Source organism: Lactuca saligna, chromosome 8 (assembly GCF_052625555.1).
Source record: "Lactuca saligna cultivar CGN05327 chromosome 8, ASM5262555v1, whole genome shotgun sequence".
In the NCBI taxonomy this organism is placed as follows: Eukaryota; Viridiplantae; Streptophyta; class Magnoliopsida; order Asterales; family Asteraceae; genus Lactuca; species Lactuca saligna.
Genome location: NC_136424.1, coordinates 147,765,298 through 147,837,207, shown reverse-complemented (window position 1 = coordinate 147,837,207; position 71,910 = coordinate 147,765,298). Strand labels below are relative to the sequence as shown.

At 40.1% G+C, this 71,910-nt stretch overlaps 4 protein-coding genes across 6 annotated transcripts; 2 read left to right on the top strand and 2 right to left on the bottom strand.

The window, feature by feature from the left end:
* Nucleotides 1-47,924: 47,924 nt before the first annotated feature.
* Nucleotides 47,925-49,683, top strand: LOC145012857 (uncharacterized). The gene is made up of 4 exons (XM_078971657.1): nt 47,925-48,239; nt 48,470-48,688; nt 48,992-49,156; nt 49,273-49,683. The coding sequence occupies exons 1-4, from the start codon at nt 48,045-48,047 to the stop codon at nt 49,561-49,563; spliced, it is 870 nt and encodes a 289-aa protein (XP_078827783.1). The 5' UTR covers nt 47,925-48,044; the 3' UTR covers nt 49,564-49,683.
* A 298-nt stretch (nt 49,684-49,981) lies between these two features.
* LOC145011719 (uncharacterized) lies at nt 49,982-52,801 on the bottom strand. Of its 2 annotated transcripts, none has more exons than XM_078970447.1 (9): nt 52,480-52,801; nt 51,636-52,285; nt 51,451-51,536; nt 51,178-51,346; nt 51,010-51,098; nt 50,738-50,902; nt 50,543-50,620; nt 50,366-50,469; nt 49,982-50,213 (listed from the first exon to the last, which is right to left on the bottom strand). In XM_078970447.1, exons 2-9 carry the CDS (start codon nt 52,246-52,248, stop codon nt 50,108-50,110), a joined length of 1,410 nt encoding a protein of 469 aa, XP_078826573.1. In that variant the 5' UTR covers nt 52,249-52,285; nt 52,480-52,801; the 3' UTR covers nt 49,982-50,107. The 2 variants fall into 2 exon arrangements, with proteins under 2 accessions (XP_078826573.1, XP_078826574.1); XM_078970448.1 differs by having other exon boundaries at nt 51,451-51,527; nt 52,480-52,800.
* A 2,544-nt stretch (nt 52,802-55,345) lies between these two features.
* LOC145011334 (uncharacterized) lies at nt 55,346-58,850 on the top strand. 2 transcript variants are annotated; one of them, XM_078970035.1, is made up of 8 exons: nt 55,346-55,791; nt 56,896-57,043; nt 57,149-57,299; nt 57,405-57,530; nt 57,624-57,704; nt 57,825-57,990; nt 58,074-58,344; nt 58,445-58,850. In XM_078970035.1, the coding sequence occupies exons 1-8, from the start codon at nt 55,531-55,533 to the stop codon at nt 58,681-58,683; spliced, it is 1,443 nt and encodes a 480-aa protein (XP_078826161.1). In that variant the 5' UTR covers nt 55,346-55,530; the 3' UTR covers nt 58,684-58,850. The 2 variants fall into 2 exon arrangements, with proteins under 2 accessions (XP_078826161.1, XP_078826160.1); XM_078970034.1 differs by having other exon boundaries at nt 55,347-55,791; nt 57,798-57,990.
* A 1,720-nt stretch (nt 58,851-60,570) lies between these two features.
* On the bottom strand, nt 60,571-63,882 carry LOC145011744 (2,3-bisphosphoglycerate-independent phosphoglycerate mutase-like). The gene is made up of 9 exons (XM_078970476.1): nt 63,655-63,882; nt 63,064-63,191; nt 62,817-62,967; nt 62,506-62,709; nt 61,968-62,392; nt 61,687-61,879; nt 61,472-61,567; nt 61,209-61,364; nt 60,571-61,054 (listed from the first exon to the last, which is right to left on the bottom strand). Exons 1-9 carry the CDS (start codon nt 63,814-63,816, stop codon nt 60,896-60,898), a joined length of 1,674 nt encoding a protein of 557 aa, XP_078826602.1. The 5' UTR covers nt 63,817-63,882; the 3' UTR covers nt 60,571-60,895.
* Between the last annotated feature and the right edge of the window lie 8,028 nt (nt 63,883-71,910).

The following is a 71,910-nucleotide window of genomic DNA, read 5'->3' as shown; positions in this document are numbered from 1 at the left end:
AGTTGAACAAGTTGATGGTGAAGAACCGTTATCCACTCCTGAAGATAGATAATTTTTCAATTAGTTGCAGGGGGATTCTTGGTTCTCCAAGATAGACCTAAGGTTTGGGTACCATCAGGTCAGGGTTAGGGAGAAAGATGTGGAGAAGACCACGTTTCGGACTCGTTATGGACATTATGAGTTCGTGGTGATGCCGTTTGGGCTCGCCAACGCATCGGCGATATTCATGGACCTTATGAATCGGGTTTATAGATTGATGCTCGACCGCTCGGTCATTATGTTCATAGATGATATCTTGTTGTACTCCAAGACCCGAGAGCATCATGAGGAGCATCTTCGAAAGCTATTGGGAGTTCTGAGGCGTGAGCGGCTTTATGCCAAGTTCTCAAAGTGCGAGTTCTGGTTATGAGAGCTTCAGTTCCTTGGACACCTCGTTAACCAGGAGGGGATTTTGGTCAATCCGGCCAAAACCGAGGCAGTTATGGAGTAAGAGATTCTGAAATCTCCCTCGGATATCAGAAGCTTCTTAGGATTGACAGGGTACTATTGGAGATTCATACATGATTACTTCAAGATTGCAGTACCCCTCATGTGACATCCCCAAAATCACGGCCAGAAAAGATCAGTTTGTTTATGCTTTGTTTAAAAATCAGAGTAACATTTTAAATAAAAGTGTTGCGGAATTTTTCCCAAAACAAAATATGATAAAGATTTATCAAAAGCATTTCCATAGAAATGTATTTCATTAAAAGACCCGGGATGTCATGTTCGTACAGATCAAAAACATAAACAGTACAATATAAGCCTTACTACATTATTTCATATCTACACGCCTATATCTGTAATCCCTCGTCCAAACATCATATCTATGCTCAAGCTTCACTACCTGTAATACATAAAACTGAGTGGGTCAAGCTTGGGAGCCTGGTGAGCACATAGGGTTTTCAAACCACAATAAATAAGTTTATTAACTTCATTAAATTAAACAAACCCGATTACCCGTTCCCGTTATCCTCACATTACGTCCCTAAGCATCTATCATAAGGGACCTATCCTAAGGATTATCATCGGGATGGACACTACTGCTAAGGGGATTCCTCAGCAACAAATGTCCTTAAGGCAACCATGTGGGGGATGGACTACATATGGTGAGCGCAAAGTTCAAATAAACACACAGTTCGAATAAACACCTACAGGTTGCGAGCCTGCTAGTGTTCCACTGGACTGTCTAGAATAGTATGTGGTCGTCATCTATATACTCCGCTAGATGACTGGATCATCAATAACATCTATAACGAGGTCTCTCATTATTTTATTTTGTCACACAGCAACTATTACATCTACCCATGTTTTACCCAGCACATTTCGTAGATATAAAATACATATACAGTTTAAATCATTGAAAACATGTATAAAACGTTCATCTAGGATAGATAGCAAGTATTCAGATAATATGCACACATAGCAGGTAATTTATATAAAATACTTCATATCTTGTGTAAGTTGAAAGTACTATGCACTCACTTGAAAGGTGGTGACTCAGCACTCGGACAGCGCTTCGATACTCTCACAACGATTTTCCTTTGATAAAACCTAGTATCGATACCACTAGGGTTTAGTCTAATGATAACCGCGACAAATTAATTGTCTGACTATTATTATTATTATATAATCGTTAATAACACTCAATATAACTCATAATAATAGCCCAAATAATTATTTTAAGGACCTAATAACATTCCTATAATTATTTGAAAGCTATATTAAAAATTGCGTAAGCGTAGCACACTTACAGCGAATTTTATCGAAAACCGGAACTTAATTGGAGCAGCGTTTCGAAACCGAAAAACTCCTTTTTCTCGGGACTCCGAGAGCCTCGAGGCTTCCCTAGGGTGCTAGGGGATCACCTAGGCTTAGGGGAGGGTTAAAACCCTTAGAGAGAGAAAGTAGTGAAAGAAAGAGTTGATTTTTGGTGTGAAAAACCGGATGCCCTCGCACCCCTATTTATAGGTGCGAGACTTCGCGCTTCGCTGGGCGTAGGTTCGCTCTACGCGGGGCGTTCATCGGATAAGGCTTGCAGGTCGGATACAACTGGCTTTGTACATCGGACGGATAAGGCAAGGGTACGCGGGGCGTACCGACTTCGGACGCGGGGCGTACAGTGAGGGTAGGTGTCAAGATCCGAAGCGAGGGCCGTGTTCAGCAAGCAACGGACCTGATCGAGGCACGTCATCATTTCGCAACAGATTTTGCAAATTCCTACTCCGACTTCTGAAAATCATAACTTTCGCATACGAGCTCCGTTTTCGACGTTCTTTATATCCACGCGAAGGTGGGAACGTACTTTACAACTTTCGTTTAGACTTCGTCGACTAATTTTGATTCGATTTTAAATTTTATATTATTAACAGACCGGGACAGGATTGGTCCGTTAAATCCTCATAACTTCTTCATCTGACATACGTTTTCGCCCATCTTTTTCTTGTTACGCTACTTTTAACGAGATCTTCGATTCTCATTTAGGTCGTGTTGGCTAAAAATCATAACTTCTTCATACAAAGTCAGATTTAGGCGTTCTTTTTATCGATATTCTTAGTTTAACATATTCTACGACTTTTGTTTAGATCGCTAAGGCTAAATCTTGCTCTATCGTAAATTCACTATTTACGCTTCCCAGTATCGTGTTGTTTCTATCGCGAAACTTCAACGGGTCATAACTTCTTCGTTATAACTCGGATTTCGGCGTTCGTTATATCCTCAGAATCCTTTTTTCGACCACTACAACATTAAGTAATGATATCGGGCTTATCTCACACTTTAATTTTTGACGCTTATTTTTATTTTTTGTTAATTATACATTTATAATTAAGTAATAAGCACATAAATACACATAATTCACATAATACTCAAATATTTCATCTTTATTACTTCAAAAAGAGTTACAAGAGTTGACCTGGACTATTACATTGACAAAAATGCTTAGCCCTGAAACCCGGGCGTTACACCTCACTCATCTGACGAGGAAGTGGGTGGATTTTTGGTGGGACCCTAAGCATCAGAGCGCATTTGAGACCCTCAGACAACAACTTTGCGAAGCTCCAGTCTTGACTCTCCCAGAGGGAGTTGAGGATTTTGTAGTGTTCTGTGATGCATCCATCACAGGACTGGGATCGGTCCTCATGTAGAGAGGACAGGTAATAGCCTACACATCGTGGCAGCTGAAGCCACACGAGACAAGATACCTTACCCATGATCTAGAGTTAGGAGTGGTGGTATTCTCTATCAGTATTTTGAGACATTATCTCTACGGGGTCTGATGTACTATATACACGAATCACAAGAGCCTGAGACACATCGTGGATCAGCCAAACCTGAACATGAGACAGCACAGGTGGCTGGATGTAGTTAAGGACTATGACTGTGAGATCCTTTACCACCCAGGTAAATCGGACGGATGCTTTGAGCCGCAAGTCAGTTGGATCTTTCTACTTCGGAAATATGTATGAGGATATCAATGTATTCTCCACTTGTGGGGTTGATTAGAGAGGCTCATGTTGAGGGTATACGACCAGAGAACTGGAAATTGGAGAGGATCAGGGGTGAGAACACCCGATTTGTGCAGGATAGCCGAGGATTATTGACCAAATGCAGTCGGGTATGGGTTTTGATGTCTAGTGGGGTCAGACAGGTGGTTTTGGAGGAGGCTCATAAGTCTCACTTCTCTATTCCCCTGGGAGCCATTAAGATGTACCAGGATTTGAGTTTGAGCTATTGGTGGCCGTGCATTAAGTGAGAAATCGTTTGGTATCTCGAGAGGTGCTTGACCTACAGAATGGTCAAGGCCGACCATCAGAGGCCGCATGGAAAGCTGCAGCCTCTAGATATTCCCGTGTGGAAATGGGAACAAATCACGGTGGACTTCATTACCAAGTTGCCAAGGACGGAGAAGGGATTTGATGTTATATGGGTCATCGTGGATCGATTTGACCAAGAGTTCCTATTCCCTGACCATATAGGAGAGCTCATCGGCTGAGAAGCTAGCCGACGTGTATGTCCGCGAGATCGTTGCTCGCCACGGAGTTCCGGTATCTATTGTTTCCGACCGTGATGTTAGGTTCACCTACCGCTTCTAGAAGAAGTTCCACGAGGAGTTGGGCATGGAGCTCCATTTTAGTATGCCTTATCATCTGCAAACTGACGATCAGAGTAAGCAGACCATGAAGACCCTTGAGGACATGTTGAGGGCTTGTGTCATCGATTTCGGTGGGGATTGGGATTCCTACCTACCCCTGACAGAGTTCGCCTACAAAAACAGTGTAACAGCCCGGATCCCCAGGTATCTTCATTTCTTATATTTTGACATTTTGTGAGGGGACTCGGCGAGTTGGTGGTCGAACTCACCGAGTCAGGTCGCGGTTTTTAGCGCGGGTTCGCGTCCGGACTCGGCGAGTCCAAGGGATGGACTCGGCGAGTCCGTGCTGTTTAATGAAACCCTAATTTCCTGGTCCTAAGCCCTATTTAAAGGACCTTATGGCCCTCATTTGCGGCCACCTTGAACCCTAAGAGCCTCCATACGTCTGTAAGCCCTTGTGAGTGTGTTTGAAGGCCATTTGTTCATCATTTTGTGGGATTTTGCAAGGAAAGGAGGGAGAGGAGCAAGCTTGAAGTGTTGGGGAGCTTAGATCTGTTGCTATTTCATCAAGGGAGTCTTCTTGAGTTAATTTTCAGAGCCAAACTTCATGTTTTGTGTTGATGTGCCAAATCTAGGGTTTCTTCTTGCATTTCTTGGCTTGAATAAGAAGTATGAGAGGCCCCATGGGGATATGGGACCTAGATCTGGACTTTAGCAGGTCCAGGAGACCCCTTATGACAAGCTTTATGTCCATCCTTTTGAGTTAGAAGTTAAACTTGCCATATTAAAGGTTGTTTCTTCAAAATAAGCCTTGTATGTATTGCATGGCAACCAAGACTGAGACTTTACGTGACAAATAAGCTTGGGAAGCCCAGATCTATGTATTTATGGAACGGATCTGACCGCAAAAGCCAGTTTTAGCCGGTGCATGGCATGGACTCGCCGAGTCTGAAGAACAGACTCGACGAGTCGCTTGAAGATTGTCCTTGAGACCATCCTGTGTGTAGACCAGACCGAGTTGTGGGCGACTCAGTGAGTCGCAGAGAGTTGGAAAGGTTTTGACAGGTGGACCGAGTCAGGTTGGGACTCGCCGAGTTGAGTCGCGGTGGCCCTGTGATTCAGGCCCAGGTGGAACTCGTCGAGTCGGGGGAGTACTCGACGAGTCAAAGGGAAAATTCTTGAGAATTGGTAAAAACGCGTAGACTCGCTGAGTCACTATTGTGCACTCGCCGAGTCTGGTCCAAATTGACTAAAGACTGTTGACCAGGTCAACCTGTGTTGACTTGATTTGGATGGTCCACCTTAGTGGTACAAGTAATAATTATAGATTTATAATATCATAGGAGGATTGCAGCTCGAGGGTTCGAGCCCGAGTGATTCCAGGATTCACGATTAGCGACTTAGCGAGGCATACGAGGTGAGTCTTCTCACTATACTGTGCCCGGAAGGGTTTTGACTGTGTGACCGGAAGGTCGAATATGATATGAAATATATGCCTTATGCGTGTTAAGTTATTTGCTATATGTGTCATGTATGATATGTTTGATATGGGCCGGAAGGCGTGGTCATATGGATTGTAAGGGTTGACGTGGGTAGGACCGGAAGGTTTACCCAGTCGGGACGGAAGTCCCCTGAGACACATGGACCGGAAGGTCAAGGCCTGGAAAGGCGTATGTGCGTATGTTGTATTTTGGGAACTCACTAAGCTTTATGCTTACAATTGTTGCTTTATGTGTTTCAGGTACGAGTGAGGACCGTGGGAAGGCACCGGCGTGACCGTACACACACTCGGGAAACTATTTTGTTATCTTTTGTTATGTAATCGGTTGTGACTACATTGTTACTATGGAAATCTAAACTTATTACTCATGTTTTGATGGTTGTAAAAATGAAAATTTTTGGTTGGAAATTTTATGACGTTACAAGTTGGTATCAGAGCCTTGGTTTGAGGGATTCGGGTACACCTTCGGGCGTAACTGGACTCAAACCGGGGATTTGAGAAAATTTAAAAAAAAATTAATTTAATTAAAACTAAAAATTTTGATAAGTGAGACGACCAAAGAAGAAAAAGTGTGTACGGTCAGCCAGCGCCCGAACGGTAAAAATCCCCAAAATACTCTTATTATATGTGTTACGATATATGATATGATATGATACGCATGCTAGTAGACTAGGTATACATATTAGGGCTAGAGTGGCCTGATTTTGTGATGCCTTAGTCTAGGGAACCTGCTTCTATGAGGTGCTCGAGAGCGAGTGGGTAACTAGAGTATGATAAGAATAGAGTACTCAGGATTCGGGGTTTAGGGAGGAGGACTTGGGGTGAATACCGATGCGGTGTAATTGGTAGTATTGGGCCCGTACTACCAAGGACACCGGGTCAGTAGGCAGCCCAAGTAAGAACCCCTGAGTAACGGAGATTGAGTAGGACTGCGTATCGAGTGCGATTTTGCCCGATAGAGTCTTTGATATTTTTATGTTGTATTTCAGAGACATCATGGTTGGACCACGACACAGACCTGGCACGAGTGGAGTGACTGACGAGGAGCTTCGTCAGATGATTCATGAGGAGGTAGCTGCAGCGATCCGGGACGAGATTCCGGAGATGTTTGGGTCTATTAAGACCACGCTGATGGAGACGTTTGATGAGCGGTACGCCGCGTTGTCCGAGGCTGCCGCCGCTGCAGCTACCGCAGTTGTGGCCGCTGCTAGACCACAGGGGGGTGATTCGCTGCTGTTCCGGGAGTTCAGCAACACGAAACCACCAGAGTTTGACGGGACGCAGGATCCGATTGCTGCGATGAGGTGGATTGCTGATATCGAGGGATGCTTCTATACTTGTTCATGTCCAGAGCATCTGAGGGTGCGGTTCGCCTTGAACCAGCTCCGCCTGGGAGCAAAGGATTGGTGGAAGTTCGTGACGGCGAACTTCACTCTTGCGGAGGTTTCAGCCATGACTTGGGAGAGATTTACTGCTATGTTCAGAGACGAGTATGTTCCCCCGGTGGAGAGGGAACGGTTGGTTCAGGAGTTCTTGACCCTCAAGCAGGGTAACGATTTGGTTATAGTGATCACGCGGAAGTTTCATGAGAGGGCGATGTTCTGCCCCGAGCAGGTGTCCACGGAGCAGGCTCGGATGAGCCGGTATTTGGGAGTGCTGAGGAGAGACATCCGGGAGTTCGTATCGAACTCGTCATATCAAACTTTTGCTGAGCTTCAGGCGAATGCCAGGAAGCGGGAGATCGAGTTGGAGACCCAGGCCAGGGAGGAGGTCGAGTCTCAACGGGGGGATCGACGGTCGGCTCAGTCGCAGCCGGCAGCCAAGCGGACCAAGTCCGCTGATTTGAGATCTGGAGGACAGAAGAGCCACACTTGTGGGAAGTGCGGCAAGGGTCACGAGGGGGAATGTCGATCAGGTGCTTGCTACAAGTGTGGCAAGGAGGGGCACATTGCGAGGGATTGCCCCAAGGGATTTATGGTTTGCTTCCATTGCAACTAGACTGGCCATCGAAAGGCCGAGTGCCCCCAGCTTCGCCAGGGATCTTCGCCTGCTGCCAGGGTTCCTGAGGTTCGGCCAGTGAAGACCGAGGCCCCGAAGGCTCGTGGGAGAGCTTTCCAGTTGACTGCGGAGGAGGTCCGCGCGGCGCCTGATGTAGTGGCCGGTATGTATTCTTTCATGTATTTACATTTATGCTGAGATATTATGCTTATATTACTATCTGCGTAGGTACTTTTCTTGTGAATCATGTGCCTGCCTTGGTATTATTCGACTCGGGTGCGAGTCGGTCCTTTGTTTCGTTGGCTTTTAGCCAGCACATCGATATCGATCGGGAGACGATGAGTCGTCCCCTGCGAGTTGCTATAGCAGACGAGAGAGCGGTATACGCCACCGAGGTAATTCGAGGATGCGTGCTCGAGATTTTTGGGGTCGAGTTTCCTATAGACTTGGTCCCTATAGTATGGGGGATGTTTGCATTATCGTGGGCATGGATTGGTTGAGTAAGTTTGGAGCAGTCATTGACTGCGAGAGACAGTTGGTGATGATTCGAGACCCTAGTGGGGGAGTGCTCACGGTTTATGGCGAAGGGACCCGGTGTGGGTTGGCGTTTTGTTCAGCGGCCAAGGCAAGGCAGAGTTTGCAGCAGGGCTGTGATGGATTCATAGCCTATGTGATGGATACTCGTGTGACCACGGAGAGGCCCAATTCGATTGATGACGTTCCGGTTGTATGTGAGTTTGCGGATGTGTTCCCCGAGGAGTTACCAGGTGTGCCTCCGGAGAGGCAAGTGGAGTTTCGTATCGATTTGGTTCCGGGAGCGATGCCCATCGCCAAGGCACCTTACCGTCTCGCTCCACCGGAAATGCAGGAATTATCCTCGCAGCTTCAGGAGCTGTTGGGGAAGGGATTCATTCGACCGAGTAGTTCGCCTTGGGGAGCGCCGATTCTGTTCGTCAAGAAGAAGGATGGTTCACATCAGATGTGTATCGATTATCGGGAATTGAACAAGTTGACGGTTAAGAACCAACACCCGTTACCTAGGATCGACGACCTGTTCGATCAGTTGCAGGGGGCATCTTGGTTTTCCAAGATTGACTTGAGGTCGGGATATCATCAGATGAGGGTTCGCGAGGAGGATATCCAAAAGACTGCCTTCAGGACTCGTTATGGACATTATGAGTTTGTGGTGATGCCTTTTGGGCTCACCAATGCCCCGGCCGCATTCATGGATCTCATGAATTGGGTGTGTCGACCGATGCTGGATCAGTCAGTGATCGTATTCATCGATGATATTTTGGTGTATTCGAGGACTAGGGACCAGCATGAGGAACATTTGCGGGAGATTCTTCGGGTTTTGAGATCGGAAAGACTGTATGCCAAGTTCTCCAAGTGTTATTTCTGGTTACGAGAGGTCCAGTTCCTCGAACATCTTGTGAACCAGAAGGGGATATTGGTCGACCCGACCAAGATTGAGGCGGTGTTGAGGTGGGAGGTGTCGAGATCGCCCACCGAGATCAGGAGTTTTCTAGGTTTGGCTGGATATTACCGCAGATTTATCAAGGATTTCTCCAAGATCGCTGTGCCACTTACTAGGATGACCCGGAAGGGTGTTACGTTTTCGTGGGGACCGGAGCAGCAGTCTTCATTTGAAACGCTTCGTCAGAAATTGTGCGAGGCCCCAGTGCTTGCACTCCCGTAAGGGATGGAGGATTTTGTGGTATACTGCGATGCCTCTATATTGGGTTTGGGGGCGGTACTTATGCAGAGGGGTCATGTGATAGCGTACGCTTCAAGGCAGTTGAAGCCTCATGAGTCGAGATATCCCACGCACGACCTGGAATTGGGGGCGGTGGTGTTTGCCCTCAAGATCTGGCGACACTATTTGTACGGGGTTCGGTGTACGATTTACACGGACCATAAGAGCTTTAAATACTTGATGGATCAGCCAAATCTGAATATGCGACAGAGGAGGTGGTTGGATGTGGTGAAGGATTACGATTGTGAGATCCTGTACCATCCGGGCAAGGCTAATGTGGTAGCCGACACATTGAGCCGTAGGGCGGATAGCGCCCCGATCCGAGATATTTGTATGAGGTTGATGGTTTTGACCCCGATTCTGGATATTATTCGAGGGGCTCAGGTGGAGGCTGCGAAGTCGGAGCATCAGAAGAAGGAACGGGTTGTAGGTCAGGTATCAGGATTTGTTACGGATGGTCGAGGGCTTATGACTTTTCAGGGGCGGATTTGGGTGCCGTTTGTGGGCGGTGCGCGCACTATTTTGATGGAGGAAGCACATCGATCGAAATTCTCGATTCATCCTGGTGCTACGAAAATGTATTTGGATCTCAAGAAGGAGTACTGGTGGCCATGTATGAAAAGGGATGTCGCTTGGTACGTCGAGAGATGCTTGACTTGTCGGCAGGTCAAGGCCGAACACCAGCGACCGCACGGCAAGCTGCAACCGCTAGAGATTCCCGAATGGAAGTGGGAACAAATCTCTATGGATTTCATCACCAAGTTACCGCGAACTGCGAGAGGAGTCGATGTGATTTGGGTGATCGTGGATCGGCTGACAAAGAGCGCTCATTTTCTAGCCATTAGCGAGAGCTCTTCTGCAGAGAAGTTGGCTGAGTTATATGTGAGGGAAGTAGTATCTCGGCACGGGGTGCCGATCTCGATTATTTCGGACCGCGACGTGCGTTTCACTTCCAGGTTCTGGAAGAAATTCCATGAAGAGTTGGGTACTAGGTTACATTTCAGTACGGCATATCATCCTCAGACAGACGGTCAGAGTGAGCGGACGATTTAGACACTCGAGGACATGCTTCGGGCATGTGTGTTGGACTTCGGAGGGGGCTGGGACACCTATCTACCTGTAGCAGAGTTCTCGTATAACAACAGCCATCATTCGAGCATTGGTATGCCGCCCTTTGAGTTGTTGTATGGGCGGAGGTGTCGCACACCCATCTGTTGGGGTGAGGTGGGATAGTAGGTTATGGGTAGCACGGAGATCGTGCTTCAGACGACCGAGCAAATTCAGATGGTCAGGCAAAGGTTGTTGACCGCTCAGAGCCGGCAGAAGAGTTATGCAGACAGGCGACGGTCCAAGCTTGAGTTCCAAGAGGGTGATCTCGTGCTCCTAAAGGTCTCTCCTTGGAAAGGAGTGATTCGGTTCAGGAAGAGGGGCAAGTTGGGGCCCCGATATATTGGTCCTTTCCGTGTGATCGCAAGGGTGGGTCGGGTAGCCTACCGTTTAGACTTGCCAGCAGAGTTGGGACAGATTCACGATACTTTCCATGTGTCGCAACTGCGGAAATGTATAGCCGACGAATCAGCGGTGGTTCCGTTAGGGGATATTCAGGTGGATGCAAGTCTGAATTATGCTGAAAGACCTGTAGCCATCAAAGATCGGAAGATCAAGGTTTTGAGAAACAAGGAGGTACCCCTGGTATTGGTTCAGTAGCAGCATCAGAAGGGATCAGAGATGACCTGGGAGCCGGAACGAGAGATGTGGGAGCAGCATCCGGAGCTTCTTGCCTAAGCGGGACTTCGAGGGCGAAGTCTTATTCTAGTGGGGGAGATTTGTAACAGCCCGGATCCCCAGGTATCTTCATTTCTTATATTTTGACATTCTGTGAGGGGACTCGGCAAGTTGGTGGTCGAACTCGCCGAGTCGGGTCGCGGTTTTTATCGGAGGTTCGTGTCCGGACTCGGCGAGTCCAAGGGATGGACTCGGCGAGTCCGCACTGTTTAATGAAACCCTAATTTCCCGGTCCTAAGCCCTATTTAAAGGACCTTATGGCCCTCATTTGCGGCCACCTTGAACCCTAAGAGCCTCCATACGTCTGTAAGACCTTGTGAGTGTGTTTGAAGGCCATTTGTTCATCATTTTGTGGGATTTTGCAAGGAAAGGAGGGAGAGGAGCAAGCTTGAAGTGTTGGGGAGCTTAGATCTGTTGCTATTTCATCAAGGGAGTCTTCTTGAGGTAATTTTCAGAGCCAAACTTCGTGTTTTGTGTTGATGTGCCAAATCTAGGGTTTCTTCTTGCATTTCTTGGCTTGAATAAGAAGTATGAGAGGCCCCATGGGGATATGGGACCTAGATCTGGACTTTAGCAGGTCCAGGAGACCCCTTATGACAAGCTTTATGTCCATCCTTTTGAGTTAGAAGTTAAACTTGCCATATTAAAGGTTGTTTCTTCAAAATAAGCCTTGTATGCATTGCATGGCAACCAAGACTGAGACTTTACGTGACAAATAAGCTTGGGAAGGCCAGATCTATGTATTTATGGAACGGATCTGACCGCAAAAGCCAGTTTTAGCCGGTGCATGGCATGGACTCGCCGAGTCTGAAGAACAGACTCGACGAGTCGCTTGAAGATTGTCCTTGAGACCATCCTGTGTGTAGACCGGACCGAGTTGTGGGCGACTCAGTGAGTCGCAGAGAGTTGGAAAGGTTTTGACAGGTGGACCGAGTCAGGTTGGGACTCGCCGAGTTGAGTCGCGGTGGCCCTGTGATTCAGGCCCAGGTGGAACTCGTCGAGTCGGGGGAGTACTCGACGAGTCAAAGGGAAAATTCTTGAGAATTGGTAAAAACGCGTAGACTCACCGAGTCACTATTGTGCACTCGCCGAGTCTGGTCCAAATTGACTAAAGACTGTTGACCAGGTCAACCTGTGTTGACTTGATTTGGATGGTCCACCTTAGTGGTACAAGTAATAATTATAGATTTATAATATCATAGGAGGATTACAGCTCGAGGGTTCGAGCCCGAGTGATTCCAGGATTCACGATTAGCGACTTAGCGAGGCATACGAGGTGAGTCTTCTCACTATACTATGCCCGGAAGGGTTTTGACTGTGTGACCGGAAGGTCGAATATGATATGAAATATATGCCTTATGCGTGTTAAGTTATTTGCTATATGTGTCATGTATGATATGTTTGATATGGGCCGGAAGGCGTGGTCATATGGATTGTAAGGGTTGACGTGGGTAGGACCGGAAGGTTTACCCAGTCGGGACGGAAGTCCCCTGAGACACATGGACCGGAAGGTCAAGGCCTGGAAAGGCGTATGTGCGTATGTTGTATTTTGGGAACTCACTAAGCTTTATGCTTACAATTGTTGCTTTATGTGTTTCAGGTACGAGTGAGGACCGTGGGAAGGCGCCGGCGTGACCGTACACACACTCGGGAAACTATTTTGTTATCTTTTGTTATGTAATCGGTTGTGACTACATTGTTACTATGGAAATCTAAACTTATTACTCATGTTTTGATGGTTGTAAAAATGAAAATTTTTGGTTGGAAATTTTATGACGTTACAAACAGCTATCATTCCAACATTGGCGCCCCACCTTTTAAGTTGTTGTACAGGCGGAGATGTCATACCCCGATCTGTAATGAAACTACACTGCTCACTACAAGGTTCGAGCTTGTCGTAAGTCTCTCGTCTTACGAAAGCCTCGCAACCCCAAACCTTGATATGTGTCAATGAAGGAGCTTTCCCTTTCCACATCTCGTGAGGTGTTTTGACATCCTTCTTCGTAGGGACCGGGTTAAGGATATGGGCAGCAGTTCTAAGGCATACCCCTAGAATGAGATAAGAAACGAAGCATGACTTATCATGGAACGAACCATGTCCAACAAGGTTCGATTACACCTCTCAGCCATACCATTCAACTTCGGTGTCCTAGGTGGCGTCAATTGCGAAACTATTCCGCATTCCTGGAGGTATTCATGGAATTCAAGACTAGGGTACTCACCACCTTGATCGGATCAGAGCATCTTAATTTTCCTACCCAACTAGTTCTCCACTTCCTACTTAAACTCTTTGAACTTTTCAAAGGTTTCTGACTTGTGCTTGATTAAGTAGATATACCCATATCTGCTATAATCATCAGTGAAAGTCACATAGAAGCAGATTTCATCCCTTGTGGTGGATCTAAAAGGCCCACGGACATCAATGTGTATGAGATCCAATAAACCCTCACTCCTTTCACAAGTACCAGTGAAGGGTTACTTGGTTTCTTTTGGAGTTGGGCTATGCATTTCTTGTTGACATGTCTAAGACAATAATGCCACATGCATTCTTTATCCAAATCATTGGAAGAATCGACATACAACACATCATTTCCTAAGTTGTCTACAACCATCACAGTTTCATATATTCCATTACAAGGCAATGCTTTAAAATAGAAAACACCATTAAAGAAAGCATTAATAGAACCCTTTACATTATCAAACGAAAATCTAAAACCTTTTTTATATAAACCATGAAAAGAAATGATGTTTCTTGCCATTTCTGGAGAATAGCAACAATTATTCAAATCTAGTCCTAAACCACTACTAACCACTAAATAGTAAACTCCAATCTTAGTGACAAACGACGCTCTTCTGTTCCCCATGATCAAGTTTATCTTCCCATGCTCCACATCTCTACTTCTTCTTAGGCCCTGCAAATCAGAACAAATGTGAAAACCACATCCTGTATCGAGAACCCAACAAATAGCATGTGATGAGTCATTAGATTGAATAGTATAAGTATCTACGAAGGATGGTTTTATATTTCCATCCTTGATGTCCTGCAGATACTTTGGGCAGCTTCATTTTCAATTCCCTTTCTCATGGTAGTAGTCGTACTCTGCATCCTTCGGGTTAGAGGAGGGTGCAACGGGACCAGCCTTGGTTCTACTTGAAGAGGTACCATCATGGGACTTTCCCTTATGGTGGATATTAGAAGGAGCCTTCCTCTTCTTACCCTTCCCCTGCCCAATAGCCAAGATAGGGGCAGAAATAGTAGGAGTTAATGTAATATATTTGTCCCTCGGGTTGCTCTCAGCAGTTCTCAACAGGCCTTGAAGATTTCTCAAAGTGACCTCCTCCTTGTTCATGTGGTAGATCATGCGGAACTGGTTGTAATAATGAGGTAAGGAACGAAGAATGATATCAATCGCCAACTCCTCATCGAAGTTAACATTTAACTTCAACAATCGGTCGACATATCTCTGCATTTTCTGCAGGTGGGCCATGACGGACTCTCCGTCCCTCATCTTGGTAGTAACCATCGAAGTGATAATCTCGTACCTCTCCTGTCTGGCACTTTGGTGGTACCTATCCAATAAATCCTGATGCATCTCATAGGGATAGAAGTCCTCATAGGACTTTTGGAGTTTGGCAGAAATAGTCACGAGTATGGTGCAATGGACTTTCGTAGCATCGCGCTCATGAGCCTCAAAGGTAGCGATCTCCTTGGGAGTAGCAGTGTTGACATTCATTTCTTTCAGCTCCTTGTCTAGGATATACTCCTTGTCCTTGTAGCGGGTAACCATTCGAATGTTGCAGATCCAATCATTGAAATTGGTGCCATTAAAAATCACCCTCCCACACAAATTCATGAGTGAGAATGAGTCGGAAGCAAGGTTCTAAAAAGCTTGCCATGGCGCGCCACGACTCCAAGGCTTGCACCTGCCGGCAAGTTTTGCCAAAACACCACCTTAACTCATATATGTGTATAAAAATGAATAATAGTTGAAAATACATATAAAAATATTAATTATACAAAAAAATGTCGCCTTAAGTCACGCCTTACAAACGTCATGACTCACCAAGGCTTGGAAAAGCTTGAGGCTTGACATTGCCACCAAGTCACGCCTTACATTATTTAGAACCTTGACCGGAAGAGTTCGAGCCAAAAGTATTGTTGTTGTTTAAGGTAGAAATTTGAAAGAGACAAAGTTTGATTACATCCGAATCCCCAATTAAACAACCAAATGGGAAATTAGGGCTAGGATCCAACAACATTATTCACAATTTAGAAGAGGGATGTCGTAATCTAAATCACAAATAACTTGAAGGTAAGTGGATGACGATTCACTAATTTCCACCATGAAAAACAAAAAAGATTAAGTTTTAAATGTATTGAAACCCCTAGATCTTTTGAGATTCATTGAACTTTTCAATGGCATCTTTAAATCTCGATATGCCCTTCAAGTTTGTGGATGAGATACCGAGGATCACAAACAAGGTGTGAATACCCATGCAAATCTACTTGGTGCCCTCAATGTTATAGTCACCTAATCAATGTGTCGGTTAGTCACACACGCTCCATTGATCTATGACAAACATCGAGTCACCCTATGCCATCTTTGCTATACCCAAATTAGTGTGTCGGTTAACCATACACGCTCTACTAACGTCTTGGCAATGGTACAAAGTGTAATTTCATGGAATAGCATCATTTTCACATTTTTTCTAAAGCAACTAAGATTAGGATTTTTATAAAAACATTTACTTACTTTATTAACCATTATAATTTTAATGAGGAATTAGTTGCCATATCCTACCCGTTCAGCTAACGACCCTCCACCAATCAAGGAAGAGGTGGGTGAGAGTGGAAACCCATTAAACTGTCATTTTATAGGTAACAACCTTATACCCCCTTATAGATCGGTTTCGTGAATGAGGCATACTAACGACAAGACTGACATTAATCTTTTATATATATATATATATAATCATTATTCTTATAATATTATAATAGTATAATGGTTGAATTTAAACTTGTCAAATTCTAGGGTTTGGAATTTGAATATTTCAAATTAATTAAACATTTTAATCAAAATTTAGATTCCAAAACTTGAGGGCAAGTTTTTGAAACTTTTCAAAACTTTCTAGATCAAAATTCAAATAATTTAATTTAAACAATTAATTGGTGACTATCTAATTTTGACCTAATCCAATTTCATGGCAAGATAATTCTTTCAAATAATTCAAATAATTAAAGTTTATCATATAAGACAATAATTATCTAGTTAATTGACAATTATCTTCTATTTTGATAAGGATAATCACATCATATTTATAAAATTTGGATTATATCAATCAAATATGTTTTTGGTAATTATCCCAAGTCAAAATAGACCAAAATCCCGAAATCTCCTCTGTCTGACTCTCCGACTCGCCGAGTCACCATCTGGACTCGTTGAGTTCATCAGGTGACTCGACAAGTTTGCCAGGCAGAAAGCAAAAATTTGGATTTTAAGTAATGAATAATCATATAATGCATCAAATACAACAGAAACAAATCAAGGATCTGATATCACTCATGGGTTTTGAACAATACATCCATCCTATGGTGCACATGCAAACCCTCAAGCTTTAGATCTAGGTTTCTCTATGTACATGAAAATCATCCAAAGCTTAAAAACCCTAATCTAGCATACAACAAAACTTGAAAACAACAGAAATAACCAATAAGAATGTTACCTTGATTATTGCTTGAAGATCTTTAGCTTATGAGAACCTAGCACCTCAAATGTGATGCTTGTAATGGATCACAAACACCAAAGCAAATTGGATGATCTTGGAGAGAGAGGATGAGAGGCTCAAAATTGGCTCTAAGACTTCTTAGGGTTTCTGGGTGCTGATTTTTGAAGCCCTAGGGGTTCTTATATAGTGGAGCTGCTAGGGTATCAGTCAAAACCCTAATTGGATTGTTTAGGCCTTAAGCAGTCCAATGGAACCTTTTGAAATAAGGCCTTAAACGATTTCAGGGTGGGCTTCCACCCTAACTTCATCCATCCCTTTATCCATATGATCCACAACCCAAAATCCAATTATCTTATAATTGCAATTCCAGTCCCCCTAAGTTTAATTAATATATTTTGATCACAAAATTAATTTCTTAATTAATTCTTGACCAATATTAATTAATCAATATGATTTCTCTTTTAATATATTATTCATATAATGTATTAATAAACCATAATATCCTATTCCTCCACTAATCATCTAGTCAAGTTGCTCTGGTGAAGGCAACCCAAAAGAACCATGCTACAACCGGATCAAGTACATACCAAATATAGTTATGGACTTAGACACTAATCCAACACAAACATGATGAGAGTTGATGAAGATGATGATTTCTTGCTACTCTCTTCACAATGATGTTTCTTTTCTCCTTTCCCTTCCTTTTCACAAGCAAAATACCAAAGATCTCAAGGGAGGTCAAATTCTAGGGTTTCCAAAGGCTAAGAGGGTGAGAAAGGCTGAGGATGGGCAACCCTAGCCTCTCATTCCCTTAAATACCCGAAAATAAGAACCATTAGGATAGGCTAGTAGTATAGTATCTTCGGGATAATTTTATTATGCTTTAGTTAGTTAGAGGTGTTTTTAGTATACTGTTAGGGCAATTAGATTGGTCTAGCTAGCTGCCTATTTGTGGGCTGTTTATTTGTTTGTTATATATGTATTGATATGCTATATGGAGAGTGGGGTAGCGGGACAGATTTATGTTGAAGGCAAAGGGGTGAATTGATGGTAATAGCAACTTAAGCAATTGTGAGCCTAGAAAAGGACAATAGCAACTTAAGCGATTGTGAGCCTAGATACTCAGAAGGCGAGGTGATGGTAATAGCAACTTAAGTGATTATGAGCCTATAAAATGGAAATAGTAACTTAAGTGATTGTGAACCTAGATACTTGATATATGTATGTAGATGTATTGTGATATATGGTATTTTAGGGAACTCATTAAACCTACGTTTTACCCAGTTGTCACAAATGTTTTTCAGGCACTCCATTGGTTCGTGAGAAGAATGGGTTCGACTGTACACATGATCATTCACAATCATGTTTCGCATTATACTTTGATGTAATTGAAAATCAGGATGTTACAAAGGGATCTGAATGGTTTATAAGAAAAGAGGATAGATCAATGAGTATAAGAGGTTGATTACAACTCAAAAATGATGATATGTGTGCGAGGCGCGACTTGTTCCTAATGAATGTGGCATGTCGACACAATTTTGGAAAATTGGCACTTTTAGTACCTCGTCTTTATATCTTTTCAAAAGAACTCACAAACTCTCTAAAAATTTCAATAAATCACTTAGGTCCTTCTCCATAATAAACTATACAAATTTAGTCCTAGTTACTTAATTGAGAAACTCTCAAGTCAAACATCAGTCTTCAACAACTTGTCACATTGGGCTATTCTCCACAAAATATTCGCTAGATACTAAAAGTTTATTATAATTTAACTATTCACTAATAACACGATGTATTATGGTTATTTTTATCATTTGATAAATTTTCAATTATTTAATTTTATTCAATTGTTTTAATTATTATTTTATTTATTTGGAATAATAATTTTTATTTTCTAAAAAATTCTAGCTTCAAAAACTGGGTGTTAAAGTCCATATCCCTTTAAGTGTTATAAAGAAGAAATGAGTAAAGATATTAATGAGGGAAAATGACTTAGAAGGGTAACTACCTCTTATCCGTGTTCACATATTGGCAACTTCTTCTTTTTTGTACATAATAAAGCAACTAACTTGTTTTAACTGTTTAAATTACACCAATATTACTGGTTAATACCTATTTTAACCGGTAACTCAAAGGGAATATGACTTAGGAGGGTAACTACCTCTTATCCGTGTTCATATATTGACAACTTCTTATTTTTTGTACATAAGAAAGCAACTAACTTGTTTTAACTATGTAACATCCCAAAAATCATGAACAAAAATTTCGTTTTTAATTTAATACTAAAACCATAATTGTCAAACCATTAATTTAATACTCCGGCATCGGGCCTGTGACAACCCGAAATTTCCATTTGTACGAACATTATCTATTCAATAGAAGCTAGTCCAATTTCTGTAATTTTCAGACTTGTCCGAACAAGTTTGTGTACATTAGGGTTTACGTTTCCGGACATATCCGGAGAATGGATGCTCCTGTAATCGTGAAACTTGAACATTTTAAGTTTCACAATGTTATAGTCCGACTTCCGGAATAAAAATATTTTCTGTCAAAATATTCCAGGACTATAAATAGATTTCTGAATTTAATTAATTCATTATTCACAATTCCAACTAGAGAAAAGCCAATTCTCTCTGACGGATCTTCTGGTTTTCATCCCAGATTGTGAGTCTACTTTCCTAAACGTGTTTTAATACTTGTTATATGCTTTATAACATCAATTACATGTCCAAAATACAAGATCCGTGAGTTTACCGCCCAAGAACGTTCTTGGGGAGTAAACTCCAAAATGGAACTTTAAGGCTTCCTAGTCCCATTCCCTCGATAGACAACATGTAAAGGACCTTGTGTATGATCTTTAGAGACTAGAAAGCATCCAAAATCAACAAGTTAGAGGAGTTTACGGCCAAGGAACTTCTTGGGCCGTAAACCCCTTTTTAAGGGACATAAATTCCCTAACTTGCCTCCTTGAGCCTAAGGACTTTAACCACTAATACTTGTGCTTATTTTGGACTTCAAAACACTTCAAAATGATAGAATTATAGGAGTTTACGGACAAGGAAGGATCTTGGGCCGTAAACCCCTTTTCTAAGGGTGAAATGCACCACAAACACCCCTAAGGCCTTAAGACAATTTACCTTGAACACATGGGACTTGGATGGGGATCAAAGGACTTCATAATCACTCCTTAAAAGGAGTTTACAGCCAAGGAACATATCTTGGGCTGTAAACTCCAAGTGATGACCTAAATGTGTGCATCTTGTCCCCATTAGCCTTAGATAAAAGTATGGAAGCTATCCTACACATGCAAGGGCCTCAAATGAATTAAAAGCCATCACCCATAGGAGTTTACGGCCGTAAACTCTAGGGTATATGGACTATAGGCCGTAAACTCCCCTATGGAGTATTCTAGGGCCTTAAACTACTTCATGTATTATTCCAACAAAGCTAGGAGTGTTCTTGGATCAAGATAACACTTTAAAACACCCAAAACCACCATGTGATGAGTTCACGGCCATAAACCCATGAGTTTACGGCCGTAAACTCCAAAGGGTGGGGTTTGTTGGGTGGTGAACTCTTATGCAAGGCCATTTGATGCTTCAAACCCTTTTGCCTTGTCCCGTATCAACTTAGATGCAACCATTAGGACCTATAACACTTATACAAAGTGTATACATGTTCCTAATTGTGTTAACTTACTTTGTTAAGTTATTATGTGGCTAATTAGTTATATATATGATTATTATATCATAACTAGGCTCGAACGTGTGAACAAGTCTCCGTTTGACACTTAGCACGGTACCCGATACATCAATTCAATCTACTCACCACAAGTGAGTTTATACCCCTTTAATCAACCTTTGAAATACTTTTAAATGTTTTAAATACTTTATGGGGGGAATACAAGTCAAATACTTATAGTTATTACATCAATCACATGTGATTGCATTAATCACATGTGATTAATAACTAGAAAACCAATGATTTTATCACTGTTCAACTGTTTATCAAACTGCTTCACTTCAAATGTTTTACAAACTCTTTTTACTTATCAAATGCTTTTATTAAACTTTGTTTTATTTCTTATAAATTGCATCCCATATATGTATATATATATATATATATATATATATATATATATATATATATATATATATATATATAAGTAATGTTTAAAGGGCTTAGGAAGGCCATCCGCCCTATTTCCTTTTCGTGCACTGAGATGTGGTCTGGTGGGATTTCGGGTGACCATCCAAAGGTCGTTTCAACATTAGTTATATATCATATATACATGTATAGACATAAAAGTACTTCCATATTCATATTTATCAGTACATCAATAGTTAGTTACCATCGGGCTAACACAATACATATACATATACTAGAAACAATACATATACAATGATGCTAGAAACAATACATATACATATACATATACTAGAAACAATACATATACAATGATGCTAGAAACAATACATATACATATACTAGAAACAATACATATACAATGATGCTAGAAACAATACATATACATATACTAGAAACAATACATATACAATGATGCTAGAAACAATACATATACAATGATGCTAGAAACAATACATATACAACTATACTAGAACGAGAAACAGTACATATACATGAATACTTTATTATTTTGATTTAAATCGGAGCATGACTTAACTGTCATGGCTCGAGATGTAGCCAGAATTCTCTTGAAGGGAGAGCGTGAGTTTGCGTATAGATCTATACTAGATTGACAATCCTACACCTTGCTGCTAGCTACAGCCGGACCTGCAGGTCTGCGGGTGCCAAACGTCATTCCGTTATTACGACCATTCATTTGTCGTTGTTACTAGTCGATAGTATGGTGCAATTTATCATGTAATGCCTTAATATAAATCCGGTTTAAGGTAGTTAGTACAATAGTAGTTCTTATAATACAAGGCTACAATACTACAATAATTTACCCATTACATATTTTTAGTGATAACCTCACTTAAACGTTTATGTACAAACTATATTTTGTTAAATGATAGTTACATTTGGGAAATTACACACTTTTACATCAAACGAGCATACAAAATAGTTAAGCCTTGGTAGAAGGCTACTTTAATAGAAAATATAGGTTTTTCTGAGAGATTTAAACTTTTACAAACAATTGCAAATCTTTACATACATTTTACAAACTTATACTTTATACATGTTCAAACATTTTTTGATGACAAATACCGACACTAAAATACTTATGAACTCACCAGCTTAATGCTGATAAACTCTTTCAAAATAACTTGTATTCTCAGGTCATCAGTAGATAGGTACCGAGGCCAGCTTTTGAGAAGATGGAGCGCATTCAAGACTCATCTTATTATTTTGATATACGTTATTTTTGGTGTCTATAATGTACAGAACACGCTTGTATTAAAATTATATATTTAATGCAATGGATGATGTTGTTTGCTTATTTACATTTACTGTGTTGTGATACTTACATGACGTCCTCCGCCCCAGAACGTTTCCGCCGTTCTTCGTTTTGGGGTGTGACAGATTGGTATCAGAGCATTGTTTATAGTGAATCAAGTGTATCAACCCATAAAAGATATACTAAACTATAAACCCATTTGAGATTAAAACACTCTGACCAAGAGTCTATACTTAAAATACTAAAATATTTAATTAAGTATACTAGTCTACATTCATACTAAAACCAGTGTCACAACGACAAGAACAAAAGTATTACGATTGTTAAATATCACAGGTAAGCTCGGGGATATATGGTCAGTCCTGGGAATGGCATAGCCTGATCAACTATGCTGGTCCGAGGAGTGATTAGCATATGCCCTAGAATGGTTGTGATGTGTTAACAAGTCTAAAAACTTACCAACAATACCACAAGAAGATTCAATAGAACCTAAACTTAAAATACTATAGGTGTATTTTGTACTACCAACTACTTGTATACTATATCTTTATACCTCTCTTCTCGCGTAGATTTAAATGGCTGGATTCCATCACGGCGACCCGTACTTTCTAAATGAAGGCAACACGGGATGGCTCGAAGCAGAGTCTGACGATGAACACCCAATCCCGTTGGATGATCGTCAAGCTGAAGGCTTCTCAGATGGATCAGACTCTGAGCCTGAAGTCAACAACCTACCTCCAGTAGGTCAAGCCCCAAACAACAACCCTCGACCAGCTTTTCTAGGTCCCACTCCCTTGTGGGTAGATAACTTGAATCGCTGGAGTGACGAACAGGGTCAACCCTTACCATACTTTGGGGACCAAACCTTTTACAACGTCAGCGATGGCGGCTCTGCTGACCGAGCTCTACCTGTCCTTATCCGTAGAATAGCTCGTAATGTCGAACAAGGTCGAGCAGCCATCGACCGGGTCATGGAGATTGATGCCAACTCTGGTGTCAACACAGTCCGCATTCGTCGTCTCGAAGAAGATATGGAACGGACCCGAAGAACCAATGAAACTCTGCAGCAACGTCTGGTTGCCTCTCAAGCTGAAGTCATGGAACTTCGAGCTCGTCAAAGGGCTCATGAACGACACCTTCAAGAGGTGGTACGTCAAATGAGAGACCTCAGGGTTCTCCCGAGGAATACTCATCGCCGTTAGATGATGTCTAGTACATCATTATCTTTTGGGTTAAGGATTAGCCTTTTAACATCTGTGCTCTAAGTAGCACTTATCTGTAAAATATTCCTAACTTTCAGTACTCTAATTAGGAATCTAAGAACTATCAAACTTTTTGTATGGTATGATGTAATACCTACTATTAGGTCAATTTTCATTGAACTCGTTACATCAGTAATACCGGTATTATTGACAACTACCTACTCTGTGGGATGAATCTTTACATTTGGGTTTTCCTACACATCCTTCTGGTTATGAACACAAACACTCATTCAATTGTTGGGCTATGGTTAGTTAGTCCATGTGTTATTCACACATTACTTATAAATTGATTCTTACCACTTTTCTCATCTTTATAAACTTATAGTTGAAAGATGCCTCCTCGCAAATCTACCCGGAATAACCCTACACCTCCACCACCTCCGGTCATTGATACAACAGCCCTAAATGTTGTCGTAGCTGCAGCAGTGGCAACTGCCATGGCACAGTATCACTCTACTGATGCCAGTAGAGGTGGAACCCCGGTTAACTCCATTCCGGTTGAAACTCCTGTGCGCTCGAGAGAGTGCTCTTACAAGGATTTCACCAACGGCAAGCCGAAACCCTTCCATAGGACTGGCGGAGTCATTGCTCTCTCGCAATGGTTCGAGAAGACTGAATCAGTCTTCAAGATTTGTTCTTGCCCTGCTGCGAGCAAAGTAAAATATGCCGCATGCACCTTCGAAGGGAAGGCACTGACGTGGTGGAACAGCCACGTTAAATCTCTAACTCTCGTCGTGGCCAACGACATGGGCTGGGATACGATGAAAGACCTCATGATTGAGGAATACTGCCCGAGGGGCGAGATATAGAAACTGGAACAGGAGCTTTGGAGCCTGACCATGAAGGGCACCAACATCATTGCTTACACCGCCAGATTTAGCGAACTGGTGGCCCTCTGCCCTAATATGGTTCCCACTGAAGGGAAGAAGATTGAAAGGTACATATGGGGGTAGTTCCTCCGTATCAGGGGAATGTCCTATCATCGAACCCCGCTACCTTCGACAGTGCCAAGCGACTGGCACAACGACTCATTGACCATGGTGTCAAAACCCCTGCAACCACAACAACCCTAGCCATCTCAGAACCATCCAAACCCGCTGACACCATGCAGAAGTTCTGGGATGACAAGAAGAGGCAGCGAGCTGCCAAGAAACAGCAAATTGTGGCAGTACATGCCGCGGTAACCCCTGCTGCTACTGCTCCGATGAAGCAGTATGCTGGAAGTTTGCCGAAGTGCAACAAATGCAACTTCCACCACAATGGCCCCTGCCGTGAAATGCAGTGCTCTAACTGCAACAGGAAAGGACACACCGTCCGTTTCTGTAAATTCCCGGCGCAACCGATCACGCAAGTCCCTGGCTCTGGCGCGAGCCCAACTTGCTATGGATGTGGCGAAACAGGCCACTATAAGAGGGACTGCCCCAAAGCGAGAAATGCTGGAGGAGCAGGGAGGGTACTAGCTATAGGCCACGGGGAAGCAGTCGTTGACCCGACAGTCGTGACTGGTACGTTCCTCCTCGATAACTCCTATGCATGCATTCTGTTCGATAGTGGAGCGGAGCGAAGCTTCGTAAACCACAAATTTGCTCGCATGCTTAAACCACAACCACACGCACTTAAAGAACAATTCACAGTAGAAATGGCTAACAACAAAACAGAAAACACCAGTAGCATATACTTAGGATGTATCCTAACCCTAGATAACCATTCATTCCCAATCGACCTCATGCCGGTCTCAATAAAAAGCTTCGACGTTATCATCGGCATGGATTGGTTGAGTCTTCATCGCGCCGACATCATGTGCTTTGAGAAAGCAGTCCGACTAAACCTCCCGTCTAACGAAACTCTTATAGTCTACGGCGACAAACCTGGTGCGAGTCTTCGCATTATATCAAATATTCAAGCACAGAAATATCTGCACAAAGAATACCACGCATTCCTTGCTCACATCGTCGACACGAACCTCGAAGCGAAAGAACTCAAGAACATTCCAGTAGTGAGCGACTTTCCCGACATTTTCCCAGAAGAACTACCTGGATTACCTCCGCAACGACAGGTCGAGTTCCGTATCGACTTAGTCCCAGGAGCTACCCCAGTAGCCAAGTCGCCCTACCGATTAGCACCAGCGGAGATGCAGGAATTATCTGGTCAACTTAACGAACTGCTCAGCAAGGGCTTCATAAGACCAAGCTTCTCACCTTGGGGAGCACCGGTCTTGTTCGTTAAGAAGAAAGACGGATCATTCCGTATGTGTATCGACTATAGAGAACTCAACAAACTGACGGTCAAAAATCGTTACCCTCTACCTCGCATAGATGATCTATTTGACCAACTGCAAGGGGCGAACTATTTCTCCAAAATTGATCTAAGATCCGGATATCACTAGTTACGAGTGCTAGAGGAGGATGTTCCAAAGACAGCCTTCCGAACTCGTTACGGACACTACGAGTTCGTGGTGATGCCATTCGGATTGACCAATGCGCCAGCAGTTTTCATGGACCTGATGAACAGAGTATGCCGACCTTACTTGGATCAGTTCGTCATCGTTTTCATTGATGACATCCTGATCTACTCCCGAAGTAAGGAAGAGCATGGCGATCACCTACGACTACTTTTAGGAACTTTACGAACAGAGAAACTTTATGCGAAGTTCTCGAAATGTGAATTTTGGATACGAAGAGTCGAATTCTTAGGACACGTGGTAAGCGAAGAGGGAATCCACGTGGACCCATCCAAAATTAAAGCCATTGAGAACTGGTCATCACCCAAGACGCCAACAGAAATTCGTCAATTTCTAGGCCTTGCTGGTTACTACCTCCGATTCATTCAGAACTTCTCCCGAATAGCGAAACCTCTTACAACTCTGACCCAGAAAGGCGTGGCCTTTGACTGGGAAGAGAAACAAGAGAGAGCGTTCCAAACGCTCAAACGAGCCTTGTGCACCGCGCCAATACTATCTCTCCCCGAAGGGATAGAAGACTTCGTAGTCTATTGTGATGCATCAAACCAAGGGCTCGGGTGTGTTCTGATGAAACGCGGTAAGGTCATCGCCTACGCCTCCCGTGTAACGCCCGCAGATCCGGGCTAATTAATTTAGAGGAAATAGGGGTCGAAAATGACTTTTCAACAAAATATTATTTAGAATAAATAATCTTAACCAAGTTTTAGAATATGTCACAAGGTTTCCATACATATAAAGAACGCCGAAATCCGAGTTATAATGAAGAAGTTATGGCCCGTCGAAGTTTCGCGACGGAACCGGCACGGCACCGGGAAGCGTAAATAGTGAATTTACGATGGAGGACTTTTTAGCCTTAGTGATTTAAAAGAAAGTCGTAGAATATGTTAAACCAAGAAAATCCATAAAAAGAACGCCCAAATCTGACTTCGTATGAATAAGTTATGATTTTTCTAAGATTCGGCTTAGCAGTGTACAGCCCGAAACTCGAATTTTAGTTCAAGTAGTTTTTGGCTTACGTGACCTAAATGAGAGTTGAATATCTCATTAATAGGAACTCAACGGTAAAAAGACAGACGAAAACGGAGTCCGTATGAAGGAGTTATGAATTCTTCACGGTCATTTAACAGTCTAAACGCCTCCTACTGTTAAATTTGAGATCGGTCGAGAATTAGCCGACGAAGTCTAAAAAAATTTGTAGATATTGATTTTACCTACGCGTGGATATAAAGAATGTCGAAAACGGAGCTCGTATGCGAAAGTTATGATTTTTTCTAAGTTTGAAGGCTGATACGCGATAGGGGGTGACGTGGCACCACCAGAATTGGACACGTGGCACCACCAGAAGGCCCCCACATGGACCAACTCGGCGAGTAAGTCCCCCCTACTCGGCGAGTAGACCAGTCAGCACCCCTATAAATAGAGGTGCCGGGTTCCATTCATTCTCACACCTTCCAACTCTCTTTCTCTCTCTAAACTCTCTCTCTCTAAGCCTCCCTAACCCCCTAAAGCCTAGGGTAACTCCCTAGCACGAGGCGGGAGCCCCGGAGAGCCCGACGGCTCCAAGAAAAGAGCCTTTCGGCTAGGGAAACGCTGCTCCAGCGAAGCCCGGTTTTGCGAAAAACGCGTTGTAAGTGAGCTACGCCTACGCTAGTTTTAATATAGCTTCTAATTAATTATAGTAACATTACTAGGACCTGAAAATAATTATTTGGGCTATTATTATGAGTTATATTGAGTGTTATTTAATGCTTATATAATAATAATAATAGCTAGACTATTAATTAGTCACGGTTATCGTTAGACTAAACCCTAGTGGTATTGGTACTAGGTTTTATCGAAGGAATTTGCTTTGAGGGTATCGAAGCGCTGTCTGAGTGTTGAGTCACCACCTATCAGGTGAGTGCATAGTCCCTTTCATCTTACACATAGATATGAAGTATTTAATATAAACTACGTGCTATGTGTGCATATTATCTGAATACTTGCGGTCTATGTTGGATCAACGTTTTATACATGTTTTAAAGGATTTAAATTGTATACGTATTTTATATATACGAATATGTGGGGTATGATGATGGGTAGATAAATGATGATAGATAGAAGATGATGTGAGTATACATTGGCAGCTATAGACTTAGTGCCTATGAGACAAACACCGGTAGATATGGACTTAGTACCTGTCAGACGTTGGTAGCTATGGATTTAGTACCTGTTAGGAGTTGGTAGCTATGGACTTAGTACCTGTTAGACACTGGTAGCTATGGATTTAGTACCTATAGGAATTGGTAGCTATGGACTTAGTACCTGTTGAGCACTGGTAGCTATGGATTTAGTACCCGATGAATAGACTATAGCAGCTCTGGAATTAGTGCTTTATGAACGAACATCGGCAGCTATGGATTTAGTGCCAAGTCCTATAACCCTGGAAGTAAGGGACTTTGGAATAAACGAATGCAGGATAGATGACTCTTAGGAGTAAAGAAGATAACGGGGATGGGTAATTGGGTTAATTGTTTGATGATTGAACATAACAATTATATTATTGTGGGTTGAAAACCCTATGTACTTACCAGGTTTCCCAACATGACCCACTCAGTTTATTTACATCACAGGTGGCGATATGAAGTGACATTACACTGAGAGATTTAAAGAGATGTAGATCACTAGTGTAAATAATTGTAAGTTCTGTTTATGCTTATGTTTCTGTATTAACGATGACATCCCAAACGTTTTAAGATTAATAAAAATACGTTTCTTCGAAAATGTTTTAATAACGTATTTATCGTGTTTTTCTGGGAACAAATTTCGCAACCTTTTTATAAAATGAAGTACTCTGATTTTTATAAAGCATAAACAAAATCGGTCTTTTCTGGCCGTGATTTTGGGGATGTCACAGTTGGTATCAGAGCATTAGTTTAAGCGAACTAGGAATATGGATTTATTTCTAGACTTAAACTTAGAATGCTAAGCGATGATTGTGAGGTGTGAGCACTAGCTTAATTTAGGAGTGATGCCTAAATGTATGTGCTAAATGATTTGTTATGCTATAGTTTGATCGGATCTATGGTCTGTTGCCGACCGGATCTGGAAACCTTATGTGTTTAGGATTCTAAACGTACGAATACGATATTAGAACTAGCATATAAACGTTTCGGAGTGATAAGGATGATTTAAACGTCAATCCTAAGTAAAGGTCTAGATTCACCTTATTCGGTGTAGAGATCAAGATGGCAAGAACCCGTAGCGGAAACGTAAATGCGAATGGGAAACGAAACCAACCCCCAGTGGTTCAGCAAATACCTGTTGTTGAAGAAGTTGCGCCTGAGCCAGTCACCATGGTTGGAGTTCAAGCCATGGTTCGGGCTATGTTAGCTGAACAAAGGGAAGAAATGAGACAGATGTTGAATAGGGATGAACCTACCGTACATGTTGAACCGACGGAGCCAATTCCCGAGCAATCTGAGGAAGGGAACTATAGCCGCCAAGTGAGTCAAGTAGGGACTCAAGGTGAGCAAAGGGATGGCCCAGAAGGGAAAAACAACAAGGATGGGCGGATGTACAAGAATTTCTTGGGTGCGAAACCACCAAGCCTCTCAGGAAGCCCGAAGCCGGTTGAGATTATGGATTGGATCTCTGAGATGGAGATGGTGTTTGAGAGCTGCAACTGTAACGAGAAACAGAAGACTGTCTTCGCAGTAAGACAACTGAAAACTGGAGTCTTGAGCTGGTGGAAGCTATTGGCAGATACGTTGCCATGAGGAGAAGCCTTAAGGATGTCGTGGGAAGAGTTTTTGGAACAGTTGAAAATGCAATACTGCTCAGAGATAGATCTGATAGACCTAAACAACGAGTTTCAAAACCTGAAAAAAGGGAAGATGAGTGTTGATGAGTATGCCACCACATTCACCGAAAGGATGAAGCTATTCCCCTACTTGGTGCCTACTGAACTCTCCAAGATTGATAGGTTTGCTAACGGACTGCCCATTGACTTTGGCCCAATGGTCAAAATGGCAACTACTTTGAAAGCAGCTGTTAGGGCAGCTAAGAACGTAGAGGCCCAGATAAGAGAAAAAGGTCTAGAAAAAGATAAGGTAGGAGAGAAGCGGAAGTTTGAAGGATCTTCGAGGCCGAACAAGGAAAGCAAATTCTCAAAGCTTGGAGGAGCAGATGGAGGTGAAGCAAGATGGTGTGATAGATGCAAGAAGAAGCATGGTGGAAAGTGCAATGAAGAAGTGACTTGTTACAAGTGTGGGAGGACTAGTCACTATTCCAAAGACTGCACGCATAATGACAAAGTATGCTACGGATGTGGAGGCAAGGGGCACATGTCCAGAGACTGCCCAAGGAAAAATAAAGCAGCAAGACCAGAAACGCCACCATGGCCGAGGGCATTTCACATGATCCTTGACGAGGTAGAGAACCATGCAAGGAATCAAGAATGAGGACTTCTTACCCGAAGATCGGATTATGCAGTAACCATAGTTTCGTATGATGTAGCCTAGTAGAGGCATAGTCTAGGGTGAACTTGAACACCTATGTAATAGTTTCGAGAAATAATAAAATCTTCGTTTTGTTATCTGGTGTGTGAAATTGTTATGTGATTTGCTGCATGGCGACTTGGGAAACTGCGAGACGATACTTGGGACGAGTATGAGTAGGTGTGAATGGTAGTAGAGGCCTATACTACCGGAAGCACAGGACTCACACTTGGATCAGGGAAAGTCACAAGGTTACCAAGAAGCCAGTACTTGATTTCGTTTTATTCAAGTATGTCGTTACCATCATTTCGGTACTGACTAAAAAGATTGTTGATATTCCGACCCCAGTGGTCATATCAAATTGAGTCCAACTACGATGAGTATGTTACGTGATTCAGAGAACCAAGTTTGATGTAGCGTTCGACTTAAACCAAACGATTGAAATCAAAGCGAGCAATAGAAGTATCGCGCTCGTTGGTAGCTAGAAATGCTACATGTTAAAGTATGATTATATCACATTAGAACATGAAGGAAGGCTTAGTCTGTTTTAGAATTTAACTCTAAGAGATCGGAGTCTAAACGTGCATAACATGATGATAGGTCATAATTTGGAGTCTAACCTGAGGTAGAGAGCAAGTGCACGATCAAGTACTACTTACAGTCAATAAGTCTAAGAGATAGACTCGAAGGAATAAAGAAGTTATAATTATTACCTAGGATGAAGAGATGACATATGGAGTCATTATACGAGCCCTGTTTTGTTGATGATTCCGGGACGTAATCATCCTAAAGGGGAGATAATTGTAACGCCCGCGGATCGGGGCTAATCAATTTAGAGGAAATAGGGGCCGAAAATGACTTTTCGACAAAAGATAATTTAGAATAAATAATCTTAACCAAGTTGTAGAATATGTCACAAGGTTTCCATACATATAAAGAACGCCGAAATCCGAGTTATAACGAAGAAGTTATGGCCCGTCGAAGTTTCGTGATGGAACCGGCACGGCACCGGGAAGCGTAAATAGTGAATTTACGATGGAGGACTTTTTAGCCTTAGTGATCTAAACGAAAGTCGTAGAATATGTTAAACCAAGAAAATCCATAAAAAGAACGCCCAAATCTGACTTCGTATGAAGAAGTTATGATTTTTCTAAGATTCGGCTTACAAGTGTACAGCCCGAAACTCGAATTTTAGTTCGAGCGGTTTTTGGCTTACGTGACCTAAATGAGAGTTGAAGATCTCATTAATAGGAACTCAACGGTAAAAAGACAGACGAAAATGGAGTCCGTATGAAGGAGTTATGAATTCTTCGCGGTCATTTAACAGTCTAAACGCCTCCTACTGTTAAATTTGAGATCGGTCGAGAATTAGCCGACAAAGTCTAAAAAAAAGTTGTATATATTGATTTTACCTACGCGTGGATATAAAGAACGTCGAAAACGGAGCTCGTATGCGAAAGTTATGATTTTTCTAAGTTTGAAGGCTGATACGCGATAAGGGGTGACGTGGCACCACCAGAATTGGACACATGGCACCACCAGAAGGCCACCACATGGACCAACTCGGCGAGTAGGTCCCCCCTACTCGGCGAGTAGACCAGTCAGCACCCCTATAAATAGAGGTGCCAGGTTCCATTCATTCTCACACCTTCCAACTTCTCTTTCTCTCTCTAAGCCTCCCTAACCCCCTAAAGCCTAGGGTAACTCCCTAGCACGAGGCGGGAGCCCCGGAGAGCCCGACGGCTCCGAGAAAAGAGCCTTTCGGCTCAGGAAACGCTGCTCCAGCGAAGCCCGGTTTTGCGAAAAACGCGCTGTAAGTGAGCTACGCCTACGCTAGTTTTAATATAGCTTCTAATTAATTATAGTAACATTATTAGGACCTGAAAATAATTATTTGGGCTATTATTATGAGTTATATTGAGTATTATTTAATGCTTATATAATAATAATAATAGCTAGACTGTTAATTAGTCACGGTTATCGTTTGACTAAACCCTAGTGGTATTGGTACTAGGTTTTATCGAAGGAATTTGCTTTGAGGGTATCGAAGCGCTATCCGAGTGTTGAGTCACCACCTATCAGGTGAGTGCATAGTCCCTTTCATCTTACACATAGATATGAAGTATTTAATATAAACTACGTGCTATGTGTGCATATTATCTGAATACTTGCGGTCTATGTTGGATCAACGTTTTATACATGTTTTAAAGGATTTAAATTGTATACGTATTTTATATATACGAATATGTGGGGTATGATGATGGGTAGATAAATGATGAGAGATAGAAGATGATGTGAGTATACATTGGCAGCTATAGACTTAGTGCCTATGAGACAAACACCGGTAGATATGGACTTAGTACCTGTCAGACGTTGGTAGCTATGGATTTAGTACCTGTTAGGAGTTGGTAGCTATGGACTTAGTACCTGTTAGACACTGGTAGCTATGGATTTAGTACCTATAGGAATTGGTAGCTATGGACTTAGTACCTGTTGAGCACTGGTAGCTATGGATTTAGTACCCGATGAATAGACTATAGCAGCTCTGGAATTAGTGCTTTATGAACGAACATCGGCAGCTATGGATTTAGTGCCAAGTCCTATAACCCTGGAAGTAAGGGACTTTGGAATAAACGAATGCAGGATAGATGACTCTTAGGAGTAAAGAAGATAACGGGGATGGGTAATTGGGTTAATTGTTTGATGATTGAACATAACAATTATATTATTGTGGGTTGAAAACCCTATGTACTTACCAGGTTTCCCAACATGACCCACTCAGTTTATTTACATCACAGGTGGCGATATGAAGTGACATTACACTGAGAGATTTAAAGAGATGTAGATCACTAGTGTAAATAATTGTAAGTTCTGTTTATGCTTATGTTTCTGTATTAACGATGACATCCCAAACGTTTTAAGATTAATAAAAATACGTTTCTTCGAAAATGTTTTAATAACGTATTTATCGTGTTTTTCTGGGAACAAATTTCGCAACCTTTTTATAAAATGAAGTACTCTGATTTTTATAAAGCATAAACAAAATCGGTCTTTTCTGGCCGTGATTTTGGGGATGTCACAGTTGGTATCAGAGCATTAGTTTAAGCGAACTAGGAATATGGATTTATTTCTAGACTTAAACTTAGAATGCTAAGCGATGATTGTGAGGTGTGAGCACTAGCTTAATTTAGGAGTGATGCCTAAATGTATGTGCTAAATGATTTGTTATGCTATAGTTTGATCGGATCTATGGTCTGTTGCCGACCGGATCTGGAAACCTTATGTGTTTAGGATTCTAAACGTACGAATACGATATTAGAACTAGCATATAAACGTTTCGGAGTGATAAGGATGATTTAAACGTCAATCCTAAGTAAAGGTCTAGATTCACCTTATTCGGTGTAGAGATCAAGATGGCAAGAACCCGTAGCGGAAACGTAAATGCGAATGGGAAACGAAACCAACCCCCAGTGGTTCAGCAAATACCTGTTGTTGAAGAAGTTGCGCCTGAGCCAGTCACCATGGTTGGAGTTCAAGCCATGGTTCGGGCTATGTTAGCTGAACAAAGGGAAGAAATGAGACAGATGTTGAATAGGGATGAACCTACCGTACATGTTGAACCGACGGAGCCAATTCCCGAGCAATCTGAGGAAGGGAACTATAGCCGCCAAGTGAGTCAAGTAGGGACTCAAGGTGAGCAAAGGGATGGCCCAGAAGGGAAAAACAACAAGGATGGGCGGATGTACAAGAATTTCTTGGGTGCGAAACCACCAAGCCTCTCAGGAAGCCCGAAGCCGGTTGAGATTATGGATTGGATCTCTGAGATGGAGATGGTGTTTGAGAGCTGCAACTGTAACGAGAAACAGAAGACTGTCTTCGCAGTAAGACAACTGAAAACTGGAGTCTTGAGCTGGTGGAAGCTATTGGCAGATACGTTGCCATGAGGAGAAGCCTTAAGGATGTCGTGGGAAGAGTTTTTGGAACAGTTGAAAATGCAATACTGCTCAGAGATAGATCTGATAGACCTAAACAACGAGTTTCAAAACCTGAAAAAAGGGAAGATGAGTGTTGATGAGTATGCCACCACATTCACCGAAAGGATGAAGCTATTCCCCTACTTGGTGCCTACTGAACTCTCCAAGATTGATAGGTTTGCTAACGGACTGCCCATTGACTTTGGCCCAATGGTCAAAATGGCAACTACTTTGAAAGCAGCTGTTAGGGCAGCTAAGAACGTAGAGGCCCAGATAAGAGAAAAAGGTCTAGAAAAAGATAAGGTAGGAGAGAAGCGGAAGTTTGAAGGATCTTCGAGGCCGAACAAGGAAAGCAAATTCTCAAAGCTTGGAGGAGCAGATGGAGGTGAAGCAAGATGGTGTGATAGATGCAAGAAGAAGCATGGTGGAAAGTGCAATGAAGAAGTGACTTGTTACAAGTGTGGGAGGACTAGTCACTATTCCAAAGACTGCACGCATAATGACAAAGTATGCTACGGATGTGGAGGCAAGGGGCACATGTCCAGAGACTGCCCAAGGAAAAATAAAGCAGCAAGACCAGAAACGCCACCATGGCCGAGGGCATTTCACATGATCCTTGACGAGGTAGAGAACCATGCAAGGAATCAAGAATGAGGACTTCTTACCCGAAGATCGGATTATGCAGTAACCATAGTTTCGTATGATGTAGCCTAGTAGAGGCATAGTCTAGGGTGAACTTGAACACCTATGTAATAGTTTCGAGAAATAATAAAATCTTCGTTTTGTTATCTGGTGTGTGAAATTGTTATGTGATTTGCTGCATGGCGACTTGGGAAACTGCGAGACGATACTTGGGATGAGTATGAGTAGGTGTGAATGGTAGTAGAGGCCTATACTACCGGAAGCACAGGACTCACACTTGGATCAGGGAAAGTCACAAGGTTACCAAGAAGCCAGTACTTGATTTCGTTTTATTCAAGTATGTCGTTACCATCGTTTCGGTACTGACTAAAAAGATTGTTGATATTCCGACCCCAGTGGTCATATCAAATTGAGTCCAACTACGATGAGTATGTTACGTGATTCAGAGAACCAAGTTTGATGTAGCGTTCGACTTAAACCAAACGATTGAAATCAAAGCGAGCAATAGAAGTATCGCGCTCGTTGGTAGCTAGAAATGCTACATGTTAAAGTATGATTATATCACATTAGAACATGAAGGAAGGCTTAGTCTGTTTTAGAATTTAACTCTAAGAGATCGGAGTCTAAACGTGCATAACATGATGATAGGTCATAATTTGGAGTCTAACCTGAGGTAGAGAGCAAGTGCACGATCAAGTACTACTTACAGTCAATAAGTCTAAGAGATAGACTCGAAGGAATAAAGAAGTTATAATTATTACCTAGGATGAAGAGATGACATATGGAGTCATTATACGAGCCCTGTTTTGTTGATGATTCCGGGACGTAATCATCCTAAAGGGGAGATAATTGTAACGCCCGCGGATCGGGGCTAATCAATTTAGAGGAAATAGGGGCCGAAAATGACTTTTCGACAAAAGATAATTTAGAATAAATAATCTTAACCAAGTTGTAGAATATGTCACAAGGTTTCCATACATATAAAGAACGCCGAAATCCGAGTTATAACGAAGAAGTTATGGCCCGTCGAAGTTTCGTGATGGAACCGGCACGGCACCGGGAAGCGTAAATAGTGAATTTACGATGGAGGACTTTTTAGCCTTAGTGATCTAAACGAAAGTCGTAGAATATGTTAAACCAAGAAAATCCATAAAAAGAACGCCCAAATCTGACTTCGTATGAAGAAGTTATGATTTTTCTAAGATTCGGCTTACAAGTGTACAGCCTGAAACTCGAATTTTAGTTCGAGCGGTTTTTGGCTTACGTGACCTAAATGAGAGTTGAAGATCTCATTAATAGGAACTCAACGGTAAAAAGACAGACGAAAATGGAGTCCGTATGAAGGAGTTATGAATTCTTCGCGGTCATTTAACAGTCTAAACGCCTCCTACTGTTAAATTTGAGATCGGTCGAGAATTAGCCGACAAAGTCTAAAAAAAAGTTGTATATATTGATTTTACCTACGCGTGGATATAAAGAACGTCGAAAACGGAGCTCGTATGCGAAAGTTATGATTTTTCTAAGTTTGAAGGCTGATACGCGATAAGGGGTGACGTGGCACCACCAGAATTGGACACATGGCACCACCAGAAGGCCACCACATGGACCAACTCGGCGAGTAGGTCCCCCCTACTCGGAGAGTAGACCAGTCAGCACCCCTATAAATAGAGGTGCCAGGTTCCATTCATTCTCACACCTTCCAACTTCTCTTTCTCTCTCTAAGCCTCCCTAACCCCCTAAAGCCTAGGGTAACTCCCTAGCACGAGGCGGGAGCCCCGGAGAGCCCGACGGCTCCGAGAAAAGAGCCTTTCGGCTCGGGAAACGCTGTTCCAGCGAAGCCCGGTTTTGCGAAAAACGCGCTGTAAGTGAGCTACGCCTACGCTAGTTTTAATATAGCTTCTAATTAATTATAGTAACATTATTAGGACCTGAAAATAATTATTTGGGCTATTATTATGAGTTATATTGAGTATTATTTAATGCTTATATAATAAGAATAATAGCTAGACTGTTAATTAGTCACGGTTATCGTTTACTAAACCCTAGTGGTATTGGTACTAGGTTTTATCGAAGGAATTTGCTTTGAGGGTATCGAAGCGCTATCCGAGTGTTGAGTCACCACCTATCAGGTGAGTGCATAGTCCCTTTCATCTTACACATAGATATGAAGTATTTAATATAAACTACGTGCTATGTGTGCATATTATCTGAATACTTGCGGTCTATGTTGGATCAACGTTTTATACATGTTTTAAAGGATTTAAATTGTATACGTATTTTATATATTCGAATATGTGGGGTATGATGATGGGTAGATAAATGATGAGAGATAGAAGATGATGTGAGTATACATTGGCAGCTATAGACTTAGTGCCTATGAGACAAACACCGGTAGATATGGACTTAGTACCTGTCAGACGTTGGTAGCGACGATGTTCCGTATCTTATTATTAGTAGAGTATGTTTCTTAGGACAGGGATATAGTAGATTATGTTTCTTTATGTGTTAGCATGTTATATGATTGTATGTGTTTAGCGTGCAAGGCCCGGAGACAGGCGGGGCCTAAGAGAGACAGACATGTATACCATGCGAGGCTTGATGCCAGGCAGGGCCTGATGCAGGGCGGGGACCAATGTCGGAGTATTAAATTAATGGTTTGACAATTATGGTTTTAGTATTAAATTAAAAACGAAATTTTTGGTCATAATTTTTGTGATGTTACACAGTTAAAACAAGTTAGTTGCTTTCTTATGTACAAAAAATAAGAAGTTGCCAACATGTGAACACGGATAAGAGGTAGTTACCCTCCTAAGTCATTTTCCCTTTGAGTTACCGGTTAAAACAGGTATTAGATGGTAATATTGGTGTAATTTAAACAGTTAAAACAAGTTAGTTGCTTTATTATGTACAAAAAAGTAGAAGTTGCTAATATGTGAACACTGATAAAAGGTAGTTACCCTCCTAAGTCATTTTCCCTATTAATGAAGTATTTTATATACTTTAAGAGTTTTAAATAGAAAAGAGTAAAGTGTTTAATCGAAGACTTTATATATTTTAAATGTTTACAAAGAGAAAAAAAAGTAATGCGTATTTACAAAGAGAAAATAGTAATGAGTTTTAATTAAAAGAGTTTCCAAGAGTTCAATGTGATTCTTAAAGAGAAATAATGAAAAGATTTTATTAAAAGAGTTAAGAATTGAGAGATTGTTTAATAAGAGAAATACGAGAGTTTTAAGTGATTTTTCAAATGAGTAAAGACTCATAAATTATTTTATGTAAACAAAGATTTAAATGATGTTAAAGAGGTTTCAAAAGATTTTCGAGATACATCATATGTCAAAAAAATTAGAAATTTCTTGGCTGCAAACTTGATGGAATCCAGATATTATTCACTAAGCATTCTTAATGCCTAACATATTTTTTGGACATGTATTTAGGTGCAAGTAGTGACCGTGGTTTAGAGAACTTTTGGATATTTTTAAGATCGCTTTATTTAGTGTCGTATTGGTAAATTATTTTATGTAATGATATTTGAATTGATGATCTTCGTCTAAAACCTCTTAAAAACTAAATTGTTTTTTTAGAGCTTTTGAGATATTGGGACCAAATGTAACATCCTGAAATATCAAGAGTAGAGTTGAAGGGCTAAAAGAGTAAATTGGGAAAGAGTGACTCGGCGAGTCCATGTGCGGACTCGGCGAGTAGAGTTGCGACTTGGTCGCGTGTTAAGTGGCCGACTCGGCGAGTCAGTGTAATGGACTCGGCGAGTAGGCGCTGAGTAGAGAAAACCCTAATTCTCGGGGTTGAGCACTATATAAAGAACATAACATCCATTTCCTCAGCCTCCATACTCATCATCAAGACCAGAAACCCTAACCCTCGTGTGTGAGTGGATCAAGTGCATTTGGAAGCTTGGAGAAGCAATTGTTGAGGAAATCTTGAAGGGTAAGAGGCTTGGAGCAAGGGGCTTTTCTTGGATTCGAGTTTCATTTCAGTTGGGGCATTCCTTTGAGGTAATATCTCGTTTTTGAGCTGCTATTTCTTAGATGCATCATTTTGGGGGTGTTAGAGATCATATCTTTGGATGTATTGGAGTTTAGAGGTTAGATCTGAGGTTGCTACCTCAGATATGGAAGGGAGAAGGTCTAGAGTGCGTGAAAGTCCCTGTTTGTGAGTGGTTGATGGAGCCATCTTGTCCCAAACCCAAACCCTAGAGTGAAAACGCATATATCTCTTTGGAGTCACATAAAGTTTGCCACTTTACATAATGGATGGGTTGTAGGAGGCAAGATCTATGTTTTGGATCAATTGCATGGCCTGGAGTGCTTCTTAATGGATTCAAACCGGTGGTACTCGGCGAGTCACATGGGTAGACTCGACGAGTTGGATGAAGATGGCCTGGAACTCGGTGATTTGTATGAACAACTCGGCGAGTAGGTTGAAGATAGCCGTAGACTCGGCGAGTCTGTTCTTGGACTCGACGAGTCTTGTCGAAGAGTCCCAAATATTTTCTGGTTGAGTCGAGAATCGGCGAGTCAAGGGATGACTCGGTGAGTTGTGTGCGAGTGGACTCAGAGTTGTGGGACTCGGCGAATCTCGGGGTGACTCGGCGAGTTGAGTCGCGGATTGGGGAAGTTCTGAGCATGGGGACTCGATGAGTCGACGGGTTGACTCGGCGAGCAGGGTCAACCAGGAGGGTTTACTTTGACGGAGAACTTTGACTTGGACCAAGAGTTGACCGTTGACTTTTAGGGCTTGGTCAGCGATGTGGCCTTTGGGTCCAGAGAGGGGTAAAATAGTCTTTTACCTTAAGAGGGTGCCATGAGAGGGTTGATTCTAGACTCGAGAGTTATATTCATGAGAGTATTTGCCTTACATGTTAGGCGGTGGCGAGTTCGAGATTCAAGTGTGGGGATATCTGCTTTCTGTTTGCCAGGTGAGTCTTCTCACTATACTTTACCTCGAGTAGGTAACCAGAGTTATGTGATCAGAGTATTTGTATGATATATGTACGTGATGTATTGTACTGCATTACTTCTATGTGATTTATGTTGTGCATGTTTATAGAGTTGGAACCGGAAAGTTCCTAGAGTTAGAACCTGAGGGTTTAAAGAGTTTGGGTGCACGGACCCATAGAGTTATAGCCTCGAGTGGCTAATATGTGTTATGTGTGGTATTTTGGGGAACTCACTAAGCTTCGTGCTTACAGTGTTTTGTGTTATGTGTCAGGTTTCTTTCAAGATCACGAGATGGCACCGGCTTGATTGTACACACCAGAGAAAGAGTCATGTTTTGAGGGTCCTGGTTTAATATGCAAGTGAAAATGGAGTTATGTTTTGTAATTCGATTATGAATGAGATTTTAAACAAGTGTTTCTAAGAATTAAACATTTATTTAAAATGAAAAATTGTTTTGAAATTTACGGTGTTACAAGTTGGTATCAGAGCCTTGGTTTGAGGGATTCGAATCCGCCTTCGGGTAAATCTGGACTCAAACTGAGGAAGTAAGAAAAGTTTTCAAAGAAATAACTTTCTAAAAGCAAATAAAAGTTCAAGGAGAAAGCGAGAAAGAGCAGTGTGTACAATCAGCCAGAGCCCGAACGGTGATTTCCCAAAATACCCTTACTTTTGTGTTATGAGATATTTATGATGCACGTTATGAGATATTATTGCATTCTAGAGATAGGCTAGGTATTTCATATCTTAGGACTAGAGTGGCTTGAGTTGTGATGCCTTAGCCTAGGACTTGTTGTTATATGTGTTATGCTTTTGAGTATGTGATGAGTGAGAGTATCCAGTTAGAACCCGGGAGGGGTAGAGTTACAGAGTTCGGTGGTACTTTCGAGGATGAACCGAGAAAGTGGGGTTATCACCGAGGGTGAGTTCTATGTATTCTTCGATGCTCGAATGTTTCTTGCTTTGTGCTTTGTGGAACTCTCGATGATGGGAGTCGGCTACCAAGTGAATATGATGATATTCAGGAGGTAGATGGTTGGCATCATTAGGAGCTCTTCAGCAGCTGATAGCAAAGAAGTAGGAGGACCAAGGAAGAGACTAGGGAGTAACCTTAGCCAGATGAGTGCGCTGGTTGCTTTGTGCTTTGTGGAACTCTCGATGATGGGAGTCGGCTACCAAGTGAATATGATGATATTCAGGAGGTAGATGGTTGGCATCATTAGGAGCTCTTCAGCAGCTGATAGCAAAGAAGTAGGAGGACCAAGGAAGAGACTAGGGAGTAACCTTAGCCAGATGAGTGCGCTGGTAGGGTAGAGAATTTCGTTGGGGAGCGAGCACGCGCGATGGGATTGGTGAAAGAGCAGGTCGGGTAGCTACTTAGGAGCTCTGGGATGGCCTGTGTGGAAAGTATGGGTAGATGTAGCAGGTAGTATGGGCCCGTACTACTGAAAGCAGAGGACCCATACTTGATACAGGGGGTATTCTGGAGGTTCTAAGGAATGGATTGAGGAGTGATGTTATGGTTCGAGTACCATACATCGGAGCAGATTGAGGAGTGATGGTTCGAGTACCATACATTGGAGCAGATTGAGGAGTGATGTTATGGTTCGAGTACCATACATCGGAGCGGATTGAGGAGTGATGGTTCGAGTACCATACATCAGAGCGGATTGAGGAGTGATGTTATGGTTCGAGTACCATACATCGGAGCAGATTGAGGAGTGATGCTATGGTCCGAGTACCATACATCAGAGCGGATTGAGGAGTGATGTTATGGTTCGAGTACCATACATCGGAGTGGACTGAGGAGTGATGTTATGGTTCGAGTACCATACGCCGGAGCATATTAAGAAGAGATGTCATGGAATGAGTACCATGGTTCGTAGGGAATGATGACTGTGGTTCTCCGGCTATCCGGTCATGATTGAGTTCGAAGAGGCGTCCCTTGAGAGGGAGATCGAGAGCCTCTCAGAGTATTTTAGTAAGGAGTCAGTGAGAAGGGAGAATTTCAATCTGAGTTGAGCGGTCAGTCGATAAGAGGGGATGCCACCTTCTATGATCTGGGAAGTACTGATTATGTTCGTGTGCAAAACATGAGAAACATGATGTTGAAGTTTTGGGTTTGGGGGTAACCCTGCAGGTTGTCATTGATGATGATTCTTCACCAGAGTATCAGGTAGCATGTGCCGCGAGGCAATGATTTATCATGAGCAGATAGTCAGTTGGGACTGAGATAGTCGAGGACCACACTACACCTATTTGAGTATAATAGAATGTATTGAAGTGGTATCAGTGGGGAGTTCAGTCGAGTTTAGCAGTGCAAAGAGTTTTCTATCTATGTTGGGTATTGAATATGGGAGTGGGTCCCTGTTCTTGGGATGATCCGAGTGTTGGAACGTTGGTTGATGAGTTGAGGTGAGGGGTACAATGATTTTGTGATTCAGTCTATGAGCCACGGATGTTATTGAGCAGTTGAGTTGTTTGGTACTAGATTGCTATGAGATTTGGAACGACTAGAGGTAGTCGTGATGAGAAGTTCTTGAGGAGTTCATCAGAGGTTCAGAGTATATGGGGTCGATTGATTTCCTTAAAGGGGATTATCGGGCATTGTGTAGCACTTTCCAGGGGGCAGGTGCGATTTTTCTGGTGAAAGTAGTTGTGGGTTGGTTGTGTGCTATTTGGTGATGGTTTGAACCCTAAGTGGGGGAGAACCGGGTACCGTATGAAGAAAAGCAGAGATTTGTCAAGAGCAGTTATAAGTGGAGTATAGAGATCTACGGTAAGGAATCATGAGACCAGAGATGTCGGTGATCGAGGAAAGGGGTCAGAGTGAGTTAATGCGGGAAGTACTCGTTTGAGAAGGATGAAGGTCTCCACAGCAGTTGTTAATGGTCAGGAACCTGGTTGTGGTGAGTATTGTTGCAAGTAGATAGAGAATGATTGGGCAGTCAACTTCCGGGTCGGTATGCGTATCCTTGCTTGGATTTTGAGCGGTGGAAAAAGGGTTTCGGAGAATTATCAGCGTATTTCGTAGCGTTAGCGTTTCCTCGTATTGCAATTGAGAAATTGGATACACCGAAGTTGCAATTTAGGAAAAATGAAGATCTAATTATGGGGTTCAGAGGGAATGAATTATTGCATCTATATGGTGCTTGGGGCAGGAGATCAGTGGTTGTGGCAGGATCTTGTGATGTTCGGTGGGGGTGTTCCGATGTATCCGGGTATTGATATCTTTATTTCGAAGTTATTCGTGAATCTTGAGTTGAGACGACTTATGGTATATCAGGTATCTATGGATCTAGTGGGAGCCCTTCAAGTATGGGCATCTAGGGAGATTATTTAAGAGAGTAGATCTTCGCAAGGGTGGGCATTTTGATATGTCAATTGCCTCCAGAGTCTGTGATGCATATTCGAGTCGAGTATGGGTAGCTGCTTATGATAGTCTACGGAGCATGAGCTAGTGGGGTTAGAGAGTGTTGTGATACTGCGGAGAGCCGTAGTACTCACTAGTCAGAGGGTGTTGTGATACTGCGGGGAGCTGTAGTACTCACTAGTCAGAGGGTGTTGTGATACTGCGGGGAGCCGTAGTACTCACTAGTCAGAGGGTGTTGTGATACTGCGGGGAACTGTAGTATTCACTAGTCAGAGGGTGTTGTGATACTGCGGGGAGCCGTAGTACTCACTAGATGGCAAGAGAATATGATGATGGAATGTTGTCCGATCAGTGTATGATGTGGAAGAGTTTTGGGCTTGAGTAGACCTAGTATTGGGTTTTGGAGCCTGGGTGTTGAACCGGGGGCGAGACTGGGGTCTCTGTCTCTGTCGGGAAATGTGGTGAGATGCACAAGGGATATGCGCAGCGGAAACCAGAGATCGGAGTTGAGACGATCCTCGGTTGGATTGTATTTTTCCCGCATGAGGAAAGGAGAATTTCGTGACTTGCGTGTCACTGGGCAGGGATAGTGGTCGCGGGGAAAAAGTTAGTGAGATATTTGGATCATGTTATGGGTGACCTTTGGAGGCTCAACTGTGGAGTCAAAAGCTGACCTGGTGCTCAGTCTCGAAGAGGGATATGAGAAATGAGCTAGAGCTTATCATGATGATGTCTGAGGACACTTCAGAGCGAGCGAGCGATTCAGACGCTCGAAGACATGCTTCGGGCATGTGTATTAGATTTCGGAGGGAGTTACGGTACGTATTTATCCTTGGTTGAGTTATCCTATATCAACAACCATCATTAGTGCATTGGTATGCCACCCTTTGAGCTGTTGTATGGGAGGAGGTGTCGGACCCTCATTTGCTGGGGAGAGGTGGCGCATGGACCCGAGAGACCTTGCGAGCAGATCCAGAGCATGCGCGATACATGGAGTAGTGGCAAGGTTGACAAGTGGATTTCCCTGGGTAAGGGAAGAGAAAGGTATGTAACCCCGGGGGGGAAGTGTTGGTTCACGGAAGTGAAAGTAGTAGCGAGAATGGATGATTTGGAGTATGGTGGTTGAACACTGCGTCTGTGGCAGTGGTATGGAACGACATCACGATGGGATGTCTGCCGAGGATGCGGAAGGGATTCCGTGGGTGTAGAGCCAAGAGTCTCAGGATGGATGCAGGGATGGAGTCTAGGACTCCCAGCTTGATTCTGATCAAGGGTTGTGTGCGTAGTGGTGGTTCCTCCTGGGGATGTTAGAGATGTCGTCAGTGTGAGGGTGCGAAGGTTGGTGCAGCATGTGTGTGTGTGTGTGATTGCAAGAAGAGGACCCGTGGGAGTTGCTCTGAGATTGAAGAGTGGGTCTCTCTGTCAGCATGGAATGGATAGAGTGGGTTTCGGATCGGGGATCTGGTGGTTCGTGATTATTTTTAGCTTGCGGGGGGTCGAGCGATTGTTGAGATTTGGAGCAGGAATGCAGCTCGGGTAATTCTCGATTGTTGAGTGTGATTATCAGAGGGTACCGCCGGTGCCTGGTTTGTGACGGTGGTCAGGACACCGCAAGGATAGAGGAAATGAGTTCGAGTTCGATGGTTATGCTTTGAAGAACCTGGTCCATTTAGGGCCAGCTGGCGCGTCGTGGGAGTATCTTGGAGTTGAGTTGCCGTAGGCCTCGAGGACGAAGCCTAATTTAAGTGGGGGAGAATTGTAACATCCCGAAATATCAAGAGTAGAGTTGAAGGGATAAAAGAGTAAATTGGGAAAGAGTGACTCGGCGAGTCCATGTGCGGACTCGGCGAGTAGAGTCGCGACTTGATCGTGTGTTAAGTGGCCAACTCGGCGAGTCAGTGTAATGGACTCGGCGAGTAGGCGCTGAGTGGAGAAAACCCTAATTCTCGGGGTTGAGCACTATATAAAGAACATAACATCCATTTCCTCAGCCTCCTTACTCATCTTCAAGACCAGAAACCCTAACCCTCGTGTGTGAGTGGATCAAGTGCATTTGGAAGCTTGGAGAAGCAATTGTTGAGGAAATCTTGAAGGGTAAGAGGCTTGGAGCAAGGGGCTTTTCTTGGATTCGAGTTTCATTTCAGTTGGGGCATTCCTTTGAGGTAATATCTCGTTTTTGAGTTGCTATTTCTTAGATGCATCATTTTGGGGGTGTTAGAGATCATATCTTTGGATGTATTGGAGTTTAGAGGTTAGATCTGAGGTTGCTACCTCAGATATGGAAGGGAGAAGGTCTAGAGTGCATGAAAGTCCCTGTTTGTGAGTGGTTGATAGAGCCATCTTGTCCCAAACCCAAACCCTAGAGTGAAAACGCATAGATCTCTTTGGATTCACGTAAAGTTTGCCACTTTATGTAATGGATGGGTTGTAGGAGGCTAGATCTATGTTTTGGATCAATTGCATGGCCTGGAGTGCTTCTGAATGGATTCAGACCGGTGGTTCTCGGCGAGTCACATGGGTGGACTCGACGAGTTGGATGAAGATGGCCTGGAACTCGGCGAGTTGTATGAAAAACTCGGCGAGTAGGTTGAAGATAGTCGTAGACTCGGCGAGTCTGTTCTTGGACTCGACGAGTCTTGTCGAAGAGTCCCAAATATTTTCTGGTTGAGTCGAGAATCGGCGAGTCAAAGGATGACTCGGTGAGTTGTGTGCGAGTGGACTCAGAGTTGTGGGACTCGGCGAGTCTCGGGGTGACTCGGCGAGTTGAGTTGCGGATTGGGGAAGTTCTGAGCATGGGGACTCGATGAGTCGACGGGTTGACTCGGCGAGCAGGGTCAACCAGGAGGGTTGACTTTGACGGAGGACTTTGACTTGGACCAAGAGTTGACCGTTGACTTTTAGGGCTTGGTCAGCAATGTGGCCTTTGGGCCAAAAGAGGGGTAAAATAGTCTTTTACCCTTAAGAGGGTGCCATGAGAGGGTTGATTCTAGTCTCGAGAGTTATTTTCATGAGAGTATTTGCCTTACGTGTTAGGCGGTGGCGAGTTCGAGATTCAAGTGTGGGGATATCTGCTTTCTGTTTGCCAGGTGAGTCTTCTCACTATACTTTACCTCGAGTAGGTAACCAGAGTTATGTGATCAGAGTATTTGTATGCTATATGTACGTGATGTATTGTACTGCATTACTTCTATGTGATTTATGTTGTGCATGTTTATAGAGTTGGAACCGAAAAGTTCCCAGAGTTAGAACCTGAGGGTTTAAAGAGTTTGGGTGCACGGACCCATAGAGTTATAGCTTCGAGTGGCTAATATGTGTTATGTGTGGTATTTTGGGGAACTCACTAAGCTTCGTGCTTACAGTGTTTTGTGTTATGTTTCAGGTTTCTTTCAGGATCACGGGACGGTATCGGCTTGATTGTACACACTAGAGAAAGAGTCATGTTTTGAGGATCCTGGTTTAATATGCAAGTGAAAATGGAGTTATGTTTTGTAATTCGATTATGAATGAGATTTTAAACAAGTGTTTCTAAGAATTAAACGTTTATTTTAAATGAAAAATTGTTTTGAAATTTACGGTGGTACACCAAATTTTTGCAAAAGATGTTTATTACTTCTAAAAAGTATTTTAATTGATTTTAAAACATAAACTCAAAAGAGGTGTGTTTCAAGTTCAAAAGCCGTTTATTCATTTAATACATTATTGCTATTGGTTTCTTTGTTTTTCCATTTCCCGCAAAATTGTTCAATAGTCCATCAAAATAAAGTCATTCTTGGGCAAACATATATTAATGTAAGCAATTTAAAGCATTTTACTTCGGCCCAAAATGCCCGGCGAATGTGATAACCATAATGGAGGAAGAGGCGGAGCCAATGGGTGGTGTTAGAGCTGCCTATGGCAGAAGAGGGAGAGTCTATCGATGGTGGAGGAGGGGTTAGTCGATGTGTTTTACCACAAAATAAACTTGCTTTTCATCGTAAGATGATGAAGTGACACTCTTGGAGTTGCTAGTGAGTCCGAGTGAAAGAGTCAATTGTTTGACCCTTGTGTTTTACATGTTTGGGAGGAGGTGGGAGCTGATATCGGTTATGGAAGTAGAGTAATGAGTGATGGATGGGGTCTGCAACAATTTAGGTCGTTATTCGCTTCAAGTTCAATAAAAAAAAAAATAACATAAAAGACCAAAAAAAAAATAGAGGGTATAACATATGTATTAGAAAAGGATTTTAAAACTGTGGTGGATTTTAAATCCATAAAAACCATGTTTTAAAACTTTGGACAAAAAGTGCAATGATTTTTTAAACTTGGACCAAAAGTTAGTGATTACCACATGCACCAAAAAAGTAATTTACTCATAGATATATATAGTGAAACAACGGTTAACTTAAGATTCGGAGAGTTTGCTAAAAAAACGTACGTCATTGATTCCGGAAAAGAAGCATATCCGCTGGTTGGGTAATTGTAGGCTTGCGGTGGCGTTAATGGCTCCCGGCGGTGTTCATTCCGGTTGATTCAGATCACCAACCTGCTTCAAATTTGTTTTCTTGTCGATCGGTTGCTTAATCAGCCATATATATATGCATGGCATACCGTAGAAGGCATGGAATTTCTAGGTCTTCGACGTTCAAGGAAGAACTCTATCGTCCTCCTGACGATAAAACCACCTCCTCCGCTCCATCATCACCTCTTGCCTCTCAGATACGATCATCTGATCCTCACCGTGACTCTTCTCTCTCCAGTTCAACGTTTAACACCTCTCTTCAACGCGAATCCAAGGTCTTCCATTCTATTTGTGTTTTACTCTTCATAAATATACCTACAATGAAAATTATATTCAGAAATATTCTTATTTCGTTTTCATTTTCATGCAATTTCAATTGTTTCCATATTATTTCAATAATTTCTTCGGCAACAATAATAACATTACTCATCGATCTTTCCTAAATTTAGCGAAGGCATAATGTATGAAAATACAAGGGATGATTGGTTGTTAAATTTGTAATCAGGATTTAAGTGATCAAAAAGTGCAAGGGGGTACACTCACCATTAATGTGGACAAAAGAAGTCATGATACTCAAGATGCTAGTAAGTTGCAGAACAAGATCAAATCTGAAGCAACTGATCATAAAGAGCTTGACACTGAAAAACAGTTGCAGTCACAGTCGCAGTCGCAGGAGCCTGAAACACCAACCAATCATGAGGATCAACTGAAGGCATCTCGCGACGTAAGGTGGCAAATGTGTAATTAATTGCATATCTACTATGGTTCAAGTAGTGGAAACCATAGCAAATTTATAAGCTTGGAGTTCTCACATTAATTATCATTGCATCATCACATGCATGTTATTCTTACAAGATTTTCCGTGTTTGTTACATGGGGCTCTACCTGATTTGATTGGATAGGACTGAACAAACTTTCTAGGGTTATTTAGGATACTGGGAATGAGAAGGGTATTCAGGTCTTTTCTTTTGAGCCCCATGTAACAAATGAAGCCTCAAACAATAATTGGTTTTAATTTATATGTCAGGTGGCGATTGCAACGGCTGCGAAAGCGAAACTTCTTTTTCGAGAGATTAAAACTGTGAAAGCGGATTTAGCTTTTGCAAAACAAAGAAGTTCTCAACTAGAAGAAGAAAATAAAATTCTTCGCGAGGCTCGTGAAAAAGGAGACCACCCTGCCGATGATGACATGGTAGATATTTACTACAAATCTTTAACTTCTCTTTTATTTTTTTTGTACAAAAGACGTAAAAGCCTCATGATCTGCAACTTTCAGTTTGAATAACAAGTTGCTATTTATATGATCAGATACGACTCCAACTTGAAACACTTTTAGCTGAGAAGGCACGTTTGGCTAACGAAAACTCGGTATATGTTCGCGAGAATAGCTGCTTGAGGGAAGTAATTGAGTATCATAAACTAAGTATGCAAGATGTGGTGTATTTGGATGAAGGAATTGAAGAGGTTGCTGAAGTTAATCCTAGAGTTTCAAGGACACTTTCCGCACCCCCTTTTCCTTCATCTCCTCAAAACAAAAATCCCTTTACAACCAAGGAAACTGAATTCCAAGATGGCAGTCGTCGTGCAAATTTGAATTAGGATTTTTGTTTTTTCTTTTATATGGATAAATTTTTGAATAGATAAATGATGTCTGTCTGGAGTAAGTTATATATACACATAAAGTCTATTTCTTTTCTTGGAGTAAATGAAATGTTTGAATATCGGAAATGACCATTTTCCCTTGTGTAGATACAAATGATCTCTGTCTGGAGTAAGTTTATGTATTACACAATTTACAATTTGGAAGTATATTAGACAACGAAACCCTAACACTGCCATCTTTCATGCGATCTTTCATAACTCAAACGACTCAACTTAACTTACATTTTATTTAGTTTTGGCATTTAAAAGTAACTAAAAAGACAGGTACATAAATTTGTTGGTAATACTATACAAACTGAATGAATAAAATACGCATAATAACATTTGTTTTAGGCATCAAAGTGAAGGGCAGAAGGAGGGAAAGCAATATTACTATTACTATACACTAACTTCAATATAAAACTTTAGTGAAACCAACCTTTTACACCACACTACTAAATGCAATGCAATGCATTACTTACATACACACTCAACACTTTTCTCAAAACAACTGAAAATATAAACTCGTGGAACCATCACTAAACGATCTCAACTCCGCAGGTCTCACCAATGCTCTGCACAATGGACACGTCCTTTCCCTTTCAAACCTGTTTATTACATTACATTCAAAAATCATATATATATATATATATATATATATATATATATATATATATATATATATATATATATATATATATATATATATATATATATAATTGAGAGAGAGAGAGAGAGAGAGAGAGAGAGAGAGAGTCACCACTCTGATACGCATTCTTCACAGAAGACATGTTTACAACGAAGCACAACTGGAACATGCATTTTTTCTTGGCAAATAGCACAAACTTCACCAGCTGCATTTACCTGAAATTCATCATAAATTTTATTAGGATGTCAACTTCACTAATTATTAATAAAATAAAATAAAGAGGATTGCCTGTTCAGATGTTGCATAAGGTCCATAGTGAATCTCTTTATGATATAAAGCCTTTACAGATGATATTAATGATTGGACCTGTGCAACAAAATCATCATTTATATTTCCTTCCATTTACCCAAGTATCTGTGATCCAGATAACACTCAATCCATACATACAACATTGAATGGGATTGGGAGATAAAAAGAATGAACCTTTTCAACAATGGAAGTTAGCTTGAAGGTGAGATATAATCCAGTCATTAGTGATGAAAATAGGCTTCCATATTCTTTGTTCAAAAAGAACCGATACCACACTGGAGCAGGAAGCAATGCACGGTATAAAAGCAACAAGTATTCAACCACAGTCAACATTTGACCCTACCACTCACAAAACCTCCACTCAGAATCAGATACAAATAACACACGTATTTATATAAAAAAATAAAAAAAAATGTTTTCAGCTTTATTTATGCATTGTATCTGACCTGCTTTCGGCGATTTCTTCCTCTGCTGTTCTTGTAATACATTAACAGAAAACACTTGAGCACCATTGCTGCTTGTCTGACCAAAGTATCTGAAAACCCAATAAAAATTCTTGAGTGTTTTCTTATGAAAAGTTATACAATATATAACTTATGATGAAAAGAACTCACCATTGACAACTATTATGAAAACTGCATGCCAGAAAGGTGGTGTACTTTCAGGAGGGAGCATCACCAATGGATACAGGACGTCATCCTGGCGGCACCACCAGTAAACACCAGCCACATGAAGTGTAAAGAAAAAAGAAATGGTTGCTAGAACTGCTATCTTCCTTTCTCCCTGCAAACATATTTGATGAAACTGTTATGGAGCTCTTTACGTAACAGACATATTATTGATGGAAAACAAAAAAGAAACATCAAGAAATAAAGAATGATTTGCACCTTGAGAGCTGTCTGCTTGCGAAGAATATCATTTGATTTGAACATAAAAGCAGCAATCCAGATTGTGACAAGAAAATCTGGAACCCCTTGCAAAGAACAATTACAGTGAGAAAAAGTAGATTTCTAAACAAAGAGGAAATGGAAGTGATAAATGCATGAAGATAAGAACAATGTGATTGCAGTACCTTCAAAGTGTTGGCGAATGAAGACCACCAACAGTAATAAAGAAAATGGAAGAACTTGCTCAATCAATCTGGCAGCCTGCTGTAAATCATATCTCTGGTAAGTAGAATCTCTGCTATTGTTAACACCAATACCATCAGCAGACTCCACATCACCATTCCCACTCACAGCACCACCATGATCACTCCTTGAATCTCCCTGAGTATCCATGGTCGCTGCAGAAACAGCTCTTGAAATTGAGTGAACCAATGATTCACTCTGTGTAGCTGTTCCTTCCCTGATCTGTCCAACAGTTGAAGATTGATTGATATTTTGTTCGCCACTACCAGCGATCCTGATAGATACTTCACTTGAATCATCCGCGGATGGAGGGGAGTCATTCCGAGTGCGTCCACTATTGATCAAACTGCCTGATGAATCGGAATGACTAATACTTTGCGTTTGTAAAATTCCCATATACTCCAAGAATGTACATACAGGTGAGCGAAAGAAATTTGAAGCGGAGAAAGGGTTGTTTCCATTTTGCCTTCGTGGATGGTGATAATGATGATCGCTAGTACTGGTGCTTGCCAAAGAACCTCTGTGCGCGTCTGAATTAACACCAGAAGCCTCCATTCTGTTCGAAAACCTACCCCTAAACCTAATCCTAACACTATTTAAAGGGATAAAATCACAGAAAATTTCACATATAATCAGTAAAGAACGATTTATAGAGAGATAATTATAACAAACTAAATAAACAAAAATCAAAGATCATATTTGAAATAGCTAGGTAGATGAACACTGAAAGTGATCATAAAATTAAATTAAAGAGAAGGTAAATCTTAGTGTGGTGTAGATTCTTGCCTTGGAGACCGAAGCTCCGTTGAAATGGCTCTGAATTATGAGATACGGAGATTCAGTAGGTGAACCCTAACGAATTGCAGTGGAGAAATCAATGCGAATGTTGGAAATTGCATAACGCTATCGGGAATACATGAGCCGTTTGGGCGTTGTACGAAAAAATGTATGCCGATCCTCAAAGGACGACGGAGCATTGGAAGAAAATGGCGGAGGTAGTGGTGGAGATGGCTGATTGTATCTCTCCGTCGCCAAATTCGATCTTTTAGCAGTGCAGAGAGAGAGAGAGAGAGAGAGAGAGAGATGCGTTTGGTTTTATAGCAAAGTAACGCTAAATCCTTCAACTTTACTAAGAGAATGTCAGTTAAAAAGATATTTAAAACTAATTATTATAGTAGTTCTACAAATTAAATACTAAAAAAAATTAATATACTAATACAAGTCAACCTTATCACATTAAATAAAATTTGAAACTATGAATTATATATGGTATAAAGATGGTTTGACTATTTACAGGAACTTTTTTTTATGAATATGGTATCTTTGAAAGGTATGAAAATCGTAATGTATTGATCAATGATTAATGATATAATGGTAATGTAATCGAAAGATGACGAATATATTGTTTATAATACCAACATATTATAAACCAATGAAAGTAATATCGTTGGAACATGAGTATATTGTTTGAAAAAAAAAATCGGGTACTTAAAGTCCTTTTTTTCTCTCCTATGTGGTAGTTATTTGTAATAGAAATATTTCAATGATCGTGGACTCGATTCATTGCAAGAAATATAATGTTGAAATAACTAATGTGTTACACATGAAAATATGAGGAATAAATTGAAGTGATACTATGTGTGGATAAATTAGTAGCATCTTTTGTTGCCTAAAAGAGACAGGATGAATGATGATGCATTATATTTGTTGTTGGATGTGGATACATAGGGGGAACGACACTTTAGGTGCATCATATTGGAAATCGAAATGGAAAATACACGCCCAATAATGAGCATGGTTGTGTAAGTTTGGGTACATAGGCGTGTATATGTGAGGGGAATCACATCGTTGTAGCATATTCAAGAAATGAGTATGAAAATCTAGTATTGTGCATGACTATGTAGAATTGATTTGATGTGGTTGTGATCTAATAATGGACCATGCAAGTCTTAATGATATAAGCAAGGCTTGTCCTAGAATTTACACGATGAATTTAGTTATTACATGAGTATATTTAAGGATGACAATAATACCCTAGCACTATTGAAAAAGAAAGACAAACCAAAAAATGTTGGGTCGGGTACATGGTTATGGGATCAAGTATAAAAAAAATTCTAAAAAATTCCACGAGTTTAGGATAGTTATGGACTTATTGTCTTATGTTTATACTCACGTAACCACTCCCATTTCACCATCCTGAACAATTATATTTTACTAATACTTATACTTTATATTGTAATATTATATTTGGTATTAGAGGTAGAGAGTTTTCTATGCAATTACTATTTTTCTTTAGAATATATATTGATAATATTGTTTTTATTATTTATGTTATTATATTGATTAGTTTATCATGAAATTAGGATATCATAATTCTTGTATCGTGATAATTATATTTATATAACATTTGTTAGATATTTAACTTGTGTATTAGAATTTGAAATTATAAAAAAGTTTAAGTTATTTTTAAATGAGATTATGATCGGGTTTAGCTAATGTGGATAAAATTTAACATATTAACATCATAAATAGGATACTCGACATCCATAGATATACCTACAACCCCGATATGTATTTACTAACTAGGTATTGATGGGATCAGGACGAGTTTAAGATGTGGTTTTATAATTTGGTGGATGAGTATTATACCAGAATCACTAGTAAGTGTCTCAAATATATCCCATAGTCATCCTAAACTGTATAGGCATATGATACATTGTCATCCCAAACTATAATGTATGTGATCACCAAAAACCGTCTTTATGCCATTAATAATATCTTATTATTATGTGAAGATGTTGGTGGCATAAACATAATGGTAATAATACTTATAATTATAGAGCAGTGAAAAAATGCTTGGAAAATCCAACATGATCAATAATGAGACCATATAAGCAATAATCACTTCTATCTTAGAATATTTTATATATAAATTATTATGTCACCTGTCAATCTATTAATTATTCATTTGAAATTTTAAATTTTAAATTTTTCACTGTAATTACAATAAATTAATATTTTATTATCCATTTCAAATTTTAAATTTTAAAAATTTTCACTCTAATTACATTAAATTAATAATTGAATCTTTATTTTTAATTTCAAATTTAAATTTTTTTCACTTTAATTATATTAAATTAATAACGTTAGATTGAAAAATAATATAAAATTAATACATATTATAAGATGATATAACTTCATATATTTATTTAAATCAACGTTTATAATTTTATATAACTGAAAAATATATTTTAAGTAATAATTTATGTAAAATAATTAATTAATAATTTTGATTTTTTGATATTAAAGTTTAATCAATTTTATAACCGTAATTCTCACGGCTTATAAACTAGGTTTATAAACTAGTAAATAAATAAATAAATTGTTTACCTCTACTCCACAATTATAAGGTTACTATAATTATTTTAGGAGCGAAAATCCTTTTCAATGAAAATAAAAATAAAAATGCTTAGATAAATGCTAAAAAAATAGACTTTTTTTTTTTTTTGTTTTTGTTTTATTTATTTATTTACTAAACAGGGGCATTTATAGAAAGTATTAAGCGAAAAAGGACTAAGCATGAAAGTATATGAATAGTGTATGGACCTTTTATGTAATGATTGCATTAGATGCAGCCATTAAGCACCTAGGTCCTTCACGAATTTAGAGAGAACTTCCCAATTGAACTCCAGTTCAGTGGAGTTATTCCAAAGGATCGAAAGGATCACCCCATCGTTATCATCAATTAGGTCGCAATCAGCAGCTGCTGCTACTGTTGCTGCTAGAATTGCAATTGAAGACTTGAATTTTAAATTAGTGAAATTTGAATGAAGGGATATGGAGGGGTTTGGTGGTAGCGGTGGTAGTAGAAATAGGAGAATTACGATGGCTAGCAGCACGGGTAGAGGTGGGAGTAGACCTCCACCGCTATGCGGTGGTCGGAGGAGAGTTGTTGCTACAAAGAAGCGTGGCTGGAGCAACCCGCTGTCGGTCAACAACACCGTCAAAAAGCTTCAAAGACGCGAGATTTCTTCCAAACCCAATCGTGCCTCTGCAATCACCAAATCTCTCCACCGTTTTCGCAACTTCCGCTTGACGGTAGTCCCTTCTCATCCTACCCTCTATTCTTCTTCAGTTCTCTTCAATTCAGCTAGTTTCCACTACTATGCAGCTAAATTTATCAAAAATTAAAGAGTTAGCTATATAATTTGAGATCAGACACTAATTTTAGGGCTCCCTTGTCACTCGTTCAAATAATAAAATAACCAAAAAGTAGTCAATCTCTTTTCTTCTTTCATGTTGGATGCGGAAATCCCTAATGGCTATGATCATCTGGACAATATAACTTGTGGGTTGATGCGATGTATGATGATTGTTTGCTATGGAAAATAACACTTGATTATGCTAACGTAATCCTAATTTAGATATCAATGCATTATAATTTATAAACTTTGATTATTTGCCTTTTCAGGCGATTTAACATTTGTTTTCCCATACTTAATGCTGTGCTGCTTCTCTAGTCTATTTATTTGTAAAGGGGATTTTTCTGATTACATTCGAGATGAATGAATGGTTCAAACCTAAGCATCATAGATGAACATTTTCTTTATATGATGCTTCTATTTTGTTTCTTTTGCCAAATTGGGGATCTTGATATATATCTTCCAATCTGAGGGGAGCATTCGAATAGAGATCTAGAATTAGGGCTTTATTCCTTGTTTATTCAACCCTCTTCCCTTCTCATTTGTTAATCAATAATCTATGAATGTTTAAAGAAGTTAAGTTCCTAATACTGTACATTAAAATTCTCAGATATACTCAAGTTAAAATAACTTTTTATCTTCTTTAAATTTGAACAGTCATATAGCAATGACATAAAAGCATGATATCTAGAGCTCCTTTTTTGCATTTCAACCCAACACATATATTTGTTGTCCCATTTCTTTTTCATTACTATTTATTTGCTACAAATTATTGAGAAGTTTATAATTGCGCACACATTATATCAAAGTTAAAGAACAAAAATGTTGAACATAATTAACACATGCATACATGTGCTTATGAGAGAAAAATGAAGAGATTTTCATGTCCACACAAATCATAATTATCACATGCAACACATTTACATCTTTTCTGTTAACTTTCCCCTATATGTTAATAAACATTACATAAATTACTTTACTTTTTTTAACACCATATCAGGAGAGATACGATATCCATGATCCCGTGGGCCAATGTTCATTAGTATTACCATTGTTGATGAAAAGAGCAAAAGTCATTGAAATAGTTGTGGTGCATGATATTGTCTTTGCTCTTGCAAGTTCTGGTGTTTGTGCAGCTTTTAGTAGAGGTAATTCAAAACACAAACATTTTCAAAATTTCTACAGTTTGTTGTTATATTTCTACTTAAGGGTATGCAAGAATGACATTTTCTTGGTTTTTAATCCAAATACAGATACAAACAAGAGGATATGTTTCTTGAATATCTATCCAGATGAAGTCATCCGGAGCTTGTTTTATAACAAAAATAATGATTCATTGATTACAGTGTCTGTATATGCTTCCAATAACTTCAGTTCACTAAAATGCAGATCAATAAGAATAGAGTACTTCTTAGTTCTTTCTACTCATTTCTTTTACATATACACATGACATGACAAAACATGACAGTTTTGTTTATTTTTGTGTTCCTTTTTTTTTTTTTTTTCTAGATACATACAAAGAGGGAAACCTGATGAAGGGTTTCCCCTTTTCGAAACCGAATCTTTAAAGTGGCCTGGATTTGTGGAGTTTGATGATGTAAATGAAAAGGTTCTTACCTACTCTGCACAAGATAGGTATCTTTCCTTACCTTAAAGACGAGGGCATTCACGTCTTTTACAACAAATTTTTGTCCCATACATGATAACATATTGTACTTTTGACTTTAGCATATACAAGGTGTTTGACTTGAAGAACTACACACTCTTATACTCGATAGCCGATAAACATGTGGAAGAAATCAAAATCAGGTAAACTTTTTTACTTTTATTTTCTTTTTACTAGTTACGGTTTGTATAAATATTAAATAATAAATAAACCCTTTGATTCATTTAATGAAACAGCCCTGGAATCATGTTACTAATTTTCAGTCGGGGTCAAAGCCATGTTCCTTTGAAGATCTTATCCATAGAAGATGGAACGGTTTTAAAAGACTTCAATCATTTACTTCATCGAAACAAGAAAGTGGATTTTATCGAACAATTCAATGAAAAGCTTCTTGTTAAACAAGACAATGAGAATCTTCAAATTCTTGATGTATGTTAAATGTTACTAAATGTTAATGTTCCTTCCATTTGTTCCAAATGTATCTAAAACATGATTTTATGTTGGAATTGTAGGTGAGGAATGCTGAGGTGAAAGAGGTTGGAAGCACAGAGTTTATGACTCCATCTGCATTTATATTTCTATATGAGAATCAGCTGTTTCTAACCTTTAGAAATCAAACGGTTTCTGTGTGGAACTTTAGAGGGGAACTTGTTACATCATTTGAAGACCATGTCTTATCACATCCAGACTGCAACACTAACAACATCTATATAACTAGTGATCAAGATCTCATTGTTTCTTTCTGCAAGGCGGCTGATAACCAGCAATTCACGGATCGAAGAGGTGAATTTACTTTTATGCCCTTTTTCATTTCCCAATTGCTACTATTTATTGCATGTCGTAATGTAGTAATGGTTCTTAATGGGATTGGTTGGCATTGCAGCTGGTTCGATTAATATAAGCAACATATGGACTGGAAAATGCATAGCAAAAATAAACTCAAGCAATGCAATTTCATCAAAGGAAGAAGAAGAGGGAAGCGCAAGTTCAAGGTCAAGGCAAATTGAAGTGAATATGGTGGAAGAGGCACTTGAGGACATAACTGCCCTTTACTTTGATGAAGATCGCAATGAAATCTATACTGGAAATAGTAATGGTTTGGTTCATGTTTGGTCTAACTAATATAAATAATAATAATAATAGGCCGTGTTGAGTTGTGTTGTGTTGTGGAGAGTAATTACATATGTTGGTAGTTATGAATGTTCTAAGTATATAAATATATGTATAATATAGGTTCATTTGTGTGTTTGATTTTGAGATAATAGAGATATATGTGAAATTCATTATCAGTTTAATGTGTTGAAATCCACCAAAGTGGTGTAATGAAAAAAAAAAATTGTTTATTGGTCTACTAATTACGGTTAACAGATCAACAACCAAAAGAACATATTAAGTACAAGCAATGATGATGCCATATCATTTTTAGGACGTGACTTGAGACGAATTTTGTATATACTTTGTACTTTTATTTTTACAAATATGTGTTACCTATTATTATTTAGTTATAGTGACAAGTAGAGTACATATAAAAAAATCACTTAGTTATAGATCTATATATATTATATCAAGCTTTCACGAAATTTTATATCAACTAGTGATAAAATGTATAACAACAAAACAATAGTTTCATGTCTAGTTTGGAAAATAAACCATGCATTAAAAAAACTTCCACCAAAAATAAGACATGATGAACCTTGATACAATTTGGCACGCGCCACGCCTTAGATTACCACCATGAAGATTTTTTGGATGTTATAATCGTAGCTTGTGGCTAAGCCATGTTTGTCTAGAAGATTGCTATTAATTGTCATTTTATTTTTTATAAAATTAACCTTATCGTTGAATTTGATGAATAAACTTATTTCATAAAAATCCTAAGTTTTACACGCATAAATGAAAAAAGCCCCAACATTTTCTTTTTGTAGTGTTATGACCACAACTTTCTTGTATAGTTATCACTTTAGTCCACTTAACGAGTTTCTTGATTAACTCTCTTGTTATTATTATTATTATTATTATTATTATTATTATTATTGCAAAATTAATCCTAAAATTGGGTTTAAAATCCAGATTTAGTCATGTAGTTTGCAAAAAATTACACCACGTGATTTTTTAACTTTATTTTTCGTTTTTTATATACACCACATGGAATTTCTAAATCCAGCATACAATAATAAAGTTTCTCACACTTCTCAATTATGAATCATTCAAGAAAACCAACAAATTAGAAAAATCAATATTCTTGAACACATATTTAATACCATCATAGTAGCAAAAATGTTTGTTGATGAACACACCTTGAAAATGAACTTTGATTGCGATGTATATTACCATCGAGAGGATCTTTGGTGGGAGCAAGGGTTTTTTTAGATTCACTACGAGAATGAAAAAGGAAGTAGGACACTCTAATTTTAAAGCTATCGATTTTGATGGAGTAAATGTGTCATTTTCAATTAATGACTAGCACAGTCATTTCTTACATGGCACACAAAGTAGTGGTTAACCCGGTACCTTGTTAGTTAAATAAAGATGTCTTAAACATTAAGATTCAGACTTTATTCTTCTTTTATACCAAAAAAAAGTGAGTGAGCTTTTAAAACTCGTTGGACTAACATGACATTAACCCAAAGACTATTTTTGTAATTTACTCTAAATTAAATGTACGTCCTGAAGATTTACCCATCCTAATTCTCCTTATTTGTCATCTTCAAAGACACTGTCATCTCCTAATGCTCTAGAGTCTACACTCAAGAAAATGCGGGGTTTACAAAATATTTACAGAATAAACAGAAAGACAGTGGATCTCATGAAAAATTAAATGTAGAAACTTGTAGAGATTCCAAATGGACACCAACCGAATGAGGTAAAATGAGTTCATAAAACAAAAATGAAAAGAAAGATGTCAAGAAACACAATGCTCGATTAGTCGGACAAAGAGCAATAGATGCTTGCTTTATGAAGGATGATTTCAAAAGATGTCCATATAAGTATACTCCACTTCAAAGAAAGTAAAAGTAACTTTGTTTATGTATATCTTTACGTCGATGATCTTATATTTTACCGAGAATTACATCAACATGATTGAAAATTTCTTAGAATCTGGGGATTACTTCACTATTTTCTTGGTAACCATTCCATGAATATAATTTTATCTAACACGATCCAACTCTTGTAATCAAATTTAGTCGGTAGCTTTTTTACTTAAACCCAAATCATTCAATTCTAAAAAAGACAAGACATTATTTGAGCATCACGAGTCGACCTCAACTCACACTAAACTGGCAAAAATGAAGCCAAAACTCATGATAATCTCAAGTGTTGATTAATTAACAAATTAAGCAACTTCAATAAGTGTGGTCTCATAGTCATCAGGAGCCACAAACCCATGCAAATTCATAACCGTTGCCGCCACATTCGCTAGCCCACCATTTGGAACATCCTTACGGAACTTCACACCACTCGCTAACCCCGGTCCTCCTATCGCAACCGGCACCTGCACACAACATAACATAACAGTCTTGTACTGTGTTTGAACTGTAATTATAACCGATGTGAATAGCACAAAACTCTACTTTTTCTTATCCAACCCATAAAAGTAAAGATGGGACATAAAGGTAAAAAAGTACAGTCATATATTTATTGCTTACTGGCTGAAGAGTGTGTGAGGTTAGGATTTGGACTTTTCCATCCTTGCCAACTATAGGCTCCCCTTTCTTGTCCCGTTTCACCATATCCTCTGCGTTTCCATGATCTGCAGTCACGACATATATGCCACCCACTTTCTCCACCGCATCAAGTATCGTCTGTCAAAATATAAAACCTATATTTATTTATTTCTGTATATCATAATTTAAAATATATAAACGAGAATTACAAATGTATTTAAATTTTTACGTGACACTTAACATACCTTAACAGACTCATCAGCAGCCTTGCAAGCGACAATTGTGGCGTCCACATCACCCGTGTGCCCAACCATATCACCATTTGGTATATTCACCCGTACCTAAATTTAACCACATTTTAAATTTTTTTCCCATTAACATCAGTTCCAGTACAACCTGTTCTGTTCTGTTCTGTCTTGTCATGTGGGGCCCGCATAAATGGAGAAAACGATTTATTTACCTGGTCAAACTTTCCACTAAGGATAGCATCACGCGCTTTCTCACCAATCTCAAAAGCCTTCATCTTTGGTTTCTCATTAAATGTAATTCCAGAATCACTTGGAATTTCTACATATTCTTCCTTCTCAGAATTGAAACATCCCGAACGATTTCCATTCCAGAAGAAAGTAACATGACCAAACTTCACCGTTTCGCTATTGTCAAACAAAAAATACGACACTTCTCAATTCTATTACGCGTATTTCCTTTTTTTTTTAAATAAAGAAAAGGAATCAGAATCACCTGCAGGCGAAAGTGCGGATACCATTGTTGACCAAATATTCACCGGAAGTCCTCTCAATCAATGGAGGTGATACAAGATAATGACTTGGAAGTTTCAACTCTCCATCATACTGAAGCATACCTGCATACCTAATTTTGGGGAAGCGGACTCTATCAAACTTATCAAACTTTTCATATTCAAGAGCTTGAGCAAGCATTGTCATACGATCAGCTCGAAAGTTAACTGTCACAACCGCATCACCATCCACAATGGGACCCACCGCCTTCCCACCCTCATCAACAATCACAAATGGTGGTAAATATTGGTCATTAGCATTTGGAGCTTCCCTTAGTTTCTTTATCGCCTCAACTGCATTCTTGAACTTGTTTGGAGCCTCACCAAGAACTTGAGCATCCCAACCACGTTTCACAACTTGCCAATCATTCTTCAAAAAGAATGCAAGAAATATAATGATTTTGATATCAGTATCAGTATCAGTCTCAGTCCAATACATGTCAAACACAGTAGAAAGATTTCAATTCAATGAATCGATGTTACCTCATAACGATCCATAGTGACATACATGCGTCCACCACCAGAAGCAATTTGTGCATCAATGCCTTTAGCACGCAACTCGGAGAGATCCTTTTCTAGGGTTTCAGCATGGGTGACACTTGTTCCATCCAAAACATCCCTACCATCTGTAAGTATATGGACTCTTATCTTCTTGGCCCCACGCTCACCAGCACCTTTTAGCAACAACTGCAATCCAATAACATACATGATAATCTTTGAAAAAAGATCAATCTTATGTGAGATGAAGGTAAATCATGGAATCATGTTACATTGTTTTTCAACCCTATGTATACCTGTAATTGATCAAGGCGAGAGTGGACACCTCCATCACTCATTAATCCAATGAGGTGTAAGGTGTTGTTTGCAAAAGATTCCTTAATGTATTTGAAACCTTCATCATCGTATATTTTTCCAGATGCAAGGGCAAGATCAACAAGTTTTGCCCTGCAAAACAGATATATGAGATGTTATTTGTTATGTTATGTTTACAATTATGTGATTAAAAAATACGAGTATTAATGAAGATGAAGAAATCATCACCCTTGAGCATAGATTCTCCCAGCGCCAAGAGCATTGTGTCCTACTTCACTGTTTCCCATGTCATCCTCTGTGGGAAGCCCAACAGCAGTACCATGAGCCCTCACCAGTCTCCATTTATCAGGGGCAGTCTATAAAGAAAACACACTTTAGAGTTTAATAAATGTCTTCGATATAGTAATTATTTATGAAATTTAATTGATTGTAGGTTAAATAAAGTTTAACCTTTTGAATCCCAATAGGTTACAGATCAATCGAAGAAAAATTACGACTGATACTTCGATTTGAAATTTACAAAAAACTGATAAAACAGCAGCACGAATTCCTAATTAAATTGATGATAATTTTGTTACACTTTCGAGGTTATACTCGTTAATTCGACTTGATTTCTTAACCATTGTTTTGATCATGTTGCGATTCCGATACAAAATCTAAAAATCAATCAATTTTAAATTGGATTGATCGACAATAATTCTAACACGCAGCTAACAAAAGGTTTTCCGGAATCAACTAACGAAAATATAAAAATCGATATAGATAGATCATAGATATAGATGTTAGAATGCATGAGAATTATCGAAGGAAAAAAGGTACGCTTTTCAGAGAATCCATGGTAGGTGTTTCGGCGACATGGATGCAGTTGTATTTTCCGGGAGAAGCATCACCCCAACCATCCAAAACCACCACCGCCACCAACTTTCCCTTCGGCAGCTTTGGGTGATCCGCTAACTTCCATGAAACCTCTTTGCTTCCCATCTCCTTCTCACGATCTCTGCCTCTGGTTTCTATGAGAGCTTGAATTCAGGCACTCCCCCATCAAATGATCAAACTGGTCTATATATAGTTTCTCCAGAACCTTCGAGGGTGATCTCTAAAGTATCAGAAAGCCCCTAAATTATGGATGATAGTTAGAAGTGACCCTTCTGTTTATTTATTTCTCTTGTTATGTGTATCCGAACCAAATAAAGTTTACATGTAGAGTGTAGAGGGGTCGGTTTAATAATCTTGAAAAGTTTAGGAATAAAAATGAAAACGGAAGTAAGAGTGGGTTATAAAAGAAATATCAAGATGAAGAAACTGTCTCCGCCCGCATCTTGAGGGAAAATGGAAAATAGGAAAAGAAGCCGCTTCAGCCTTCATGGTAAATACCATAAATACCCCCGAAAGTATGTAGTATTTGCTGAAATGACCAACAGATTTTTAAAAACATAATAAATAAAAATCACATTTTCCACTTACATCATTTTTCTTTTTTCTGAACCGCTAAAATATATTTAAAACCTTCTATCAATGAGCTAAAGAAAAAAAAAAAAAAACAATTATACAAAAATTAGACAAAACTATAAAAATGGTCTCTGTGTCTTTGTATGTATTCATTTGGTTCTTGAATTGGTGTTTTACCAATGGAAACATAACGTTTGCAGTGGTGATTGGAGTTATCATAATCCTTTTTGTGTTTCCCCTTCGTATGCTTCTTCTTTTTCTTCTTGAAATTGAGCTTTTACACGGCTTTTATGACTAACAACCTTCACGTTGCAGGTTGATGTCTTTGGTATAGAAAAGGGTACATCTACACTGCAAATTAACTTTGGCTTTGACTTTTGGTTAATCTCGTTTATATCTGGAGTGACTCTTGAATATGAGTTTGTAGTAAAATGGTTTGTTACTTTCAGCATTTCAATGGTGGATTATATTTTTTGCATTTCAATAAAAGAAAGAAGACAATGAACATTTTTGGGATGGCTTAAGGAGAGAAAAAGAGGGGTTTTCTTTATTTGTTTTAACATTAATATTTAAATAAAAGAAAAAATATATTAAGGAAATAGAAAAAACAAATTAAAACCACATATTAGTTTTTTTAAGTTTATCAGGAACCTGTTTCACAATGAAACTTAGATGAAAATACCACCAATCCAAAAAAATCGTGGTGTATACCAAAACCCGAAATAAATGGTTCTTTAACCACTCAGACCAAGACATAAGAACTTTTCGATTCCTACTAAAAAAACCCACAAAAAACAATCTATCACCATGTAAATAAAACTCCCTCCCTTTGCCATTATTCCCAAATAGCACATGGTTTCTATACTTCTAGAAAACCACATTTTCCACTTATATCATAAAATGACATATGCATGAACTTACCTTATTTTTCTGGTTTCACAAACGTTTACGAACTTATTAATTTTAAGAATTTATGTTATAAATTAAAGTTATGGGGGAAATGATATAAAAGCCTTTAAGTTTGATATAAATGTATGGATCTACCTTACTGTGTATTTTAGGTTCATTAAACTAAAGGGAATTGGAGGCGCTAAGCATCGCTACAACCCTCGCCATCGACGCTATACACTCCCCCTTGGCCCGCGTGTAACATCCTGGGTTTTCAGGTATTTCCAAATCTCTCCTGGATTATTATTTTTGTCATTATAGTCCTTGGGAATAAAAGGTTGTAGCCATAGGATGCTCTAATAGCAATTTTGGTAGTTTTGGTCAGGAGGAGTACGCTAAGCGTACATAAGGGTATGATGAGAATACTAGGGCGCGCCCTACTATGCAGTGCGTACACTGGGCGTACTCATGTCTGGATGAAAACCCTAATATTTAGGTTTTGGGTGGTATATAAGTGTCCTTATAGCTAATTTCTCCCAACATTTTCAACCTCCATATCTTTGAGACATTTACCAAGACCCTAGCCTTATGTGTGTGAGTTTGAGTATGTGTAAGTATTCTTTGTGTTAAGAAGAAGAAGAAGAAGAAGAAGAAGAAGAAGAAGAGATTCCTTGAAGAGCCTTGGTATGGATTCAAGCTTTGGATCTAAGACCTTCATCTCCTTGGGAAGCTGCAGAAGGTAAAAAGCTTTTACCTTTACTTGTATTTTCCCTTAGATCTTGCATGAAAAGTTTTATGTGTGCTTAAGTCCCCTTTTCTTGGTCTTGATGAGTTGAGCTACTCTAAGACCAAAGGGTCTGTCCTTCTTGGAGATTTAGGGTATTTTAGGTCATAAAAATGCTATCTTGGCCCATTTAGTGGTTTCATGCATGTTATAAAGGTCTTAACTGGTTAAGACAAGAAAGGGTTTTGAGTTTAGGGACTTATTGGACATGCATAACCATAAAGTTGGAAAATTTATGGTTTAGGACACCTTTTTAGGTGTAAATCTGACTTGGGACGTCTGGACGTGAGGTATGAAGAACTTAATGGACATTTGCATGGCCACAACATACGTTGAGCGTACCAAGGCGTACGTCGGGGGTTGATGGTTAACGTCTCATTTTATGATCAAGGTGGGTATTGAGCGTATAGCTGAGTATGCCCCCCGTACTCAGCCTGATGGGTTTAGTTACTTTGGGCTTCGGGTATTGGGTCGTTTGGTGGGATTTGATGCTTGGGCCCTAATGGACCATCTGGACAAATGTGTTTTGGGCTAATAAGATGGTAGAATCTTTGGGTGAGGCCCATTAAGAGGCTTGGCCTAATTTGGAAAATTGGACCAATAATAGGCCTTGAAATAGTTGGGCCTTTTTGATGTAAAATTTTGGACTTGGACCTTAGCCCAATTAGAGAAAAGGTAATAGACAATTACCTTATGCCTGGGGCCCTTAGTCAAGAGTGGTATTCCAATTGTTTATTGGGTGTTTGTTATTGTGATAGTTTAGGATTTTTGGTGAGTCGGCAGTCATAGGTTTCAGTTCGATTCGACATTGTGAGGTAAGTCTTCCTCACTATACTTTCGGGTTGAAGGCACCAAGGCCAGCCCCTTGGTTTGCTAACCTGATACTGTTGATATGTTGAGTATGATATAGTTATGTATGCTAGTCTTGATATGCTAGTTCGGTAGATTTGTAGGACTACCTATTAATTGCATGTTTATCTGTTTATGATATTATATGTTACATATCGACATATTATGTGGATGGGTTGAGGTAGTACTGCTTTGTGCTGTAGCCAACAAACCGTGGAGTATGCCATATATCAGCTGAGGGACAGGGAGGGCATGCCAGAGTCATACTGAGGACTCATGAGCATTCCAGATACGAGTTGAGGGCTGGGAATGGCATGCCTTACTCGTACTGAGGGCTTAGCGGTATTAATTCTGTTAACTGATCAGGTCGGAGTGTAATCCAGACATAAGTTGTGGCCCGTAGGGCAAGCTATACATATGTTGTGGGCTCAGGGGTAATCTGGTTTGTAAAGTTGTGGACCCATTGCATGCTATTATGATATTTGTGTTATTTGTTATGTATTGGTATTTTGGGGAACCCACTAAGCTTTGGGCTTACAGTTTTAGATTATGTTTCAGATACTTCAGAGGATTGAGGGAAGGCGAAGTCGTTATCGTGCACCTCCTCATGTTTTGTTTTACGTTTTTGGGATTTCTCTGATGTGAAACTTTTTTTGAAGACAATTTGTAAACAATGATGATTTTGGGTTTATTTTAAAAGTTTAAATCTTTCAAGAATTTTGTGCGTGTTACATGGCTTCAACGGGCTCGCCATGCTAAGCTTGTCGGTTCACATGAGAGAGAAAGAGAAAGAGAGAGTGACAAAGAGAGAGAGAGAGAGAGAGAGAGAGAGAGTCTTGTGCACACTCCTATATAGAGTGATTGTCATAACATTTGTAGGGTTTTCTTGAAAGCAGAGTTACAGAAGTCACTAGGCCTCCCAGATCGTTCATGTAGCGAATAACGAGTACTTGGTCTAGACGGGGAGTATTCAAATTGAGTGAATTTTAAAGAAATAAATTTTGGAAAAACTATATATATATATATATATATATATATATATATATATATATACATATACATATATATATATATATATAAGATATCATAAGTTAATTAAAAATTATAAGAAAATAGATGAATACCAATAACAATTACAGTTTTTTATTACAAAAAATATCAAAATTCCTGAGTTTGACCAAGTTTTTCTGATTTTTTTGAGTTTTCTGAGTTGGTCGAGTTGATGTTTTAGAAGAACAGATCTAATATTTTTGCAAGAATATTTCAGGTGAACAAAATATTTCTTGATTCAAATGCAAGTCAAAGGTTTTGCGATAACTAAAAAATCGTTAAATGTCACATTTTTCAGATTTAGTGCTTCACGTTTATTCTCATATCAAGGGGAGTTTCCTTTGACATATATGATTCCAGCATATTCTCATGACCATTTCAAGATTTTATAATCATATTTCGATTACAAAAAGGGGAAGATTTTGGTATGTTCACTCAAAAGAAGATTGTTGGGCTAATGTCATAAAAGCCCTTAAGTATTTAAAAAATTGTGGGTTTTACCCTTTGATGTCTTTTGGGTTCATTAAAACCGAATATTTAGACCATTTGTGTCAAAATCGCCATTTAACAAGTAAGCAACCGGTTACCCGGTTATACTTACCCCACCCATCGTCATCTTCAAACCATACATATGCTTCTTTTGTTCACCCTTCTTCTTCTTCTTCTGTTCTGGTGCAATGAAACAACCCATGTAGGTCTCCATTCATCTTCCTTCTGAATCAAACCCTAACCCCCCCTCCCCCATATTTCCTCCAGCCACCATGAAACCTAGGAAAAGAGTGATGGAGATCCTTTAAAACTGCCTCCTTAGAGTCGCCATCGACATCATCCACAATCAGAGTCGGTCCATAGGCATAACTCCACCACCTCACGTCCTCGCATCTTCATTATAAGCACAAACCTTGCCTCCCTTTCTTCTGTTTACCAGACTCCATTGAAATCAGCCACAATTTTGAAGATTAGTCGGCAGATGGATCTCATCCACCATCTTTCCCTTCCAATTCTCCAGATTGATATAAGGATCTTCCCTGCCGCCACCATGCTCAAAGTTATCAGATTCCATCATTGATATGAATAAATCCTAAGGAACCTCAAGTGACTGGAACAATAAAATATGAATCAGAGCAAAAGGGTTCATCGTCTTCTCATCACCTAGTTCATATCTTGGAGTCAAGGCGACACTTATCGTTGATTCCAAGGATAACACACCAAATTTTGGCTGCACCAATATCTGATTTGTGATTAAAATTCGCATACAACACACACACACACACCATATGCTTTGCTATTGATTTGTGTGTTATGCATGTACTTTTATGTTCCTTTGTATCTCCAAGATGACCATGGTAAACGGGGTGAATGAGGAGGAAAGTATGAGTTATGGGCATGAATGAGAGGTGGTGGTGGGCCATGTCAATGTAGATATGGTCGTGATAGTGGTTTTCAGTAATGGTAGTAGTGGTGGATTTCATGTGTGTGTTGTTTTTGTAAAAATTTATGAATAGGGATGTAGAAGATGATGAACAAGTGGTGATGGGTTGTTGTGTGCATCTTTAGTTATGGAGAATGAAGATGGTGATTTACCTTTTAACTCTATATTTGCAGGTATGAATCAAGAAGAAAAATTTCTCGACTTGTAGATTTGAATCAAGAAGAAAATTGGATGTTTGATTAAGTGGTTTCAATTTCAATGAGTTAAATGAGTTCTGTGTGTTACCGACAGTTGACTGGGAAACCCTCTAAAGGGGCATAAATGCAAAAATTAAATCAAATATCTGGCTTTAGTGAACCCAAAAGACATCAAAGGGTAAACCCACAATTTCTTAAAAATTTAAGGGCTTTTATACCATTAGCCCGAAGATTGTTATTTCTCAAATCTTGATTTTTTTGTGAAGCTTTAAATATATTTATTGAAGTTGTGTATTTTTGGTGTCTCGGTGAGCATATGTCAGAATTTATATCATGTGATGACTACGTGCTTTGATTGACCCAAGTTTAGTTCTCCTTGAATAAGTTTGGTTGAGAATCAAGTTTTTGATTCTTCACATGATCCTTTTGGGTGATTATGGCATTACTAGATGTTTTTCATGATTGATTTTGACGACTAATGTGATATTGAGGGGAGTTCTTAGTTGTCTGAGGAACATAAAAGTGATTCAGAGTGCTTGATTCTGAAGTGGGTATTTTTTATGGGTTTTCACTAAAATGCCATGTTTTTTTAGATTACTTTTGATAGTTGAGGATGATTATTCCCATTGGAGATTTTTCTACCTTGGTTCATAGCCTAGAGCACATCAACACTTATTGTAATATCCAAAAAAATTTATATCAAATTTAAACTTTTTCAATCATAAATAAAACCAATTCGTATTTGTTTACAAAATGTTTTCAAATCATTATTCATCAGAGTGCCCCAATAACTAGATCAAAAGGATGAGGAGTGGTACGGTCACGCCTTCGCCATGCCATGATCTCCTGAAGTACCTGAAACAATAAACTGAAACTGTAAGCCCAAGGGCTTGGTGAGCTACCCCCAAAATACTAATACCCCACTGATAATACCATATCAACAACAGACAATAGTCAACATGCATACTGGGCCATCGGCCTAACTGGACCGCCCGATAGTGCCTACAGTCTAACTAAATCTGTCTCGATCCTTCGGCATGAATGGACCGCCATGTGGGCCTACAGTCTCCCCGGACCGCTCTTAGGGTATGTTGGCCTTCAGCACAAAGCAGGACCGCCTCAACCCAACCAACAAGCAATTAACCAAGTGCACATAAGTATCATATACTAGCATATACAAACATCAAACATATATATCTCATTGATCATCGATCATAGAAATCCCTCGTAACTAGAGTACCGACCTATCAAGTCACTAACTTACCAATCCCTACGGATCATAAGAGCATAATATAGTGTCTATCCTGATTCAGATCTAACAGATCATAACCACATGTAGCACATTATAACAATAACAACTTAAGGGTCAGCCTTGGTGCCGTAGACCCTACTGATATAGTGATGATAACTCACCTTGCAGGTGTCGACTCGGTAGATGAACTCCAACTCTCGGATCATTGTCAAAAGCTCCACCACCTATTACCATAATATAATTATACCCATAAATTCCAAACCTTTCAAGGTACGCCAACAATCAACTAATCAAACCCTGGTCAAAAATCAAAGTCATCAGTCAAGGTCAACAGTCCATGTTGACCTTAACTCACCGAGTACCCTAGACTACTCGCCGAGTTCCTTGATGTAATTGTCCACTCACCGAGTCACTGAGTGACTCGTCGAGTTCCTTTGGTTTACGATCAAACTCTAAGGCCACTCGTCGAGTTTTCCTTCTTGCAACTCAACGGTTACACACACATATATAAATTGGGGAAAACTCATCCGACTCGTCGAGTGGTTCATGCCACTCGTCGAGTTCTATGGAAATCTTCATCGGACTCGTCGAGTTGTTCATCCAACTCGTCGAGTCCAGGCCTATCTTCATATGAATCGTCGAGTCATCCTTGCGACTCGCCGAGTTCCTTTAGTCGATAAGCCATACAGACTCTTTTTAAGCCATGCGGTGGCTCCAAATTACATATCCAAGCTTCTAAGGCATGCATTTTACGTAAAGTTTCAAACTTTACGTGTATGCATGGCTACAAAGGCTCTAAATGACAAATCCAAGCTTACAATGGGGTTTCATACTCAAGGAAGGTTTCATACATGGCCAAGTTCATAGCTTTTTGACTCTAGAACCCAAGACGGGTCCAGATCTGAAGTTACAACTTCAGATCTAGATCACACCCCGCATTATCATCTCAAATATGCCATAAAAGCCCTAAATCTAAACCAAATGAGGTCTAGGAGGAAAATGAAGTAAAGGTGATGATTTGATACCTTCAAATGATGCCAACTGAGGTAGATTTCTGATTCCCACACCTTCCTTGCTCTTGATCTCTTTTCCTCCAAGCTCTTCCTTCCCAAAAACTCCTCTCTAAAGCTCAAGACACACAAGGATGAACACCACACGAGTTAGGGTTTCTCAA

Bases quoted from the DNA above. Each gene is read 5' to 3' on its own strand.
- LOC145011744 (XM_078970476.1), bottom strand. From the start codon at position 63,816: ATGGGAAGCAAAGAGGTTTCATGGAAGTTAGCGGATCACCCAAAGCTG. The intron at 63,192-63,654 runs GTACCTTTTTTC...TTTTCTTTATAG, and splicing joins CCATGGATTCTCTGAAAAGC to ACTGCCCCTGATAAATGGAG. The intron at 62,968-63,063 runs GTGATGATTTCT...TCTGTTTTGCAG, and splicing joins GGGAGAATCTATGCTCAAGG to GGCAAAACTTGTTGATCTTG.
- LOC145012857 (XM_078971657.1), top strand. From the start codon at position 48,045: ATGGCATACCGTAGAAGGCATGGAATTTCTAGGTCTTCGACGTTCAAG. The intron at 48,240-48,469 runs GTCTTCCATTCT...ATTTGTAATCAG, and splicing joins CTCTTCAACGCGAATCCAAG to GATTTAAGTGATCAAAAAGT. The intron at 48,689-48,991 runs GTAAGGTGGCAA...TTTATATGTCAG, and splicing joins AACTGAAGGCATCTCGCGAC to GTGGCGATTGCAACGGCTGC.
- LOC145011719 (XM_078970447.1), bottom strand. From the start codon at position 52,248: ATGGAGGCTTCTGGTGTTAATTCAGACGCGCACAGAGGTTCTTTGGCA. The intron at 50,903-51,009 runs GTCAGATACAAT...TGTGAGTGGTAG, and splicing joins GAAGAAATCGCCGAAAGCAG to GGTCAAATGTTGACTGTGGT. The intron at 50,470-50,542 runs GCAATCCTCTTT...GATGAATTTCAG, and splicing joins CTTATGCAACATCTGAACAG to GTAAATGCAGCTGGTGAAGT.
- LOC145011334 (XM_078970034.1), top strand. From the start codon at position 55,531: ATGGAGGGGTTTGGTGGTAGCGGTGGTAGTAGAAATAGGAGAATTACG. The intron at 55,792-56,895 runs GTAGTCCCTTCT...ACACCATATCAG, and splicing joins TTCGCAACTTCCGCTTGACG to GAGAGATACGATATCCATGA. The intron at 57,991-58,073 runs GTATGTTAAATG...TTGGAATTGTAG, and splicing joins AGAATCTTCAAATTCTTGAT to GTGAGGAATGCTGAGGTGAA.